This window comes from Rattus norvegicus, chromosome 2, assembly GCF_021556685.1.
Source record: "Rattus norvegicus strain SHRSP/BbbUtx chromosome 2, alternate assembly SHRSP_T2T, whole genome shotgun sequence".
In the NCBI taxonomy this organism is placed as follows: domain Eukaryota; kingdom Metazoa; phylum Chordata; class Mammalia; order Rodentia; family Muridae; genus Rattus; species Rattus norvegicus.
In genome coordinates, this window is record NC_141535.1 from 18,789,488 (window position 1) to 18,861,576 (window position 72,089).

General features: G+C 39.1%; 1 long non-coding RNA gene and 1 pseudogene across 2 annotated transcripts; one reads left to right on the forward strand and one right to left on the reverse strand.

Annotated features, from left to right (window-relative positions):
• The first annotated feature begins 9,444 nt into the window (after positions 1–9,444).
• On the forward strand, positions 9,445–33,751 carry LOC147995972 (uncharacterized). 2 transcript variants are annotated; one of them, XR_015677562.1, is made up of 4 exons: positions 9,474–9,873; positions 21,541–21,608; positions 30,531–30,761; positions 32,830–33,751. It is a non-coding gene; the product is annotated as an uncharacterized LOC147995972 (long non-coding RNA). The 2 variants fall into 2 exon arrangements; XR_015677557.1 differs by lacking the exon at positions 30,531–30,761 and having other exon boundaries at positions 9,445–9,873.
• LOC147995973 (Nuclear RNase P) lies at positions 30,081–30,322 on the reverse strand (annotated as a pseudogene).
• Positions 33,752–72,089: the final 38,338 nt, after the last annotated feature.

Below are 72,089 nucleotides of genomic sequence, written 5' to 3' on the forward strand. Positions count from 1 at the left end.
CTCATCAGGAATACTTGCCAAGGAAAGCTGCACACCAGGTATGGAAACAGCCCAAGGGAAAGAAGAGTTGGTTGCCCACAAAGCTGAAAGGAGTTAGAGATCTGAAAAATTTTGAAATCAGACAGAGAGATTCACAGTTTATTGTTTGCCCTGATGGTTTTGAACTTGTTTTGGCTCAGACTCTCCTCACTATGCTCTATTTTCTCCCCTTTGGGATGTCAATTTATTTTCTTACCATTGTATGTTGGAGGTTTATGATGTGGCTTTTGATATTACATGCGGTCACAGTTAAGAGATTACCATTAGTCTCACAAGAGACTAGTGTTTTTATTTGTATTATGTTGGTATTTTGCTAGATTAAGAGAACTTTTGACATTGGACTAAATAAGTGCATTTTATTGTGGGGAGCGGGTGTGGTGACAATCCCAAGATGGCACCAGGGACTGCTGCCAAGTCTTATGACTAGCACCTGACTTACTCATACACCCGTAGACTGAACTGATGGGGTATGGTTACGGGTGTTTTAGTAGGGAGTGTCCTTGGCGGGTAGGAGATTGCTGCTTGCATGCAGAAAGAAAGGTTCCTGAATAAACTGCTTTGAGAAGAACGTCGTGGTGTCGCTCCTTTCTGAGGGACGGAGATGGAGACGACATTTTATATTATGATATGATTACAAACCTATGGTTGTAAGGGGTTGGAATATAGTAGCTTGAAAGAGAATGGTCCCCATAGGATCATTAGGAATGGTAGTGTTTGAAAGGAGTAAGACATGTGGCCTTGTTTAAGTCAGTATAATCTTGTTCATGGAAGTGTGTCATTGGGGTAGCCTTTGATGTGTCTGAAGCCCAGGCCAACCTTAGAATCTTTCTCTTTCCATTGCCTGCATATCTGGATATAGAACTGTCAGTGACCATGTCTTCCTGAGTGCTACCATGTTCCCCTCCCTCCTAAGTGACTATTGGACCAAATTGAAAGTGTAAGAAGCAAGCCCCAATTAAATGCTTTTCTTTATAAGACTTGTCATGCTCTTGTTGTCTCTTCACTGTAATAGAGCACTGACTAAGATAGATATTGCTTGATAAACTCTGATGTTTGTAGTACAGCTTATTTTTGGTCATTAATGGTAGTTGATTAGATCATTTTTAGAACTTTGCTAACTATTTCTCTAAAGTATTCATCATCCCTTCTCCCATGTGACGCTTTCTGTTCTGATCAGTAAATGAGGAGAATATCTCTTTGCTAGAAATTGATATACAGACATATTCAGAAACAAATAAACAAATAAAACAAAACAACACAGTTCACAGATGAAGATGCAGGAATAGATTCAGAAACCAGCCTTCAGGCAAGCACAGAACCAGAATGCTATCGCACCTCCACAGTCAGCCAACTATATACATTGTTCTCCTTAGAAAACAGGTAGACACTTATCAATTATTGATCTTAGAGCCCGATCCATTGGTATTCTGTTCAAGAAGTTGTCTCCTGTAACAATGTGTTCAAAGCTCTTCACTACTTTCTGTTTTATTAGATTTAGTGTATCCAGTTTTCTGTTGAGGTCGTTGATCCTTGTGGACTTGAGCAGGGTGATAGAAGTGGACCTAATTTTATTCTTCTACATGCACACATCCAATTAGACCAGTTCCCTTTGTTGAAGATTCTCTGTTTTTTTTTTCAATTACATGATTTTTCCTTCCTTGTCAAAAATCAAGTGGTTAGACTTATTTCTGGGTCTTTGATTCAATATCATTGATCAACCTGTCTGTTGCTATACTAATATTATACAGTTTTTATTACTATTGCTCTGTAGTATAGCTTGAGGCCAGGAATAATGATACCAACAGAAGCTCTTCTATTGTTCAGGGTTGTTTTAGCTATCATGGGATTTTTGTTTTTCCATATAAAGTTGAGAAGTTCTATGTCAAGTTCTGGTTCCCAAGAAATTAATGGAGTGAACTTAGCTGAGATTTATAGCAGTGGCAAGATGCAAACCAAAAGGCCACCTTCTGTAATCATGCAGGAACACCACTTGAGTTATAGGAACACCAACTTACCCACAAACTTTTGACTGGAAATTTACCTTGCCTACAATAAATTCAGTTACGGGCATGGAATAGAGTCTGAGGAAACAGTCAAGCAATAACCAGTCCAAATGACTTATCACATGGGCAAGCACCAATTTCTGACATTACTAGTGATACTCTTTTATACTTACTATCAGGAGCCTGTCCTCTGAGCAGTTTCACCCAGTAGCAACTCAGGCAAATGTAGAGTCTCACAGTCAAACATGGGGTAGAGCTTGGGGACTCTTATGGAAGAGTTTGTGGAAAGACTGAGAGCTCCAAAGAGGATGGGAATGCCAAAGGAAGAGTAACATTGCCAACTAACCTGGATCATTGGGGGCTATAGGAAACTGAAATACCAACCAAAGAGGATATAAGGGTAGGTTGGCACCACTCCAACCTAGCAAATATGTAGTCGTTGTGTAGTTGGGTCTTCCTGAGGGTCCAGAACAAGTGGAGTGGGGTTTATACTAAAGTTATTGCCTGGTTGTGGAATCAATTTCCCTAAGTCAGCTGTCTTGCCTGACCTCTGTGGGAGAAGAAGCATCTAGCACTGCAGAGACTTGAAGTATCAGGGTAGAGGGATATGTAGGGGGTGTGCCATTTTCTCAGGGGAGAAGGGAAGGGAAGGGTGAGAAAGTACTGTTGGAGTGGGAATTGGGAGGGGGTTCAGTGAACAAGATGCATAGTTAATAAAAAATTACAAAGAAATATAACCATCCAGTGGAAAAAAGATAGCATTTTCAACAAATGGTGCTGGTTCAACTGGAGTTCAGCTTGTAGAAGAATGCAACTTTCTTCTCACCTAGTATAAAGCTCAAGTCCAAGAGAATCAAGTGCCTCCACATGAAACCAGATATACTGAACCTAATAGAAAAGAAAGTGGAAAAGAACCTCGAACACATTGGCACAAGGGAAAATTTCCTAAAGAGAAAGCTAATGGCTCATTCTCTAAGATCAACAATTGACAAATGGGATCTCATAAAATTGGAAAGCTTCTGTAAGGCAAAGGGCACTGTCAATAGGACAAAATGGCAACCTACAGGTTGGGAAAAAATCTTTACCAACCCTACATCTGATAGGATGCTAATATCTAAAATATACAAAGAACTCAAGAAGTTAGACTCCAGAGAAACAAAAAACCCTATTAAAAATGGGGTACAGAGCTAAACAAGAATTCTCAACTGAGGAATATTGAGTGGCTAAGAAGTACCTAAAGAAATGTTCAACATCCTTAGTCATCAGGAAAATGCAAATCAGAATAACCCTGAGATTCCACTTCACACCAGTCAGAATGGCTAAGATGAAAATCTTAGGTGACAGAAGATGCTGGCAAAGATGTGGAGAAAGAGGAATACTCCTCCATTGCTGGTGGGATTGCAAGCTGGTACAACCGTTCTGGAAATCAGACTGGCAGTTCCTCAGAAAATTGGACATAGTACTCTGTATCCAGCTATACCACTCCTGGGCATATATCCAAAAGATGTTCCAACATATAACAAGGACACATTCTCTACTATGTTTATAGCAGCCTTAGCTATAATAACCAGGTACTGGAAACACCCCAGTTGCCCCTCAACTACAAATGAATAAGGAAAATGTGGTTCATTTTTACAACAGCATAGTACTTGGCTATTTAAACCAGGGATATCATGGATTTTGCTGGCAAGTGCATAGTACTAGAAAATATCATTCTTAGTGGTAAATATAACTACTAAGACTCTAATAAAGAAATATGCATTTTATTGGAAAGTAGATAAAAATTGGAGATACTTTCTTGGTTAGGCTTGAAAGTCTTTGTCCACTTTCCCCTTATAGCACTGTGACTTCCATCTGGTTTAAACCTGTGTATGTTGCAAAAATCCTATCATGTCTGGAAGACAGTGTTTCCTCAGAGTAATCCAACTTCTGTTGTTCCTACAATCTTCCCAACTCTTCCCCATAACTACCTGAACAATGAAGGAGGGGGTTATTTGAGGACATTCCATTTCAATTGAGTCTTCCAAAATCTCTCACTCTCTACTTATAAAGCTATAGGTATCTGTATTTGTTGTCGTCTACTACAAGAGAAAGCTTCTCTGATCATGGTTGAATGAGGTACTAATCCAAAGTTATGGGAAAAAGTTGTTAGGAGTTATTTTTGATTTGTATGTTGCTTTAGCAGATATTTGTTTGGTCCATGGCCTATACAGCCTCAGGTTTTTGGCCATCTAAGTATTACTGGGAATGGAGTACTCTATCTAATGGAGTGGGCCTTCAATCCAATTAGAGAGTATATGGTTACTCCCTCAAGCTTTGTGCAATTATGCCAGCATATGTTGAAGGCAAATCATTATTGCAGATCACCAGGTTTGTAGTAGGGTTGATGTTCATCGTTCACCTCCAGGCACTATACATACGACCATCTTATACCGTGAACACAGTCAGTAGGTACGAAGGCCTAGTTATGTAACAGATCAACTGGTCCAAGTTCAATGAGATATCTAAGTATTTATTGTCTTCAGTAGTAGGGCTTCATCATCAGAGCAAGCAACACCCTTTGCAATAGCCTGTCATTTGATTTTATTTATCTTGGCCATTTTGATTCGTGTAAGATGAAATCACAAAGCAGCCTTTATTTGTATTTCTCCGATGACTAAGGAGGTTGATTATCTTTGGTTCTCAAATTTTGAGAATGTTTTATTTTCTCTTTTTAGTGTGACATGCATGGATATATTATTGGTGACTTGATTTTTATTGTGTAGAAAATAAAAAGATAAAGATGTTGAAAAGTTATAAGCTTTTATTTCATAATTCAGAATGGTAGAAAAATATGCAAATCAACATGATTATATGAAGTAATACTATCTGGAGCCTAAATATAAGAAACTTTTCAACAACTTTGCACTTAAAAACTATTTTTATCTATTTTGTATTACTTTCTGTTCATTTGGTATGACCGTGTCTTTGCAACTTATTTTTAATGTTTCTCGACTTTTGAAAATTTGAACTAATTAGATAACTATTAAACAAAGAATACTTTTTTTATTTTCCTCTGACTTTTGTTTTCCCCTTTTTCCTACTCAAACAGCCTTGTTTTTAGAAATATGTACTATCTTAAACTTACTTAGGTTATCAACTTGGCAAACTTGAACGTAATTTCAAATGTGGAATGTCTCCATCAGATTGGCCTGTGGCTATATGTATGGAACTTAAAAAATTATGCCAAGATGGTCTGGCCCATGGTAGGTAATGTTATTCCCTAGGAAAGTCAGCCTGGGCTATACCACAAAGGGAGCCAAGGGAGCCAGGGGAAAGCAAGCTAGCAAGCAATGTCTCTCTGTAATGGCTTCTCGTTCAGTCCTCACTCTAGGTCATACTTTGAGTTCCCACTGTCTCTTCTCTCATTGAATGATTGCAGCCCATAAGCTAAAATAGATCATTGACTCCTGAGGCTGCTTTTAGTTGTAGTGTCAATCAACAGAAAAGCAAACAATTATACTAAATTAAATTCACCATATTTTCTTGTAACCTCACAATTTCTTCTTTTTATATTTAATTTATATACTTTTTTAGTATACCATTAAACTGCTGGTTATTTTCATCTATAGGATTCATTCTTAGTTTCTTAAATATTAGAAAGGATAGAAAATAAACTTACCTTTATTTAGTTAGGGTGCTGCCTTTTTACTGTATTGGAATCTATCAGTATTTTTACTCCGTTTTTAAAGTATTTTCAGGATTCTGTTTCTCCCTGCAAGCATTAGTGGTAAACTGTTGCACTTGAACCTAAGTTTTTGAATAATGAACATAAAAATTTATGTATTTGTATATTCATAAACATACCCACATATGATTACAATGCTTATAAAATTGTTTACTTTGCTTCTAATTACAAAGAAAACTATCTTTGTTGATCAAAATCTCATCCTGAGCATTTGCAGTATTTATAAAACCCTGCTTTGCTTGTCATCCTATCCTTACTGCCTCTGATCTCCCAACACACACATTATATGTTGATTGAATTTCAGCAGTTTTCTGGGAGTCAGACATGTTTTACATTCAGGCCCTTGGCAAGAATAATGACAGACTTTGATATAACATTGAATGTATTTGTCTGAGGCTGTCACATGGCTAAGGAAAATAAATGGTGAATGACAGAAAGATAGAATTTTACTACAAGGCAAGTATAATCTTGCAAACTGTTACCTATCAATAAGCTAAAGAAATAAAAATATCTTGCAAAATGTTAACTACAATTTCCCTTATACATTTTGAAAATGAAAGACATGCTTCTTAAAACAAGTATTAAAATAACAGCATTTCTTGTCACTTTTATCAGTTGATCTTACCATGGAAATTAGAAGAGAAAATTTCATCTCAAGTTCTTCATTGTCTAGGTGAAAACAATAAGACATTTGCAATAATACTGTGGTTTAAGAAAACTAATAACAGGCCTTTTAAATATAAAAACAATGAATAAATCTTCATTTTTTAAATCAAGTAATATGTATTAGTTACAACAGAGGGTTCAAGTTGATATTTTAAATGTATTGGGTAGTTACTCAAGCTATCTCTGATATTCAAGAGTATATATGTGATCTACTTACAGTACAAACAGACATATAAAAAATTTTAAAAGCAAAAACTGACTGGAATAAGGCAAGCATAAATAGTAGGGGATCTATCTGCATTATAAACACAAACAAGGAGTGTCACTTCCTCTAGCACAGTCAGGAAGGAGAGTATTAATTATATATCACATTGAAGAAAATATACTTTGAGGATTATTCAATAGCACTTGCTTAACATATAAAGAAGGAATGCAAAGCAGAAAAGGATGAAGTGTTTAGTCAGACAGAAAAAAATATCAATGTAATATGATTATTAAGCATAGTAGGACTCTTAATTATTTTATAAATTATTTGTTGTAACTAATGGTGCCAGCTGAGGAGGCACTTATACATTTCGGCCAAATTTTGATGTATTTTTCCATCATCCTTTCACAAATGGTATCAGACCCTTAGTGTGAACTTCCATTTCAGTGCTGGACATTCTTGTTATTGTGCAAAGTTAATGTCTTGTGTTTCAGTAGTGTCCTGTGATTAGTTTGGATCCATGTGCCCTAGATGTCTTCCAAGTGAACTATATTTTCAACCATTTATGTATAATTGTGTATATTTTTGTATAATTGTTGTCTTGGTACTTCGTTTACAAGATTTTTTATTTTATGTTATTAAAAATAGAAAATGGTCGGATGTAATACATAAGGAAAAACAAATTTAAGAAAAACAAAAAAAAATAAGGAAAACAATGAAGCAAGAAAGAAGTATACACAGCACAATAACAAGAACAATATTAGAAACTTTAAAGTAGAGATTGATACTCCACTAGGCTTTAGCCCCTGCTCACAGAACTACAAGAAATAGTCTTCCCCAGAGAAGACTATCCAATACCAAATAGTCAACCATAAAAATATATACCAAGTGACACTATACAGACTGTGCAAGTTGTATTTACATAGTTAGGAGTGTGTGTGTGTGTGTGTGTGTGTGTGTGTGTGTGTCTGGTGTATGCAACAAGGATTAAGAAAAGAGATGCCATGAACTTGAATGATGGCAAGTAGGCATATATGTAAAAATTTAGAGGGAGAAAAAGAAAGGGCAAAATGATGTAACTATAATTTCAAAAATGTAGAAGGAATAACTAAAATGCTGTATCCAAGATGTTTTGATCACATGCTTCTTTTTCTCTACCATTCCCAGATCCTCCTAGTTTACTACCCATCTCTCTCCCTCCTTCCCTAACTTCTTCACTCCCTCCCTCACTGATTCCTTTCCTCCCTCCACTTTTCCCTCCCCTCCTTCTTCCTTCCCCAGTTAGTAAGAGCCAGAGATGGACCTGAGCTCATCCTTTCTGCACCTAGCATATGTGTACCCAGACTGTGAAAATGTTAGTATAGCTTAGTTATTAAACTTGCACAATACAATGTTTGTGAAAAATATGATGAGTTCTGTCAATTTGAATTAGACATCTACACTCTAAGATTTATATTTTAAACTTAGGATTTGAAATTATTTTATTAATCCATTAGTATTTTTGGAGATATTATATTGAAAAATTATAGTACATATAAATATCAACAACTGAGTTAAAATCTTGAGTTTTAGCATTTATATTAACTTTTTCTCCCAATTTTGGGGAAGTCTGAAAATTCCCACATGTTTTAGTTATATATTTTAGTTAATAGCTTTGAAATAAGGTATCAAAAGAGAAATAAATTGTACATAAACAAGCAGATGAAAGTTAATTAGAATTGGTTAATTTAGCTAACTACTAAGTCAATATTTAATGGACAAAGATGATATTTGAATAATTATCTTTAAGATATTTTAATAATTTTGAGATGATATGGACATTATTTGTAATATTTCTGACACCCAGTTAATAGAAAATATTTATAAACTCATTAAATCTTTTTTTCAGATTTATTTTAGTTTCGTTTATTTATTTTAACTTTACCAGGTAAAATTGTACGTATAATAGAGTACACTGATGACTCAGCATGTATGCATAATTTGTAATGATTAAAATGAAGGGTTTTTCAATATAGAAGAGATTAGAGGGTTGGGGATTTAGCTCAGTGGTAGAGCTCTTGCCTAGCAAGTGCAAGGCCCTGGGTTCGGTCCCCAGCTCCGAAAAAAAAGAAAAAAAAGAAAAAGAAAAAGAAAAAAAAAAGAAGAAGAGATTAGAAGTGTTTAAAGTGTTCAGTGAGAATTTTTAAACATCTAATTATTCATCACAATCTCTTTTTTGCTCTTTTAGCAATTTTAGTGAAATGTTATTTCTTTTTTTAATTAGTCATTTTATTTATTTACATTTCAAATGTTATCCCCTTTCCTGGTTTCCTCTCCAGAAACCCCCTATCACATTGTTACTCCCCCTGTTTCTTTGAGGGTACTTTCCCACTCACCGATTCCTGCCTCAGTGCCGTGGCATGCCCCAACACTGGGTCATCAATCCTTTTCAGAACCCAGGGTCTCTCCTCCCATTCATGTCCTACAAAGTCGTCCTCTGCTACATATGCAGCTAGATTCATGAGTCTCTCCTTGTTTATATTTTTTGTTGGTAGTTTAGTCCCTCCTGAGCTCCGGGGAGTCTGGTTGGTTGATACTGTAGTTCTTCCTATGGGTTTTGAACCAAGGTAGCTTCTTCAGTTCTTTCTCTAATTCCTCAAATGGGGACTTCATGCTCAGTCCAATGATTGGCCGCAAGCATTTGTCAGCATTTGTCTCTCAGGAGACAGCTGTGAGAACCCTGTCAGAAATTGCAGGCTACCACCCTGCCTGGGGGAAGGACAGATAAGGAAACAGCCTAAACAAGGAACCAGCCTGCATAGGATGAGGACAGAGAAGGAAGTGACTGGAGGGGTGGGGGAGGGAGAAATGCCAGGAAATACCACAAATTCCATAAGATGGGCAGGACAGGGCCAAATGAAGGAGACAATCTTCCCACTTGAGTTGGCCAATAATTTTATATGTTGCTCAGGGTAACCAATCACAGTCGTCCAACTCAGGCGACCCCTGAATTCCCCACCAAAATATTTATAAAAAGTGTGTGCTTTGTGAGCTCAGGGTCTTCTCTTATCTGAATGCTGGCAGACCCCAACGTACTCTGGAACAATAAACCTCTTGCGGATTGCAACGATTCCCGTTTCTGTGGCTTTATTGAGTGGGGATCTTCTGACAGACTTTAATACCTGGTGCATTGGCGGAGAAGCCCTCCTGGGGACCCAGACGCTATGGATTGGAAGACCGACAGCTTGAACAAGGTAATGTTGGATCCCTGTCTGTCGTCTCTGTCTGCCTGTGTGTCTTGTGGGTGTTTTTCCTTTTGTTCTGGCGGCCACATTTGGTCTGTAGTTTCGGTTTGATCCAAGGTTGCCAGAGCAGCAGGCAGACATGCCAGAATGCTGTGACAGGAGGGGAATCTCCTGTTGGGAGAAGAAATCCGATAGGGTTCATCTCCCTATGGACACAGGGTGCTCCTGCCCTGGCCGTCTGAGTCTGTTTTTCTTCTGTGATGGTCACCGGTGGTCGGGTTTTTTGTGTGTGTCTTTTTGGTTTCTGTTTCATTTTTGGAACCTGTTGGCAGGTCACCTGGCAGGAGCGCGTTGGTCTTTATGTTTGTCTGATTGCGTGTGGACTCCGACTGTGCTGTCTGGCTTGCTTTTTGTTTGTTTGCGAGCATCTGTAAAGCTTAGAGAGCCTCTAGTCTGGTTTGATCTGGTCTGGAGGTAGTCAGGAGGACTCTACTCCTTTTAGACCTGCCCGACTCCATTCCAGTGTAAGCTGGCAGGTCACCTGAACTTGGATTCTGTGTCCGTGAGAAGAGCAAGCTGTCTGCATGTTGATTGTCTTTCTCTTTGTTTTTGGACTTCAGTACTGTTCTGCATTCATGGCAGGGGTGAAACTGTGTGCGGATTGTCTTTGTCTGTGTTCTTGGACTTGGATTGTGACTGACACTACTTTTGGACATGGGATAGACTAAATCTACCCAGTTAAGCATCTTAGTTAACCACTAGAGGAAAGGGTCTTTAGGCCAGAATTCCTCAGGTACTCAGACCAAGTGCCCTATATAGTTACCTGAAAGGGTCTAGTGGAAAACAACTAGCCCTGAAAATGGATGGCACTGGAGTGTTGGGCCCATACCCAGCTGTCACCGGCAGTTGGAACGCGACGGGAGCGGTCCCGTTTAGATCCACCAATTTGACCAAGGGGTCAGTGCATTAGCTTAGGCCGGCTGCCCCCCCACCCCCTTCTTGTATAAAAGCTTTTGTCTCCAAGACTCTTGCGGGCCCTGACTGTGAAGAAGAACCCTATAGAGACCAACGAGTCTGTAAAGAACATCCTCGAGGAATCTTCCACTGCAGATCTGCTACTGATGGATCTTCCACCCCCTTACCGTGGCCCCAAGTTCCCACGGCCCCTCCTCAGGCCCCAGCAAAAGGGGAATGACGGGCCATGGGTACCCAGATGAGGATGGCAAGCAGGAAAGAATGTCCCCTCAGACATGGGGGCACCACCGATTTACAAGGCTGTCATCGACAGTGGATTGTCTCTGATTAGACCTGACTGGGACTACTAATACCTCAGGAGGTAAGGAGCACTGAAGGTCTACCACCAGACTCTGTTGGCAGGTGTCAAGAAGGTTTCAGGATGATCCACCAATTTGACCAAGGTATGTGAGGTTAAGCAGGGACCAGAGGAGTCACACTCAGCCTTTCTTGAGTGCCTCATGGAGGTATTCCGACGATATACACACTATGACCCCAGCAGCTAGGAACACAAAGCTACTGTGACTATGGCTTTTATAGACTAGGCTAGTAGAGCTATCAGGAAAAAAGAAAAAACTTCAGAGGCTAGAGGGACTACAGGGTAAATTGTTGAGGGATTTAGTGCAAGCTGATGAACAAGGCTACCATAACAGAGAGACAGAGGAGGAGAAGGAATAGAGAAAGAGAAAGGAAGAAGATGAAAGGGAGACATAAGAGGAAAGGTGACAGGAAAGGAATTTGCTGTAGGATCTTGGCTATAGTAGTTAGGGAAGACAAAGAGAGACATAACCTATCAAAATGGACCAGTGCGCCTATTGCAAGGAGAGGGACCACTGGGCTCAAGAATGCCATAACCAACACAAGCTGGGGGCAGGAAATTCCAGGTCCTGGGAAAAGAGCTCCCAAAAACTGCAATGGTACTAGCCTTGGGGGAAGACCAAACAGGGTTCAGATACCCTCTCCAAACCAGGGTAACTCTGAACATAGAAGGAAAACCCACCAAAGTCTTTGTGAATACTGGGGACCAACACTCAGTCCTCCAAGCTGACAGGCCAGTCTCCAGAAGAAAAAAAAATTCATGGACTCTCCAAAGAATTGTAGACCTGAGCATGGGGTGGGTATCCCACTCATTCGTGGTCATCCCCGACTGCCTCTATCCCTTGCTCAGGAGAAATTTAATCTCCAAAATGGCTTGCATGGGCTGAAATGGCTGGGTGAAGCCATGTGTATGCATATCTCCAGGCTGTGTGTGTGGAGTTTAAGACCCAGGCTGACCCTGTCTCAGTGAACCAGTACCTGATGTTGGGGGAGGCATGAGAAGGAATTAAGTCAAACATCTCCCAGCTCCTTCAGCTTGGGGTGGTCTTAGTGCCATTCTGCCTCGAACACACCACTCCTGCCAGCCGGGCACTAACAATTATCATTCAGTCCAGGACTTTAGAAAGATAAACTGTGATAGAGTGGCTGACTTCTGTGCCTAACCCCTACACTCTTGAGTTCTTCAGCACCTTCCAGAGTTTGGTACACCATTTAGACTTGAAAGGTGCTTTCTTTTGCCTGAGCTGGGTACCCCAAAGTAAAAAATGCTTTGTCTTTGCATGGAATAACCCAGAGGTTGGAAACACTGGTCAGCTGACATGGACTAGATTCTCCACCAGTTGGGGGCAATCTGGTTACCTTGCTGCCCAATCCCGACTTGGAGCACCACAGCTTGAGTGTCCATTATTGGCAGAAGCCCATGGTTGGAGGGAAGACCTCTCCGACTGACTGATTGACCCCTGCTGAAAGCCGAGGCTACGTTTTCTACAGACAGGAACAGTTTTCTTCATGAAGGTTAGAGATGAGTGGGTGCTGCCGTGGTGGACAATACAAATGTCATCTGGGATGGCTGAACCTCTACCCCTGAGCACATGAGTGCAGATGCCTTTGGCATGTCTTGGATGCCCTGATGAAGCCAGCAACTTCAATGAAGTTGCCCAGGACAATATTATTCATTGCCCAGGATATCAGGAGAGAAGAGATTTCAGTGGCACAGGGCAATAACAAAGCAGATCAAGTGGATTGAGAAATGGCTATGCAGGAGCCTATCCTGGTTGCGGGCCTGCAAGAGACAGCCACTGGTAACTGGAATTGGACTAAGGGATGGCCTCACTTAGAATGTACAACAGAAGAAAAGACCCAAATTGCTTAGAAGAGAAAGGACAATGGTACACTTGAGGAAAAAGCTATACTTCCCAGAGAACAAACAAAAGACTCTCTTTGCCAAATACACAAATGGACCCACTTAAGAGATAAGAATCTTATCCAAATAGTTAAGGTATATGATATCGACTTTAGGTTTTTATCCAGAGAGACAGTAGAACAGTATAAGGTATGTCACCAAGTGAATGCTTAGCAAGCAAATAGGGCAAAGAGACCTAGGGAGTTTGTTGGGAAGTCAAAGTTACAGAAGTAGAGCCAGGAAAATACAGTTATAAATACCTCCTAGTGTTTGTAGATACTTTCTCTGGATGAGTTGAGGCTTTTCCAACCAAGCAAGAAACAGCTGTCTTGGCAGCCAAGAATATATTACAAGAAATCTTCCAGAGGTCTGGGGTCCCCAAGGTAATTAGATCAGACAACAGTCCTACAGTTTTGCTTCTAAGGTAAGTCAAGAATTGGCAAAGATATTGGGGGCTAATTGGAAGCTCCATTGTGCATACTATCCCCACAACTCAGGGCAGGTAGAGAGAATGAACAGAAACCTAAAATAGACTTTAATTAAATTGACCTTTGAGACTGGTACTGACTGTGTGATGGTCTTTCCCCTGGCCCTGTTCCAAGTCCAGAACACTCCCTACCATTTTAACCTGACCCCCTTCTGAGATCCTGTTTGGTACCTCAACTCCCTTGGTGTCCGCTGGGCTGCCCCACTAGAAGTATCCCAACTCACTAATAGGAACCTCTTCTTGAGGCTCCAAGCCATCAGCAAATACAACATGAGATTTGGCCCAAACTGTCTGTCTTACATGCACCAGGAATGCCAGAGGCCCCTCACCATTTCCAGACTGGTGACTGGGAATACGTCTAGAGGCATTGGACGAGGTTGCTGGAACCCTAGTGGAAGGGACCCTTCTTGGTGCTGTTAACAGTATTGCAGTCCTGGTGCATACATCCGATATGAAACCTACAAAAGTCTCACTTTCTGGGGACTCCTGATCCTTCCATGTGCTGATCTGTCAAACCTGGACTGTAGAACTGGAGATGAGGCTGCCTCTCTGACTGCCCTGGTGTCCTGACCTTACTTTTGACTTGTGTCAGCTGGCGGCAGGACCTCCCAACCCAGAGAAGGAATGCTGGCAGAAGCAAACTGATCATGTGGGAGAAAGAGGACTCTGGGCTGAGAGGAGGGTGCACAGTAGGTGTGCACTCCCTGCACAGAGGTGTCACTTGCAGGAGACCCTCCCACTCACTACTGAGGGCCCTACCAGGGGAACTGAAGGTATTGAGATACTTTCTGAGCAAATGCTACCTATAACCCAATAATCAGATTCACTCAGAAAGGTAAAGAACCAATGAGATGGCTAAAGAGAAAAGTTGGGGACGTGGGTTTTACAGATTTTGATATGATAGACAGAGTCAGAGAAGGACTAGCCAAAAGTAAGAGAGTGAGAGCAGAGTCAGGGCTGGTTCAAATCATGGTCTAATTCTTCCCCTTGGCTTACTATGCAAATATCAACATGATTAGGACCCCTTATTATCCTGGTATTGCTGGTGACTATTGGCCCTTGCATCCTTAACCACTTGCTAGCTTTTATCAGAGAGCGCATAAGCACTGTACAAATCCTAATGCTGCGGCAACAGTACCAAGAACTAGGATAGAATGACCTCATTTCAGGATTGAAAAGGTCTTAAGAAAAAGTGGGGAATGTGAGAACCCTGTCAGAAATAGCAGGCCACCACACTGCCTGGGGCAAGGACAGATAAGGAAATGGCCTAAACAGGGTAAATATCTGTTATATCCTTTTGGTTCAAAACTTCTGTGAGTTTTTCTGTGTCTTTAGTTTCTGTTAGTTTCTCTATGTCTCTGTTTAGAGTCTGTTTCCATGATCTGTCCTTTAATGATAGTGTGGTATAGAAGTTTCCCGCTATTATTGTGTGAGGTGTAATATGTGCTTTGAGCTTTAGTAAAATTTTTTTTATTAATGTGCATGCCCTTGCATTTGGGGCATAGATGTTCAAAACTGAGACTTCATCTTGGTTGACTTTTTCCTTTGATAAGTATGAAGTATTCATACTTATCTTTTTGGAGAACTTTTGGTTCAATGTCGATTTTATTTGATATTTGAACAGCTATTCCTGTTGTTGTAAAAATATAAAAAATAAAAAAAATATGGTGGTCTTTTATCCCCACTAAGTCTGGCACCACGATGCCCTAAGATATCTGCTAGGTATCTTAAGTCTCAGTTAGCAAAGCATCTCACCCGCTCTGCTCCATCCCATATCACACTGCCAAAGGCCTCTCTCTTTGCTGGACAGCAATCTCTCTACCTATCTAGTTCACAAGGCAGGTTTCCATGCCAGAAACACACAACCCAACTCTATGGTGGCCCAGACCAGCCGCTGCACACTTTTTTACACTTATTTCGCTACATAAAAGGAGACACAACACAATAACCTTTGGCCCAATTGATAAGATATAATTGCCCAACTAAACATGCAAAGCCCAACACACATCCATCCCTTAAAAACATTTATAACATCCTATAAAGATACAGCATGGAATCTTAACATCACCTGCCACACTGTCCTGCCACAGCCTCTCTATCTCTTCCTCCTGTCTCTTTCTCTTTTCTGTTCCAGTCTCCTCATCCTTCAAACTTTTCTTCTCCCCATCCTTCCTTCTTGTTCAATGACTGACCTCCTTCTGTCTTGTTCCTACCTGACCTGTCACATCAACCCACATACTCCAACTTTTTCTTGGTACCATTTGCTTAAAAGAGTTTTATTCAGATATCAGATTATCCACCATACTCAGCATTTGTCCCACAGCTGCCACTAGGAGAACAGTAGACTCAAGGACCTACCATCACCCCAAACTCCTGCCCACTGAATACCAACCCCCTTCTGCCTGGTTCTTTCTGCTGGGATAGACTGCTAGTTAGTCTACTCCCTGAAATGGGGGTATATCTTTAGACATACCACAGGATCCGCTGCACTCAGAACACTTGACATCGTATCCTGAAGCATCCCGAAGAAACACTGTACTCAGATCATTTGATAGCATATTCTGAGGCATCCCAGGAGAATTGCTACAAGCAGGGCTTTTGACACTTCAACCTGAGACTTCCCAGGAGATACACTGTACCCAGGACACCACATCTTGAGGCATCCCTGTATACAGGGCAACAGAGCAATTGATACCACACCATCTGAAGATGTCCCAGTGCCTCTGAGGCATGCAGGGCAACTGACCCAAAGTCTCCAAGGAGATCTATTGTAGGTGGGCAACAAATCAGCAGCTCCTCTAACCTCTGAATATTCTCCAGTTGGAAGGCCCCACAAGAGTTCTGCTATAATCAGGACCACAGGCCTACCAGAAGAGCTTTTACAACCGAAGGACAGAAGAGGAAGACTACAGACAGAGTCACTCAGACTAGCAAACACTAAGGATAACCAGATGGCAAGAGGTAAGTGCAGGACCATAAGCAACAGAAGCCAATATAGGTGGGCATCATCAGAACCCAGTTCTCCCACCACAGCAAGCCCTGCATATGCCAACACCTAAAAATCAGGAAGCTGACCTAAAATCCTGTCTCATGAAGGTAATAGAGCCCCTTAAGGAGGATATAAATAAATCACTGAAAGAAATATAGGAAAACATAGGTAAACATGTAGAAGACTTTAAAAAGGAAATAAATAAATCCCTTTAAAAAGTACAAGAAAACACAATCAGACATGTAAAGGAATTACATAAAATGGTCCAAGACCTAAAAGTGGAAGTGGAAACAATAAACAAATGGAGGCAAAGCTGGAAATAGAAAACCTAGGAAGGAGGTTAGGTATTACAGAGTAAGTTTTACAAACAGAATAAAAGAAATAAAAGAGAGAGTCTCAGGTGAAGAAGATACTGTGGGAAAGATTGACCCAAATGTCAAGAGAAATTAAAAACATAGAAATACAAACAAACAAACAAAAACTCCTAACCCAAAACATTAAGGAAATTCAGGACACAATGAAAAGACCAAATCTAAGAATAATCGAAATAGAGAAGAACAAAGATTCCCAGCTCTAAGGACCTTCAGCAAAATCACAAAAGAAAACTCCAACCTAAAAAAAGATATGGCCATAAGTGTACAAAAAGCCTATAGAACACCAAAGAAACAGGGCCAGAAATGAAAATCCTAGTGTCACATAATAATCAAAACATTAAACATACAGAACAAAGAAAGAATATTAAAAGCTGCAAGGGAAAAGGGCCAAGTAACATGCAAAGTCAGAACTATCAGAATCACACCAATAGACTTCTTAATAGAGACTAAGAAAGCAAAAAGAGCCTGGTCAGAGGTCATGCAGACTCTTAAGAAAACACAAATACCAGCCCAGGCAATTATACCATGCAGAACTCTAAGTCAACATCGAAGGAGAAACCAAATTATTCTATGACAAAACCAAATTCAAAGAGTATCTACCAATCCAGCCCTACAGAGGATCCTAAAAGGAAAACTCCAATACAAGGAAGATACCTACACAAAAGAAAAGACAAGACATTAAGCATCTCACAACAAAGCCAAAAGGAGAGAACAACAAGCACATAAAACTAACTACCAAAACAAATATAACAGGAATGAACCATTATCTCTCTTTAATATCTTTCAATATTAATTGACTCACCTTACCTATAAAACGACATGAGCTAACAGATTGGATATGTGAACAAGATCCAACATTCTGTTGCATAGAAGAAACATACCTCAATAACAAAGACAGATACTATCTCAGAGTAAATGTATGGAAAAAGGTCTTCCAAGCAAATGGTCCCAAGAAACAAGCTATAGTTACCATCCTAATATCCAATAAAATAGACATTCAATCAAAAGTTATCAAGCATAATGAGGAGGGACATCAAAGGGAAAATCCAGCAAGATAAAGTCCCAATTTTCAACATCTATGCTCCAAATGCAAGGGTACCCACATTCATGAAAGATACTTTACTGAAGTTCAAAACATACGTTGAACTCCATACAATAGTAGTGGGAGACTTCAATGCCCCGCTCCCACCAATGGGCAGGTCATTGAAACAGAAACAAAACGTAGACACTGAACCTAATAGAGGTTATGAACCAAATGGATTTAACAGGAATCTGTAGAACATTTCACCCTAAAGAAAGACAATATACCTACTTTTCAATACCACATGGTACTTTTTCCAAAGTCAACCATATAATTGGTCACAAAATATCCCTCAACTCATACAAGAAGATTGAGATAATCCCATGCATCCTATTAAACCACCATGGCCTAAAGCTGATCTTCAATAACAGCAAAAACAAGAGAAAACCCACATATATGTGGTAATAGAACAACTCTCTACTCAATGATAAACCTGTCATGGATGAAATAAAGAAAGAAATTAAAGATTTTCTAAATTTAATGAAAATATTGATACAACACAACCAAATTTATGGAACACAATGAAAGCATTGCTAGGTGGAAAATTAAGAGCACTGGTAGAGAAACTGGAGAAATCTTACACTAGCAGCTTAATAGCATACTGAGAGCTCTAGAACCAAACTCGGCCAAGAGGAGTAGACTATAGGAAATAGTCAGGGCAGAAATTAACCAAAAGAACAAATACAAAGAAAAACTAAAAGCTGGTACCTTGAGAAAATCAACAAGATAGATAAACACGTGGCCAAACTAACTACAGGGCCCAGAGGCAGTACCAAAATTAACAAAATCAGAAATGAAGAGGGAGACATAACAACATAAATGGAGGAAATTAAAAAAATCACCAGATCCTACTACAAAAGGCTATATTCAAGAAAACTTGAAAATCTAGATGAAATGGATATTTTTCTAGACAGATAGCATATACCCAAGTAGAATCAAGAGCAGGTAAACTTTCTAAACAGGCCCATATCCCATAAGGAAATAGAAGTCACTAAACATCCAAAACAAAAAACAAACAAACAAACAAACAAACAACAAGAACAACAAAAGCCCAGGGCTGTGTTTAGTTCAGAATTCTACTAGACTTTCAAAGAAGATTGGAAATCAGTCTGGAGGTTACTCAGAAAATTGGACATAGTACTACCTGAGGACTCAGCTATACCACTCCTGGGCATATACCCAAAAGATGATCCAACACATAAAAAGGACACATGCTCCACTATCTTCATAGCAGCCTTATTTATAATAGCCAGAAGCTCAAAGAACCCAGATGGCCTTCCACAGAGGAATGGATAGAGTAATGTGGTACATTTACACAATTGAGTTCTACTGAGCTATTAAAACAATGACTTCATAAAATTCATAGGCAAATGGATGGACCTAGAAAATATCATCCTTGCTGGGGACAACATATGATGATAGGACTCCCAGCAGTAGGCCTGATGCAGACATCTCAGAAGCCTACTGGCAGCTCCTTATAAAAAAGGGTGACATCTGGGGCCTGAGAAGCAGGAGTTACATCTCTCCAGGGGGCCTGCCATCCAAAACAAGAGGCTACCTGCAGTAGATTGTGATGGAGACATCTCAGTATCCTGTAGCAGTTCTTTGTAAGAAAAGGTTGTTACCATTTCTCCTAACCTTAACCCTGGACAACAGCTTTATAGATTTCATTTGTTTGTGACTGCTTTTCGGTTGGCTTTAGTGTTCATAATTATTCTATTATATTTGACTTTCCTACTTCTTTCTCCTTTTGCTCTGGTGAATTCTGTGAATAATATTCCTAATGTAATAATTCTTAAACAATTGGAAATTGATACATAGGGCCATAGCATAGCACAGTCCTAATGACCCAGGTGCATGCTGTGTAATCTCATCTTGGAAACAATGTAATAACTGCACAATAGTAGTTCCAAATTAATACTTGAACTGCAAAGAAACTGAAGAAATTAATAGAAAATGATTTAAAGCCAACATTGGGACCTAACGAAAGGAAAGGCTATTGAAGTTAGGAAAAAAGTTTTACATAAAATTTGAGAGTGGTTCCTGGATAAGGAAATATAGAATACATACAATTATATACTAGTAAAACTAAATCAAAATACTGGGACTCTAATGAGAATCATTGTGTGCAATGTGAAGTAACAGAAAGCTAGTGGAACAACTGAGTTAAGGGTTAACTTGATTCTTTCTGGCCACTGCCTAGCAGCTTTGCCCATGTCATTTATTGTTGGACCCTGCTGGGCACCCTCAGTGTTGCCCCCCTGCTGAGCCTTGATGATGTATGTGGAAACTTTTGTTTCTAAGAAAAGAACACCTTGGCCTTTGCTGTTTGGTTGATGGGCAGTAACACCATTGAGTTGGTTCCTGTTTTTATCCTGAGAACATAAACTTATTTTTCCATTTCTATATTCCGGTTTTCATCCTGAGGACATAAACTTGGTTTTGTCATTTCCAGTTCCTGTTTTTACCTGAGAATGTAAACTTGTTTTTCCACTCTGCTTCCAGGGGATTTTCACCTGGTGGACTTGGTGTATATATACTGTGAACTGCAGTAAAGCTTTGGAATTCTCACAGCATGAATGACTCAAGTCTCTGTGTTTTGTTAAATCCTCCAGGCCTATGTCCAGTTCTTAGTACCATGGTGGCATGGTCACCATCAATTTATCATTAGAGCTTCACAGGAAAATGCAAGCAGCTAAACTTGGAACTTTGAGCTCTGATGTATAAAAAGTCAAAAGTTAAAGTTTAAATAATGATTAGTTAGCAATTATTATTATTTTGGCCTCAGTCCTGGAAATAAGGTTAGCTTGAAATTTTGGGGGAACAATTGTATTTCTTAATTCTTTGTGGGATGTAGTTATTTTTTTGAAATGGATTTGGAAAGGATTATACAATGTCTTTTTTCTACCTGTTTTTGGAGAATCAATAAAAGACTGGGGCAACAGAAAGGCTAGAGAGCAAGTGTGAGAGCAAAGGTAAGAGTGAATGAGACACGAATGAGAATGCAAATGAGAACGTGGGTGAAGAAACGAATGAAGGAGTGAGAGAGAGAGCATGAGAAGAGCATGTGAAGAGTGAGTGAACAGAGAATGTGAGGTGTGCATGAAGAATGTAGAGGATTGTATTTGTGAGTGAAAGGAGAGTGCATGTGGTGTGTGTGAGATATGTGTGAGATGTGTATGAACAGTGTGTGTGAGAATGAAAGGGTAGTGAACAGAGGTGTGCATGAGTGTTGGAGTTTGAGAAAAGAAAAGCACAAAGGAGAAAAGCAGAGTGTGCAGCTTCAAGCTGCAGGTGAGCAAGTAAGAGGGAAAGAACAGAAAGAGTGATAGAGATAGGTAGATGAGAGAGAGAGAGAGAGAGAGAGAGAGAGAGAGAGAGAGAGAGAGAGAGAACAGAGAAAGAGAGAGAGATGGGAGGGGGAGGGAAGAGAGTAACTTTAAGCCTTAAAATTGCCTGTCAGTTTGTACCCAAAGAGTAATCTGTGTATATTTATTATGTGCCTTCCAGATATCCCTCCTTCCAGTTGAGAACTCTGATCCTGTGTCAAGGCTGGAATCAGACACATCCTGAATAAGGTAACTCAATCATATAAAAAACACATATGATGTATACACACTGATAAGCAGATATTAGCTCAAAAGCTCACATTGCCCACAATACAATCCACAGATCACATGAAGTTCAAGAAGGATGACCAAAATGCAGGTGCTTAAGTCCTTCTTAGAAGGGGAGCAAACAAATTCATAGGAGGAGATAGAGAGACTAATTTAAGAGTCCTTAAGGAATGGCCATTCAGAGCCTGCCCTACCTGGGGAACCTGTCCACATACATACAACCAACAAACCCAGACAATATTGCTGATGCCAAGAAGTGAATGCTGACAGGAGCCTGATATAGCTGTCTCCTGAGAGGATCTACCAGAGCATGACAAATACAGAGGTGGATGTTTTCAGCCAACCACTGAACTGAGAACGTCATCACCATTCGAGGAGTTAGAGAAAGGATTGAAGGAACTGAAAGGGTTTGTAACCCTATAAGAATAACAATCCCAATCAACCAGAGCTTCCAGGAACTAAAACACCATTCAAATAGTACACATGGGCAGACATATAGTTCCAGATGCAAATGTAGAAGAGGATGGTCTTGTTGGACACCAATGGGAGGAGAAGTTCTGGATCCTCCCAAGGCTTGACACCTCCATTGTAGGGGAATGTTAGTACAGAAAGGCAGAAAGGGTTGGTTGGATGGGTGGGGGAACACCTTCGTAGAAGAAGGGGAAGGGGTGGTTGGATAAGGGTTTTATGGATGGGAAACCTGAAAAAGAGGTAATATTTGAAATGTAAATTTTAAAAAGTCCAATTAAAAAAAAGACCCGAGACCAATATTTCTCAAACTATTTTATAAAATAGAAACCAAGGGAACACTACCTAATTCATTCTATGAAGCCAAAATTACTTTGATACCTAAACCACAGAAGGACCCTACCAAAAAAGAGAACTTCAGACCAATCTCTCTTATGAATATCGATGGAAAATAATAAAGTTCTTGCAAACAGAATCGAAGAACACATCAAAATTATCATTCACCAGGATCATGTAGGCTTCATCCTAGTGACATAGTTTGGTTCAATATATGAAAATCCATTCATTCAATTTACCATATAAATAAATTCAAAGAATAAAAATCACATAATCATCTTAGATGCATAAAAAAGCATTTGACAAAATACAGCACCACTTCATACTAAAAATATTGGATAGATCAGAAATTTGCAGTCCATGCATAAACATAATAAAAGCAATTTATCACAAACCAACAGGAAATATCAAATTAAATGGAAAGATACTTGAAGCAATCACACTAAAATCAGGGTCAAGGAAAGGAAAGGATGCCCACTTTCCCCATCTCTATTAAATATAGTACTCAAAGTGCTAGCAATAACAATAAGACAACAAGAAGATACTGAGTGGATAAATATTGGCAAAGAAGAATTAAAGGTATTACTCTTTGCAGATGATATGCTAGTAAAATGATAATATACTTAAGCGAACCAAAAATTCTACCAGAGAACCTTTCCTGCTGATAAAGAACTTCACCAAAGTGGCCCAATATAAAATTTATTAAAATGAATCAGTAGCCTTACTTATACAAATGATAAATAGCCTGAGAAAGAAATTAGGGAAATAACTCCCTTCAGAATAGTCACAGATTATATAAAATATCTTGGGGTAACTCTAGCCAAATGGGTGAAATATCTTTATGATAAGAACCTTAAGTCTCTCAAGAAAGAAAACGAAGAATTTCTCAGAAAATGGAGAATCTCTCAAGCTCATGGATTGTCAGAATTAACATAGTAAAAATGGCCATTCTACCAAAGACAATCTACAAATTCAATGCAATCCTCATCAAAATTCCAACATAAATCTTCAAAGACATGGAAAACACAATTCTCATTCATTTAGAAAGGCAAAAATCCCAGAAGAGTGAAAACAATTCTTAATAGTAAAAGAATATCTGGATGAAACACCATCCCTGACCTCAATCTGTACTACAGAGCAATAGTGGTAAAAACTGCATGGTATTGGTACAGAGATAGATAGGGTGATCAATGAAATAGAATTGAAGACCCAATAATAAAATCACACACTTACACACACTTGATCTTTGACTAAGAAGCCAAAAATGAATAATGGAAAAAAGAAAGCATCTTCAATAAATGGTGCTGGTCTAACTGGCTGTCTGTATGTAGGAAAATTAAAATAGACCCATATTTGTCACCATGCACAAAACTCAAGTCCAAGTGGGTCAAGGACTTCAACATAAATCCAGATACAGTCAATCTAATAGAAGAAACAGTGGGAAAGAGACTTGAACTCATTGGCACAGGGGAAAATTTCCTAAACAGAACTCCAATGGCCCATGCTCTAAGACCAAGAATTGATAAATTCTCATGAAACTGTATAGTTTTGCAAGGCAAAGGATATAGTCAATAAGGCAAATCAGCATCCGAAAGATTGGGAAAAAATTTTCACGAACCCCACAACCGATAGAGGGCTAATATCCATAATATATAAAGAACTCAAGAAGCTAATCACCAAAATAATAATAATAATAATAATAATAATAATAATAATAATAACAATAATAATAATAATAATAATTCAATCAAAAACTAAACCTAGAACTAAACCTAGAATTCATAACAGATGAATCTCAAATGGCTGAGAAGGACCTAAAGAAATGCTCCAAGTACTTAGTGAACAAAGAAGTACAAATCAAAATGACCTTACACCAATCAGAATGACTAAGATCAAAACCTTGGTGACAACACATATTGACAAGGATGTAGAGGAAGAGGAACACTCCTTCATTGGTGATGGAATTGCAAACTGGTACTACCACACTGGAAATCAATTTGGCAGTTCCTTAGAAAATTGGAAATAGACCTACTTAAAGACCCCAAAATGCCACTCTTGGGAATATACCCAAAAATGTCCCACCATGCCACAGGGTCGCTTGTTTCACTATGTTCATAATGGTTTTATTTGTGATATTTAGAAGCTGGAAACAATCCAGATACTGCATGACAGAAAAATGGATACAGAAAATGTGGTTCATTTACATAATGGAATACTACTCAGGTATTAGGAACGAGGACATCCAGAGTTTTGCAGGCAAATGGGTGGAACTAGAAAATACCATCATGAGTGAAACAACATGCTCAGTATGTACTCACTAAGAAGTAGATATTAAGCCTCAAACAACGTACAGATTCTTCAAGATACAGTCCACAGAACTCAAAAAGTTCAACTAGCTGAAAGGCCTATGTGAGAATGCCTCAGTCATTCTTGGGAGGAAGAAGAAAGCAACCACAAGGTGGGAGGGAGGGACAGGTGAGGGGGATAGGTATTGGGGCGTGGGGACTGAAGCCCTGAGGGTGAGAAGAAAGAATGGAAACAGGCCACCTCAGAAGTAAAAAGGTCTGGAGGACCCTCCAGAATGTTCCAGAGACCTGGGAAGTGAGAAACTCTCAGGATTCAAAGTGGAGTACCCTACATGAAATACCCTACAGTGGGGAGAGCGAACTTGTTGAGTTCATCTCCAGCAGAAAGACAGTGCATTAAGTGAGGGATGGGGTGGCTATCCCTCAGTCAAAACTCTGATCCATAAGTCTATCTGTCTGAAAGAAGGTCCTTTTTACGTATCAGTATCCAGTTGTTTTTGTCTATATCTTTTTTACTGGGCAATAGAGTCTATTGATGTTAAGAGATATTATAGGAAATTGATTTTTGTTACTAGAGGTTGAATTATGTTTGTGTTAGTATCTTCTTTTGGTTTTGTTGAAAGAAGATTACTTTCTTGCATTTTCTAGGGTAGAGTTTCCCTCCTTGTGTTAGAGTTTTATCTGTCATCCTTAGTAGGTTCTGAATTTGTGTAACGATGTTGTGTGAATTTGGTTTTCCAATGGAATACCTTGGTTTCTCTATCTATGTTTATTGAGAATTTTGCTGAGCAAAATTGCCTGGGCTGGCATTTATGTTCTCTTAGGGTATGTATGACATCTGTTCAGGATCTTCTGGCTTTTAGAGTTTCTGGTGAGATGTCTGGTGTAATCCTGATAGGCCTGTTTTTATATGTTACTTGACCTTTTTCCCTTACTGGTTTTAATATTCTTTCTTTGTTTTGTGTGTTTGGTGTTTTGACTATTATGTGTCAGAAGAAACTTCTTTTTTGGTTCAATCTACTTGGAGTTCTGTAGGTTTCTTGTATGTTCATGGGCACCTCATTCTTTAGGTTAGGGAAGGTTTCTTCTATAATTTTTTGTACATGTTAACAGGTCCTTTAAGTTGGGAATCTTCACTCTCTTATATATTATTATTCTTAGGTTTTGTCTTCTCATCATGTCCTGGATTTCCTGAATGTTTTGGATTAGGAGGTTGTTTTTGCATTTCGCATTTTCTTTGAATGTTGTGTCAATATTTTCTATGGTATTTTCTGCACCTGAGGTTCCTCCTTCTATCTCTTGTATTCTGTGGATGATGCTTGTACCTATGAGTCCTGACCTCTTTCCTAGGTTTTCTATCTCCAGGGTTGTCTCCCTTTGTGTTTTCTCTGTTGTTTCTATTTCCATTTTTGGATACTAGATGGTTTTGTCCAATTCCTTCACCTGTTTGATTGTGTTTCCCTGTAATTCTTAAAGGATTTTTGTGTTTCTTCTTTAAGAACTTCTACCTGTTTCCCTGTGTGCTCCTGCATTTCTTCAAGTGAGTTATTTTTGTCCTTTATAAAGTCCTCTATCATCAATGTGATACGTGATTTTTAATATGAATTTTGTTTTTCTGGTGTTTTGGGGTATCCAGGACTTAAGGTAATTGGAGAACTATTTTCTGACAATGCCAAGTAGCCTTGGTTTCTGTTTTTAGATTATTTTGCTTGCCCCTCTCCATATGGTTATCTCTGGTGTTAGTTGGTCTTCTTGTGTCTGACTGGAGCCTATCCCTTCTGTGAGTCTGTGAGCCTGTGAATTTACGAGTAATAGTGCTCCTGGGAGACAAGCTCTCTCTAAGTGGTATTTAGGTCTGGAGAACTGTGCACAGGGTTGAGCTCAGATGGATACCAGAAGGATCCTGTTCCCAGTTATTCCTCAGTTCCTGAGCCCTGTGTTCTCCTGACAGGTTCCTCTTTGGCCAGTTATTGGATCAAAAGTTTATCTCACCTGTGCACTTAGGAGTACAGCACTCCTGGGAGTTCTGCTTTCTCTGTGCAGGATTTGATTCTAAAGACATGTGCCACAATTTTATCTCTGGGTTGCAGGTGGAGACTGACATTTTTGGTATTCTGTGAAATTGCAAATTACTGCACTAAAACCAAAACTGTCAATATTTTTACAAAAATAAAATAGAGAAAATCACCTCAAATTCTCACTAACTTCAAAGAAACGAGGAATTAAATGATCTACAAAAATGTATTTTTTTTTATTTTTGTTTTCTGTCAGTTCCACAGATTAAGGAGAAGTAAAGTTGATTTCAAATAATTGTCAATTCTATCATGGCATATATCATAGGGCATTCCAGATCAGAGACATACTAGAAATGATTTCACTAAATTCATGTTATTTGTCTGTTCTAGTCACTTACAGTTTTTCTCTATGATGAAGAAATGCTAAATATAACAGAAAACCACCATACATTTAGCTAAAATTGGAGAAGAGCCACACAATCTACTTAGCAGCATTCAGTGTATTTCTTTGTAGCATATGCTTATAATGAAAATTTGTAAGAAAATGCGTTGAAGGTTCAGAAAAATGCAGGAAGCATAGTCAGATTCTGTGGTCACTACTTCTATACAGATTTACATCACAAGGAGAAAGTTTGCAGAGTTCTCCTTTTCAGGTGGCAGCATACTGTGGAGGGAGCTTAAACAGGATTGGATATGCATAGACTAGAAAAAAGAGAGCTCAGGGGAAATCTTCAATGTGCTTGGATTCCTAAGTATCTTTAAAAAAATAATTTAAAAGCAAATTTATCCATTATAACTTCATTATAATGTTAATTATCTTGAAAATTCACATGATTATTAACTTCTGTGTAATTGTGAATAGTGAAAGCATTACTCTCATAAAGACTAAAGGAGGGCAGTTTAAATGCAAAGATCAAGTTTCCAAATCTGTATTTTTCTTTCTCACTGGGTTTGATGTAACTTTCTTCCATAGTTCCCTGAATGAGGATATGATATATGCACAGGCTCAGGAAGTACGTTTGCTATCATAGTCATGACTCTAGGAATCGGCAGTGAAATCCCTAATCATTCTTTCAGTATGGAAGCAATGTAATTTAAAAAAAGTTATTTTTTAAAATATTTTATTTTAAAGCTGTCTTTAATAATTTTTTATGGTACGAACTTCATTCCCCTCCTCATCTGCTCACTTACTGCTGCCATGTCAATACCTTGCCACCTCCACCACCACCCCATGCCTATCCCCATCTCGAAGGGGATGCCTCTACCTCTACCCTACCAGCCTCCCCACTTCCTGAGACCTCTAGTCTCTCGAGGATTAGATGCATCTTCTCTCACTGAGGCCAGCCCATGTAGTCTTCTGCTGTATATGTGTCAGGGACCTTATATCAGCGTGTGTGTGCTGTCTGGTTGGTGGCTCATTTTCTGACAGATCTTAGGAGTCCAGGTCTATTGAGACTGCTGGTCTTCCAACATCATCCTATTACAATAATTCATGTCACTCATCAATTTGTAATATGATAACAAAGAAAGTAGTCATCTAAAAACAAGTCAGAGAGAGAGAGATGAGAGTGGAATTTTATGTTGGCATAAAATACAAATAACAAAAAAGTAGATATTATATGCTATCTTATAGAAAACTTTTCTTTGGGGTAATCATAGTGCCAAAGAGTAAATCTTAGTAGCGTATTAGATGTGTGTGTGTGTGTGTGTGTGTGTGTGTGTTTGTTGTCAAAATATTATAAAAATAACTCAAGTACACTTCTGTGAAGCCATACCTGGAGTTCCATGGCACTGACTGTTTCATCCAGTTACTGTAGCACTGGCAAACAACTTATTTTTGTGCTATTCACCAACCATTTTATCCTTGAAAGTACTCAAGATGGTATAGTATTGGAAAGCACACAGGAAGGTTTAATTTATGTGCCTATATTCTTGACTATATTCTCAGAGTACAAGTATGTTGCTTCTCTTCTCAGCAAAATAACCAGTTTCCAGTTTTTTTAGTTACTCATCTTTCTGAAAAAATATTTAAACAAAACCAAAATCAACCAACCAACTAAACAAATAAGTGTTATGTCCAGTTCATGAGACCCCCAAGAGATCACTAGGGACCATAACTTTGGTGCAAGCACATGAGCGTCTTTATTTAAACTTTAGCTTTGACTACAAACCTTCTAGATGGAACAGAAAGGAGAGTAACTACCAGCTCTAGGTGACCCCCAGGGAAAAAACACAATCAAAGATTTCTAAGTCTTGGCATTACATAAAAGGGTAAAGGAATGTTGGTCTCTCCCCCAGAGCCCAGTGGTGGTGGCTATATCACTTCAAGGACAGCAAACAGTAGGTTTCTAGAAAGTAGCTTAAAATAGAGTTTGGTAGACAGGATGGAATCTGTCCTGCTGTTTTTTGTTTGTTTGTTTGTTTTCTTTTATGTTTTTCTTTTTTCATTGGCCATGCCTATAACAGCAAGTTAACTTAGAATGGAGTCTTAAGAACAAAATGGAGTTTATTCTGCTACCTCAGTTCCTTCATTCCTGCCTCTATTAGTTGCTTTAGAGGCTAGTCTTGGGCTTCCTGAAGCCTGTATTGTTTGCGTTAATTTGTTGATAGAGAGATCTCATTCCTATTAATTGAATATGCCTCAATCTCCTCAAACACTACAGAGTCATCAATCAGAAATCAGCTTGAGTACCTCTTTAATTGCATGGGAGGAGTATTCATCAAATTTTGTCACGAAGTTAATTTATGTGCATAAGGGTTGTGGCTATAATAATATGTAGACAAAGTGAATATTCTGTTATTATTAAGTCTAGTTTCTTTGATAAATAAGTCTGGCCATTTCTATGTTCCTAGAGTTTTGGTCAAGATCTCTTTAGCTACCTTTCCTTCAGCAATCTTTTGAAGCTTAGCATTTATTGTCTCTTGGATCTGAGGCTTTGTTGGCTAGAAGGAGTCTAGCTAAATATGTATTTAATACTTTTTTTTGTCTAATATATCTAAACCTCATTGAGAGCTGTTGAAAGCACTTGGTGGTAAAACTGGAGATGTTTCCTACATTTCCCCCTGTTGAAGTCTCAATGTGGGTGGGTTTCAAGTAGGGCCAAGGGCCATTCTCTTGACTTCTGTCTGTGGTGAAGAGCACCTGCAAGAACTTTGGTAGGTGACTATACTGAGTTCCCTAAGGTGCATGGAGGAGCATGGTTGTTACTTCACAGTGGGCTGAGTGTGGCAGGATAGTGTCAGCGAAGATCCTCTCTTTACAACTTAGAAACCACATCTGTTCAGACAATGAGCCAGCATTTCCCCTAGCAAGAAGAGTAGCTGTTTACTGAACAAAATATGTGACCAGGTATCTGTTCCAAGATCTGTTCAGTGATACATCTGCCCATGTGGGTTCTTTTCTGTCCGATCTGTTCAAATATGGAGCCCTGCTCTCTGGCAACTCACCTGCCAACTCAGGGAGAGCCTAGTTTGGGCTGCAGGAGGCCCCAGTCTTAGACTTTTTTAGAGGCCCCGAATGCCCGTGTGCTCTGTGCATCAGATTGCCTGCACTCAGCAGAGGAGGAGGTAAAGGGGGATAAGCATGGATGAGCCTTAAAACATGGAACCTGTCCTGAGAAATAAAGGAAGTCACCAAGTGATTACTGGGAATTGAACTCAGGAAGTCTGGAAGAGAAGTCAGTGCTCTTAAACTTTGAGCTAACTCTGCAGTCTAGTGTCTAGGGATACAGTTCATCTACTTCTCATGTCCTTCATAGGTCCTCCTCCCAACCCTAAAGCTGATGCCACCAAAAAGGATGGCTGGCCTGGATCTGGCTCCTCTTGTTTCTTGTCATCCTGTGGCTGTTCCTGTTGACAAAAAAGCATTAGCAGGAAGAAAGAGTGAAGACATTTGAAATACTTTATATTTTACTGTTGACACCAAGGGGAGATGAAAGGTCTCCTTCCATTGTCCATCCAATATCAAAAATCAGCTACTCCAAGATGCAGTAAGTGGTCATTTTCCCTTTTCTTACATCTACTGAGAGCTTGTAAGCTCTGTGCCTAACTTATTTAAAATGAGCTAAAACGATATAGAGAGGATAAAAATCAGTCTGTTTCATAGTATCAGTCAAAGTCCAGTACAGATAGATACCAAATACCACAAGAAACACAGTAGACAAACAAAGAGGCATGAAGTAGCCATGCTAAGACTGAAACCAGAAGTGAATTCAAACACTGGATTCACAGACTCCTGCCCTGAAAATCAAAGGTGGCATGGGGAGGAAAGTAACTGATGATGAGGCTCCTCTTCCTTTACCAAAAATTCCTCCCCAGATGGGTGACTGACTCACCATCCAGGTCAGGAACATCTTCCTAATCCCTGCAGCTGTGACACTCCAGTGCATCTGCTCTTAGCCACACTTTGCCCCTTGTACAGAAACCTTGAGGCTTTTGCAAGAAACAAAAGTGAGAACAGAGATGAAAGGACATTACAGAAGAAGAAGGACAAACCACAAGCAGGGGTTTCCAAGCCTTGGCATTACACAAGAGGGTAAAGGAATGTTGGTGTCTTTCCAGAGCGCAATGGTGGGCCATATTACTTCAGGATAGCAGACAGTAGGTTTCTAGACAATAGCTTAAAATAGAGTTTGGTAGACAAGATGGAATTTATCCTGCTGTTTTGTTGTTGTTGTTGTTGTTTTGTTCTGTTTTGCCTCTTTATTGGCCATGTCTCTCTAAGGGCAAGTTAACTTACAAAGGAGTCTTAAGAACAAAATTGTGTTTATTCTGTTATCTAAGTCCCTTCTCAAGCAAACAAGAAGAGGATCTAATGTTGGACAGCTTGGTCTCAAACTGGCTGTGGAGTTGAGAACAGTCTGGAACTTTTGAGCCTCCTGCTTTCACACTGTAAAGGATAGGTTCATAATTGTGCACCACAATTTTCCAGCATTACATTTATTTTTGCTTTGTTTTGAACATGACTGTTTAGTGACTGTGTAATTAATGACAGACGCTACTTAGAAGCCGACACAAGAATAATAGGGCACAGTCACATGCTTTCTAATCTGCTCTCATCATGAAACAGATGTTGATGGTGTATTGTAATAAGTTCTATGATTGTTATTCTCTATTTAATGGTTTGTGTGCTTTTCAAGCTGTGTTTCACTATATAGGCAAACCTGACCCAGAATTCAAGATTGGTCTTGAACTCACAGAGAAATTCTTATCTTTGTTTCATGAATGAAGGGATTAAAGGTATAAGCCATCACACCTGGCTTCTGACTGAGTTTTACAATAAGAAATCTTTACCAAGTCATGAAGAAGATAAAATTACTGAGTTCAGAGTAAGCAGGAAATAGTTCAGAATGTGCAACTTGTATTTCACAGTGCTACAGATTACCCTTTTGCTTTCATTAATTAGATACTTGGGCAAAAACTTCAATTAATTATGATCTCTACATGAGGGTAGAAGAGAAAGACAGAAAATGAAAATGAATATTTTTCAGTGTAGATAAGGAAGAAGATAAAAGTTCATAGGTTTATCATTTGATTAAGCTGGTGTTTACAGTAATATATTTTGATAAAAATAATGGAGATAATCATTTTGTGTACAATGCTCTAAGCTACACACTCCTGTTTCTGGTGTTAGTTTCCTTGAAAAATGTATAAATGGTATATGTCTACTTATAAAAGAAAAACAGCAGCTAAACAAAGAATTATCAGCTGAGGAATATTGAATGGCTGAGAAGTATCTAAAGAAATGTTCAACATCCTTAGTCAACAGGAAAATGCAAATCAAAACAACCCTGAGATTCCACCTCACACCAGTCAGAATGGCTAAAATCAAAAGCTCAGGAGCCAAGAGATGCTAGCAAGGATGAAATGAAGGAGGAATACTCCTCCATTGTTGGTGGGACTACAAGCTGGTACAAGCACTCTGGAAATAAGTCTGGAGATTCCTCAGAAAATTGGATAGAGTAGTACTTGAGGACCCAGTTATACCACTCTTGGGCATATACTCAAAAGATGTTCCAAAATATAACAAAGATACATGCTCCTCTATGTTCATAACAGCCTTATTTATAAAAGCTGGAAGCTGGAAAGAACCCAGATGCCCTTCAACAGAGGAATGGATGGAGAAAATGTGGTACATCTGCACAATGGAGTACTACTCAGCTATCAAAATCAATGACTTCATGAAATTTGTAGGAAAATGGATGGAATCAGAAAATATCATCCTGAGTGAGGTAACCCAATCACAAAAGAACCTACATGGTATGCCCTCACTGATAAGTGGATATTATCCACAAAGCTTGTATTACCCAAGATATAGTCCACAAACCACATGAAGCTCAAGGAGAACGAAGTCCAAAATGTGGTTGTTTCAGTCCTTCTTGAAAGCATGAACAAAAAATACTCATAGGAGGAAATAGGGAGACAAATTTGGAGCAGAAATTGAAGGAATGGCCATTCAGAGCCTGTACCACCTGGGATCAAGCTCATATATATAAAGCTACCAAACCCAGACAATGTTGCTGATTCCAAGAAGTGCATGCTGACAAGCATGGATGCTGGTTGTTAACCATTGAACTGAAAATGTGGTTCCCATTGGAGGAGTTAGGGAAAGGATTGAAGGATCTGAAGGAGCTTACAACCCCATAAAAACAATATCAACCAACCAGAGCTCCCAGTGACTAAACCATGATCCAAAGCGTATACCTATGGCTCCGTATGTAGCAGAAGATGACCTCGTTGGGCACCAATGGGATGAGAAGCCCTTGGTCCTGCCAAGTCTGGAACCCCCAGTGTAGGGGAATGTCAGGGCCAGGAAGTGGGAAGCAGTCGGTGGTTGGGTAGGGGAACACTCTCATAGAAGAAGCAGGAGCAGGGATGTGATAGGGGGCATATGGATGGGAAACCAGGAAAGGGGATACCATTTGAAAAGTAAATAAAAATTATCCAATAAAAAAAGACAATAAAAGAAGAAAAAGAAAAACAGCTTTGTATAATTTATTCCAACAGGAGGTAGATTGAGATGAGGACAGGATACAAGCATTTAGAGAAGGAAGTTTTATCAGGTGTTCTTGTCTCAGTCTTGTCTCCTGACTTTGTCTTACATAGTAGTGGGGAGAATACAGCTGTAGCACATAGCTCATGTGATCATGCATCACTGACTTTTTTGGAACATCAAGCCGCTATATTCAGTGGGAAAAGCATTTTATGCTATATTACCTTATAATACATTTTATTGACCTTACTATGTACCCTGTATCATTATGGTTTTTGCAAGTGTTGAAATTTTGGAGACTCCACTTTTTCAAAGTTTTCACTTGCTGTAAATATTAAACAAAATATTTTCCTTCTTTTTTTTCCTTTTTTTACTGTAAAGGATTCTTTCTTTCTTTTTCCATGTACATTACAAACACCCATAATCACAGTTTTGAAACTTTTTGTGCTCCTTTATGCTTTTTAAATATTTTTATTATTTAAAACAAATTTTGTATGTAAATACATTTTGATCATACATTTCTTATTCTTCAATTTCATCCAGATTCTCCACTTTCATACACACTGAACTTTAATTATCCCACAAAAGCCAAATAAAAACAAATAGCCAATACAACAACAAAATGTCCAAATTTTAGAAAACAAAATATATCACCCCAAAAGAAAATATAAAATAAACAAAACCAAAACCAACCAAAGAAAACCATCAACCTGTGAACACACACACACACACACACACACACACACCCCAAAATAAAACAATAATAACAAAATACCTCTCCCCCCACCCAACAACAACCAAATCAACCAAGCAAATAATAAAAAAACCTGTGGACTCCATTATATCTTGTTCAGCTACTACTAAATATGAGATCTGCTCTGGAGTGATTGACATACTTGATATACTCTGTGTTACTCTATTGGCCAAATCTGTTTTTCCTTCTTCCGGTATGTGTAAATGACAGTTTTATTGTTATGTTTTACACTTATTGTTAGGGTGTGTCTATGCATTGAACATTTATACTCCTATTTTACATGTTTAGAAAAGAATCCCCTAGAGTCTGAAGACTTTGCCATTTTGTGAGTCTTTGTGGGAAGCTGACCATGGCATTTAAGGAATGCCAGTTGATTCTCTTCATCAGGATCGCAGGCAGGGGTCCACAGTTTACTGACAAAATGAACCATCCCAAAGTTCAAATAAAAGAAATTAGAAATTATATCTGATAGATAGGAGGCCTGCTCTTTCAGAGAGAAGGTCGATTGGAAGTGAATCTTGGGGAGAGGGGAAGTAAGGTAGAGACTTGGGAGGAGGAAACTGTAGTCAGAATATAATACATGAAATAATAAATAAGAATAAAATAAAATGTAAAACAGAAATACTCTTTCCTTTAAAATTATTAACATATCATTGTTTGTCCAAAGCAATACAGTAGAAATGGAAAGATAATTTGCTACTTAAGTAGGAATAGGATTAAAAAAATATTCTAAGAAGTTCTACATGAAAGGGACAACTTTGAATCATGATCAGCTTTCTCACATATTGGTCACTACAGTCAGTTTTAAGTCATAATTTTTAGTATTCCTTAGAGCCAATGTTTCATGACACATTTCAGTAAACAAACTGTTTATCTGTTGATTATCTACCAAGAATATGTGCTGTGTAGATTAATCTCAGAATTTTGAAACAAGTAGTCTTAATTTTTCCTGTTCCTTTAAAGAACTTGAAAAATACTTTAGTTCATTTTATGTGAAAACTCACAGAATGTGGTTATTTGCACAAAGATGTTCTAGATGGAGACTCCTGGGGATAATCTCTAGTTTTGTCCTTATTAAGTGGACAATCTTAGACCTGCTCTTTAATTTCCCTCTGTTACAAACCCTCATCCTGGGGACTGTTTGCAGTAATGACCTGAATCAATTAAAAATTAGTAATTTTACATACTGATTAAATGTGTTGTTTTGACACACATATACAATATGCTGTAATTAAATTAGGTAATTACCTTTAGCACAATTCGGGATCTGGAGTTCCTTTAGCAACTAAAAGTACATGTTGCTCCTGTAGAGGACCTGAGTTTGTTTCAGCACTCACATTACATGCCTTATAAACACTTCTAAGTCTAACTCTAAGGAATATGATACCCTTTCTGGAGTTGGTGCTTATCGGTATACTTATGAATGTAGACATATCACAGTTGCACATAAAGAAACAATAAAACATATCTTTAAAAGTAGTTTTCAATAAATTACATATAATCTTGTATTTAATTTGTTTCCCCTTTTCAAATTATATTCCCTAGAGGAAGATTTCTAATTCAGAATAGAATTTCCCCTTATAGGCATGCACACGCGCGCGCGCGCGCACACACACACACACACACACACACACACTTTCTCTAACAAAATAAAACTATAGATAGCTATATGATATAAAATCTTGATGTGGGGTTAGCGGGAGTCCCAAACCCGCGGATCCCTGCCAGCAGCAGCTCTCTGCTCCCAAACCCCGTGGGAGAGAGACCTCAAAACCTGGACAGGTGGGCACTCCTGAGACTGCAGAGCGGAAGAGACCACCAACACTGCCCACCCTGCCCACATCCCTGGCCAAAGAGGAAACAGTATATGGCCTCTGGGTTCCCGTAGAGGAGGGCCCAGGAGCAGCGGGTCCCCTGCGTCTGAGACACCACCAGAACCTGAAGGGACCGACTGGATAAACAGATCTCTGCACCCAAATCCCATGGGAGGGAGAGCTAAGCTTTCAGAGAGGCAGACACGCCTGGGAAACCAGAAGAGACTGCACTCTGCCCACATCTCTGACACCAGAGGAAAACACCAAACACCATCTGGAAACCTGGTGCACGGAAGCTCCCAGAAAGGGCGGCGAAGATCTTCCTGATTGCTTCCTCCATGGAGAGCTCATAAGCAACACCCCACGAGCAAACTTGAGCAGGTAAGACAAACCTTGCTACTCCAAGTGACCTGCCTAGTGAACTCAGGACACAGGCCCACAGGAACAGCTGAAGACCTGTAGATAGGAAAAACTACATGCCCAAAAGCAGAACACTCTGTTCCCATAACTGGCTGAAAGATAACAGGAAAACAGGTCTACAGCACCGCTGACACACAGGCTTATAGGAGAGTCTAGCCACTGTCAGAAATAGAAGAACAAAGTAACACTAGAGATAAACTGATTGCGAGAGGCAAACGCAGGAATCCAAGCAACAGAAACCAAGACTACATGGCATCACCAGAGCCCAATTCTCCCACCAAAGCAAACACTGAATATCCAAACACACCAGAAGGGGTTGGGGATTTAGCTCAGTGGTAGAGCACTTGCCTAGCAAGCGCAAGGTCCTGGGTTCGGTCCCCAGCTCCGAAAAAAAAGAAAAAGAAAAAGAAAAAAAGACATTGATGCCAAACACACCAGAAAAGCAAGATCTAGATTTAAAATCATATTTGATCATGATGCTGGAGGACTTCAAGAAAGACATGAAGAACTCCCTTAGAGAAACGCAGGAAAACCTAAATAGACAAGTAGAAGCCTATAGAGAGGAAGCACAAAAATCCCTGAAAGAATTCCAGGAAAATGCAAACAAACAGTGGAAGGAATTAAAAATGGAAATAGAAGCAATAAAGAAAGAACACATGGAAACAACCCTGGATATAGAAAACCAAAAGAAGAGACAAGGAGCTGTAGATACAAGCTTCACCAACAGAATACAAGAGATAGAAGAGAGAATCTCTGGAGCAGAAGATTCCATAGAAACCATCAACTCAACTGTCAAAGATAATGTAAAGCAGAAAAAGCTACTGGTCCAAAACATACAGGAAATCCAGGACTCAATGAGGAGATCAAACCTAAGGATACTAGGTATAGAAGAGAGTGAAGACTCCCAGCTCAAAGGAGCAGTAAATACCTTCAACAAAATCATAGAAGAAAACTTCCCTAACCTAAAGAAAGAGATACCCATAAGCATACAAGAAGCCTACAGAACTCCAAATAGATTGGACCAGAAAAGAAACAACTCCCTCCACATAATAGTCAAAACACCAAATGCAAAACATTAAGAAAGAATATTAAAAGCAGTAAGGGAAAAATGTCAAGTAACATATAAAGGCAGACCTATCAGAATCACACCAGACATTTAGCCAGAGACTATGAAAGCCAGAAGATCCTGGACAGGTGTCATACAGACACTAAGAGAACACAAATGCCAGCACAGGTTATTGTATCCTGCAAAACTCTCAATTAACATAGATGGAGAAACCACGATATTCCATGACAAAACCAAATTTACACAATATCTTTCTACAAATCCAGCACCACAAAGGATAATAAATGGTAAAGCCCAAAATATGGAGGCAAGTTACACCCTAGAAGAAGCAAGAAACTAACCGTTTTGGCAACAAAACAAAGAGAAGAAAAGCACACAAACATAACCTCATATCCAAATATGATTATAACAGGAAGCAATAATCACTATTCCTTAATATCTCTCAACATCAATGGACTGAACTCACCAATAAGAAGGCATAGATTAACAAACTGGATACGCAACGAGGACCCTGCATTCTGCTGCCTACAGGAAACACACCTCAGAGACAAAGACAGACACTACCTCAGAGTGAAAGGCTAGAAAACAACTTTCCAAGCAAAGGGTCAGAAGAAGCAAGCTGGAGTAGCCATTCTAATATCAAATAAAATCAATTTTCAACTAAAAGTCATCAAAAAAGATAAGGAAGGACACTTCATATTCATCAAAGGAAAAATCCACCAAGATGAACTCTCAATCCTAAATATCTATGCCCCAAATACAAGGGCACCTACATACGTAAAAGAAACCTTACTAAAGCTCAAAACACACATTGCACCTCACACAATAATAGTAGGAGATTTCAACACCCCACTCTCATCAATGGACAGATCATGGAAACAGAAATTAAACAGAGATGTAGACAGACTAAGAGAAGTCATGAACCAAATGGACTTAACAGATATTTATAGAACATTCTATCCTAAAGCAAAAGGATATACATTCTTCTCAGCTCCTCACAGTACTTTCTCCAAAATTGACCATATAATTGGTCAAAAAACGGGCCTCAACAGGTACAGGAAAATGGAAATAATCCCATGCATGCTATCAGGCCACCACGGCCTAAAGCTGGTCTTCAAACAATAAGGGAAGAACGCCCACATATACGTGGAAGTTGAACAATGCTCTACTCAACGGAAGAAATAAAGAAAGAAATTAAAGACTTTTTAGAATTTAATGAAAATGAAGGTACAACATACCCAAACTTATGGGACACAATTAAAGCTGTGCTAAGAGGAAAACTCATAGCTCTGAGTGCCTGCAGAAAGAAACAGGAAAGAGCATATGTCACCAGCTTGACAGCATACCTAAAAGCTCTAGAACAAAAAAAAGCAAATACACCCAGGAGGAGTAGAAGGCAGGAAATAATCAAACTCAGAACTGAAATCAACCAAGTAGAAACAAAAAGGACCATAGAAAGAATCAACAGAACCAAAAGTTGGTTCTTTGAGAAAATCAACAAGATAGATAAACCCTTAGCCAGACTAATGAGAGGACACAGAGAGTGTGTCCAGATTAACAAAATCAGAAAAGAAAAGGGAAACATAACTACAGATTCAGAGGAAATTCAAAAAATCATCAGATCTTACTATAAAAGCCCTTATCAACAAAACTTGAAAATCTCCAGGAAACGGGCAATTTCCTAGACAGATACCAGGTACCAAAGTTAAATCAGGAACAGATAAACCAGTTAAACAACCCCATAACTCCTAACGAAATAGAAGCAGTCATTAAAGGTCTCCCAACCAAAAAGAGCCCAGGTCCAGACGGGTTTAGTGAAGAATTCTATTAGACCTTAATAGAAGACCTCATACCAGTATTATCCAAACTATTCCACAAAATTGAAACAGATGGAGCATTACCGAATTCCTTCTATGAAGCCACAATTACTCTTATACCTAAACCACACAAAGACCCAATAAAGAAAGAGAACTTCAGACCAATTTCCCTTATGAACATCGATGCAAAAATACTCAATAAAATTCTGGCAAACCGAATCCAAGAGCACATCAAAAAAATCATCCACCATGATCAAGTAGGCTTCATCCCAGGCATGCAGGGATGGTTTAAATATAGAGGAAACCATCAACGTGCTCCATTTTATAAACAAACTGAAAGAACAAAACCACATGATCATTTCATTAGATGCTGAGAAAGCATTTGACAAAATTCAACACCCCTTCATGATAAAAGTCCTCAAAGAATAGGAATTCAAGGCCCTTACATAAACATAATAAAAGCCATATACAGCAAACCAGTTGCTAACATTACACTAAATGGAGAGAAACTGGATGCAATCCCATAATAATCAGGGACTAGACAAGGTTGCCCACTCTCTCCCTACTTATTCAATATAGTTCTTGAAGTTCTAGCCAGAGCAATCAGACAACAAAAGGAGGTCAAGGGGATACAGATCGGAAAAGAAGAAGTCAAAATATCACTTTTTGCAGATGATATGATAGTATATTTAAGTGATCCCAAAAGTTCCACCAGAGAACCTCTAAAGCTGATAGACAACTTCAGCAAAGTGGGTGGGCATAAAATTAACTCAAATAAATCAGTAGCCTAACTCTGCACAAAAGAGGAACAAGCCGAGAAGGAAATTAGGGAAATGACACCCTTCATAATAGACCCAAATAATATAAAGTACCTTGGTGTGACTTTAACCAAGCAAGTAAAAGGTCTGTACAATAAGAACTGCAAGTCTTTGAAGAAAGAAATTGAAGAAGACCTCAGAAGATGGAAAGATCTCCCATGCTCATGGATTGGCAGGATTAATATAGTAAAAATGGCCATTTTACCAAAAGCGATCTACAGATTCAATGCAATCCCCATCAAAATACCAATCCGTTTCTTCAAAGAGTTAGACAGAAAAATTTGCAAATTCATCTGGCACAACAAAAAACCCAGGATAGCTAAAACTATCCTTAACAATAAAAGGACTTCAGGGGGAATCACTATCCCTGAACTCAAGCAGTATTACAGAGCAATAGTGATAAAAACTGCATGGTATTGGTACAGAAACAGACAGATAGACCAATGGAACAGAATTGAAGACCCAGAAATGAACCCACACACCTATGGTCACTTGATTTTTGACAAAGGAGCCAAAACCATCCAATGGAAAAAAGATAGCATTTTCAGCAAATGGTGCTGGTTCAACTGGAGGTCAACATGTAGAAGAATGCAGATCGATCCATGCTTATCACCCTGTACAAAGCTTAAGTCCAAGTGGATCAAGGACCTCCACATCAAACCAGACACACTCAAACTAATAGAAGAAAAACTAGGGAAGCATCTGGAACACATGGGCACTGGAAAACATTTCCTGAACAAAACACCAATGGCTTATGCTCTAAGATCAAGAATCGACAAATGGGATCTCATAAAACTGCAAAGCTTCTGTAAGGCAAAGGACTCTGTGGTTAGGACAAAACGGCAACCAACAGATTGGGAAAAGATCTTTACCAATTCTACAACAGATAGAGGCCTTATATCCAAAATATACAAAGAACTCAAGAAGTTAGACCGCAGGGAGACAACCCTATTAAAAAATGGGGTTCAGAGCTAAACAAAGAATTCACACCTGAGGAATGCTGAATGGCTGAGAAACACCTAAAGAAATGTTCAACATCTTTAGTCATAAGGGAAATGCAAATCAAAACAACCCTGAGATTTCACCTCTCACCAGTGAGAGTGGCTAAGATCAAAAACTCAGGTGACGTCAGATGCTGGCGAGGATGCAGAGAAAGAGGAACACTCTTCCATTTATGGTGGGATTGCAGACTGGTACAACCATTCTGGAAATCAGTTCGGAGGTTCCTCAGAAAATTGGACATTGAACTGCCTGAGGATCCAACTATACCTCTCTTGGGCATATACCCAAAAGATGCCCCAACATATAAAAAAGTCACGTGCTCCACTATGTTCATCGCAGCCTTATTTATAATAGACAGAATCTGGAAAGATCCCAGATGTCCTTCAACAGAGGAATGGATACAGAAAATGTGGTACATCTACACAATGGAATATTACTCAGCTATCAAAAACAATGACTTTATGAAATTCGTAGGCAAATGGTTGGAACTGGTAAATATCATCCTGAATGAGGTAACCCAATCACAGAGAAACAAACATGGTATGCACTCATTGATATGTGGCTATTAGCCCAAATGCTTGAATTACCCTAGATGCCTAGAACACATGAAACTCAATACGGATGATCAAAATGTGAATGCTTCACTCCTTCTTTAAAAGGGGAACAAGAATACCCTTGGCAGGGAATAGAGAGGCAAAGATTAAAGCAGAGACAGTAGGAACACCCATTCAGAGCCTGCCCCACATGTGGCCCATACATATGCAGCCACCCAATTAGACAAGATGGATGAAGCAAAGAAGTGCAGGCAGACAGGAACCACATGTAGATCTCTCCTGAGAGACACAGCAAGAATACAACAAATACAGAGGCGAATGCCAGCAGCAAACCACTGAACTGAGAACAGGACCCCCATTGAAGGAATCAGAGAAAGAACTGGAAGAGCTTGAAGGGGCTCGAGACACCATATGAACAACAATGCCAAGCAACCAGAGCTTCCAGGGACTAAGCCACTACCTAAAGACTATACATGGACTGACCCTGGACTCTGACCTCATAGGTAGCACTGAATATCCTAGTAAGAGCACCAGTGTAAGAGGAAGCCCTGGGTCCTGCTAAGACTGAACGTGATTGTTGGGGGGAGGGCGGCAAGAAGGGGAGGGGGAGGAATTAGGGGGATGTTTGCCTGGAAATCGGGAAAGGGAATAACACTCGAAATGTAAATAAGACATACTCAAGTTAAAAAAAAATAAAATAAAAAAAATAGCACAGAAAAAATATCTTGGTGTGAATGTTTTGGTTGTGCCTTTTATAATTTGGGCTCATTAAATATAATGAATCCTTCTTGAGAAAATGACCCACATTTTAATAAAATCTTTTAAATAAACAGGTTTTAAAATCATAAAGCCTCTCTTTCATATATACACACTCACATACACATAGTTAATAGTGTAGATCATGGTTTTCAGTTGAGTGACTAACAACTAGAAATCATATGTATAAATAAAATGGACATATCTTTATGTTCCTTCTCACTTTCTCTTTGCTTTGTTCTTTCTCTTCATTTTGTCTTTCTCTTTCCTTTCTCCTATGAATATTTAAACAATCCATGGTGTTTTCTCTGTGAGCTACTATGCTGAGTCTGGAAATTAAAGGATAAGAACAATTATTTACACTCTACTGGCTGGTTTTGTGTTACTTGACATAATTCAAAGAAGAGGCCTCTGTTGAGAAAATGCCTTCATGAGATCCATTTGTCAGGCATTTTCTCAATTAGTGATCAGTGTGGGAGGCTCCAGACTGTGGTAGGTGGTGCCTATCTCTGGGTTGGTGATCCTGGATAATATAAAAAGGCAGGCTGAGTAAACCATGTCAGCAAGCCTGTAAGGAACACCCCTTCATGTCCTTTTGCATCAGCCCTTGCCTGAAGTTTTTTGCCGTTTTTGGTTCTGTCCTAACATCCTTGGTCAAGAACAGCAAAGTGAAAGTGTATGCTAAATTAATCCTTTCCTCCTTAAGTTGCTTTTTAGTCATAAGATTTCTTTGCAGCAAAAGAAACTCTATCTAATACAAACATTATATCAGAAACTTTCATGTAATGTTCATATTTTTCTCCTAATGTACCCTGGTAACAAAAGCCAGATATTCAAACCCATCCATGACCATTTATTTTCCCTGCCCATTGGGTGCACTGAAGTCTATGCTAATTTCCATCTAGTAGGACTTTGGAAGTTGAAACGCTTTGCAGATATAATGACAATACCCAGTCAATTGAATCTGAGTTAATTAAAATGGTTATTCTTGTAGACAGCCTAAATATTGAGTTTAAAGTTTTGTGGGTATGTTGTTGTATCTATTGTTCTACTGGGGTTCCTGCCTGGCTACGGAAGGTGGCCTCTTTAGATCCTGTATCCCCAGTGCAATCAGCCACAGCAAAGGTCATGCCCATTGTTCCATTATTCCAGGTCTCTCTTTAATTCTGGAGATGCCTGCCCCCCAACTACTCACCCTGCTCAGTTGAAGACTTCCATTCTTTCTCATGAACATCTGGCCATTTCCCTTGTCCCTCCCCAGACTTGATGCCAAACCCCAACCATTCTCTTCCCCATTCCCTCTCCTTTTCAATTCCCTCTATCTTCCTTTTATGACTATTTTATTCCCTCATCTAAGTGAGATTCAAACATCCTTGCCTGTGCCTTCCTTTTTGTTTGGCTTCTTTAGGTCTGTGGAGTGTATCCTGCATTTTATAGATAATATGTGCTTGTAAGTAAGTATATACCATGCATGTCCCTTGGGGACTGGGTTACCTGACTCAATGATGCTATTTTCAGGTTCCATCCACTTACTTGAAAAATTCATGATGTTTTTGCTTTTAATACCCGAATAATATTCCATTGTCTAGATGTACCACATTTTATTTATTTATGCTTCAGTACATGAGGAATATATCCTGTTTATAAGAAATATAGGGATTGGGGATGGAGAAGATACTGAGAGAATTATTACCAAATAACGGGATCAACTTGAGACCCGTCCCAAGGGCAAGCACCAATCCCCAACACTACTAATCATACTCTGTTAAGCTGGCAGACAGGAGCCTAGCATGGCTGTCATCTGAGAGGCTCTACTCAGTTGCTGATTCAGACAGACACAGATACACACACCAAAGATGGAGATTTGGGATTTACTCTTTTGAGAAGAATAGGAAGAAGGCTGGCAGTTCCTAAGGGGATAGAAATTCTACAAGAAGACCAAGAGAATCCAATATCCTGAACCCTTGTGAATCTCAAGAGACTGAACCACTAACCAAAAAACATACACAGACTGGAATTAGACTTAGCCATTCATATATAGTAGATGTGCAGCTTAGTTTTCATGTGGCCCCAAACAACTGGAGCTGCAGCTATCCCAAAAGCTGTTGCCTGCATGTGGGATATGTTCCTCTAGCTGGGGTGGTTGTCTGGTCTCAGTGAGAGAGGAAGCACCTAGCCTTGTAGTGCTAGGGTGAGATCATATCAGGGGCCCCACTGGCTTAGAGGAGAAGGGAAGGGAGAAGGACTGTGGGAGGGATTACCTGTGAGAGGAGGAGTGAGGGAGATAAACTATTCTCAACAATAAAAGAACTTATGAGGGAATCATCATCCCTGACCTCAACCTGTATTACAGAGCAATCCTGATTAAAAACTGCATGCTATAGGTACAGAGACAGGCAGGCAGATCAACAGAATAGAAATGAACCCACACCTATGGTCACTTGATCTTTGAAAAAGGAGTGAAACTATCCAATGGAAAAAAAGACAGCATTTTCAACAAATGATGTGGTTGAACTAGAGGTTATCATGTAGACAATTGCAAATTGTACATAGCTCATGTCCAAGTGGATCAAAGACCTCCACATAAAACCAGATATACTGAAACTAATAGCAGATAAAGTAGGTAAGATCAATGAACTCATAGACACAGGGGAAAATTTCCTGAACAGAATACCAATGTCTTTTGCTCTAAGATCAAGAATCTATAAATGGGACCTCATAAAATTGCAGTGGTTCTGTAAGGCAAAGGACACTGTCAATAGGACAAAATGGGAACCAACGGAGTATGAAAAGGTCTTTACCAATCCTACATCTGACAGAGGGCTAATATTTAATATATACAAAAAAGCTCAAGAACTTAGGTCCACAGTTCTAAAAAAATCCTTTTAAAAATGGGGTACAGAGCTAAACCAACAATTCTCAACTGAGGAATACTGAATGGCTGAGAAGCAACTAAAGAAATGTTCAACATCCTTAGTCATCAGGGAAATACAAATGAAAACAACCCTGAGATACCACCTCACACCAGTCAGAATGACTAAGATCAAAATCTCAAATGATAGCAGATACTGAACAGGATGTGGAGAAATAGGAACACTCCTCCACTGTTGGGATTGCAAGCTGATACAACCACTGTGGAAAATAGTCTGGTAATTTCTCAGAAAAATGAACATTGTAGTACTTGAATACCCAGTTATACCACTCCTGGGCATACACCCAAAAGATGCTCCAACATATAACAAAGATACATGATCCATTATGTTCACAGCAGCCTTATTTATAATAACCAGAAGCTGAAAAGATTCCAGATGTCACTCAATAGAGGAATGGATACAGAAATTGTGGTACATCTATACAATGGAGTACTACTAAGCTACTAAAAGCAATGACTACACGAAACTCTTAGGCAAATGAATGGAACTACAAAATATCATGCCAAGTGAGGTAACCCAGCCACAAAAGAACACAAATGGTATGCACTCACTGATAAGTGAATATTAGCCCCAAAACATGTAATATCTCAGACAAAATAAACAGAATATGAAGCACAAGAAGAAGGAAGACCAAAATATGGATGCTTCAGTCATTCTTAGAATGGAGAAAAAATATTCATGGGAAGAAATAGAGGGACAAAGAGTGGAGTAGGGACTGAAGAAAAGATCATCCAAAGACTGTCCCACCTGGGGGTGTTATCCCATATGAAGGCACCAAACCCAGTCACTGTTGATGATGCCAGCAACGGCTTGCTGAGAGGAGCCAGATATGGATGTTTCCTGAGAAGCTCTGCCAGAGCCCTACAGATACAGATGAGGATGGTTGCAGCTAACCATTGGACTGAGCATGGGAACCCCAGTGGAGGAGTTAGAGAAAAGACTGAAGGAGTAAAAGGGGTTTGCAATACCATAAGAACAACAACAATATTAACCAACCAAATCCCAGAAGAGCTCCCTGGGACTAAATCACCAGCCAATGAGTACATATGGAAGGACCCATGACACCAGCCACGTTTGTGGCAGAGGATGACATTGTCCATCATCAGTGGGAGAAAACAAATGGGAGAGTAATGCCAGGGCTTTGAGGTTGGAGTGGGTGGGTGGTAATGGAGCATCCTCATAGAAGCAGAGGGAGGAGTTTTGGGTATTGGAGAGGGGGTAAAGGGAATAATATTTGAAGTGTAAATATATAAAATATTCAAGAAAATAAAATTATTTTAAAAATTGATTCTTCTTCATAAATATTACCAAAATGGGTAGATACTTAGAAGGGAGATTTAAAAGCTCTTTGAGAAAAATAAGAACAGTAGCAAAAAGCTTCCAGGAGAGAAATCCTCCTGTGTGTTATGAAACAAGCAGGGTTTTGGAGAAGACCTAAAGGTATTCTATTGGAATTTACAGTAACTGCCAGCTGAGAGCTAAGAAATATTCAGAGCATTCTGTTTTAGGACCACAAGTATTAGATTCACCCAACAACCTGAGTGAAGGTAAATAATACCTTGACTTGAAAATTCTTGTAATATCTAGCCCCAGGCACTACCTTCACTTAAGTCTAATAATTCCAATAACAGATGGAAGAAAACACTACTTAACAAATCTAAATTGTGGTTATTACCTTTTATTTAAAAATAATAACTAAAAAAGTCCAATATATTAATTTTCTAACTGGTTACTTGGTGTTTTGAAAATGTCAAAGCAGCATGCTTAAAATATGCAAAGAATATAATTAAATATATAAAAGAAGGATCTTACCAAATAGCTCTCTGACTGAAAGCTAGTAGATATTTTGGAATATCAACGCTGCAATATCACTGTTTATAGAATTTGAGTGTCCATGAGTACTCTGAATTAATGACAGTGTATTATGTAAATCTTCAGAAGTTGTTGTACGGTATGCTGGGCAGGGCATTTATAGGCTCAATGGAGAAGCAGCAATGAGAATTTATATAGAAAAACGTTTGTACAAACTTTTCCATGGTTCTGAAGTGTACCCTATTTGCTGTGTAGCCTCATATTTAGTGATTCAGTGAATTATGATTTGTTTGCTCTAAAGTAAGATATTCCACTGTAACTCTTTGAGACAATTGTGGGGCATTTAAGAGGTTTATGAGCCCAAGATGGTTTATGACCTTCATGGGCAGATTCATGATGGTCTAAGTGACACTCTATGGACATTGGTGAATTCTTTTTCTGTAAATACAAGATCAGTCACTTAGATCAGTTACCACAGTGTAGATCAAAAGGCAAGGTCACATTTTATTTTTATTTATTTATTTTTTCTTATATTGAATATTTTTATTTATATTTTAAATGTTATTCCCTTTCCTGGTTTCCCATACATAAGTCCCTTATCCCATCCCCCCTTCTTCTATAATGGTGTTCCCCTCCTCATTCATCCCCCCTTTTTGCCCCCCAACATTCCCCAACACTGGCGGTTCTGGCTTTGGCTGGGTCAAGGTCTTCTCCTTCCATTGGTGGCCAACAAGGCCTTCCTCTGCTACATATGCAACTGGAGCCTTGGGTCTGTCCAAGTGTATTCTTTGGGTAGTGATTTAGTCCCTGGGAGCTCTGGTTTGTTGGTATTGTTCTTCTTATTGGGATGGAGGCTCCTTCAGCTCATTTAATTTTTTATGCTTCAGCTTGCTTTTGTGACTCTCTCCTGTTATAAGGTCGCACAAAGTCTTATGACCATACTGTCCTGTTTTTAGAGATTCAGCTCTATGAGGTAGGTAAATATTTTACTTCCTAATTAGTTTCAGACACTTTCTACAAAAACAGAAAAAATTCTAAAATATACGGTGATAAAATTATAGCATGCATTCTAGAAACAGCTTGTGTGTGATCATAACCATGCTACTGTGTTTATTAACAGCAAGATTTGGTAATATAAATCCATTTACATTGTTCTAGCAATACTTTAAGTACCTGTTATAGTGATGCTATTCTCTTTCTGCTCAAAAGCTAATGAAAGTTTCTAATAGTCTGAAGAACACATACGTGTAGAACATTTTCTATCTAGTGGAAAGTTTAGCGTGAAAGAATTAAACTATCTTCAATTACTATTGTGCCTTTTAAATTTAAATCTCCCTCAAAATTTATGAGGGAGAAAAGTCTTTCCTGTTTTAATCTATCATTTTGATCTGCAACTCCAAAAAATCATTGGTGCTTTGATATTTAGATATGCTATTTTGTATTTAAAAGTTACTGAAGCTCAGTCTCCTGGCGACATGTCAACTGTGTAAATATAAGCTTTGAAAATAATGTGCAGAATCATGGGTAAAAGTCTTTGTCAAATAATGGATTTTGCTCAGATATATTCTTAGGTGGTATTTTGAAAACCTAGCTTCACTTGCACTGGTATGTCAGGTGAACCTAAGAACAGAGGACAAAATTGTAATCAAGAGTAAATGATAGGAATCCAATTATTCTGTTAACTGAACTGAACCCACAACCACACTCTGATAACGCAGAAGTTTGACGGGCATATTCTATTATCAATTTTCTACTCACCACCCATTATAATTTGATATTTAATTGCGTGTGTCAGAAAATTATTAGCTGGAATATATTATATTAAAAACATAGAATTACCTCCTTTTAAAACAGAGATAAGTGTTTTAAAACTGGCTTAACAGTTTTGAAATGGCAAAATTAATATAGTGAATATCTTATTCACTTTGATTTTGTATCCATGAATGAATTTTGACCATAATAAAGAAAAACATATTTCCAGTATAGATCTGTTTACAATCTTTTGGTTAGTAATTATGGAAACAGATTACCTCATTACACTTGAAACAAAGAAATCAAATTTATGTCAAATTTCTAAAGATAAGTAATAAGTTACATTATTGAAGGCTTTTTTCCCCAGAGGCTTTTTTTTTAATCTCTTAAAATGACTGGGAAATAATTGAAATGTTAAAACTCACAAAAACGTCTTACTTATAAGGCCTTGAGAGTCTCAAAGGACCCTTGTAATTTCTCCACAGAACATTATGTCTGCGTTGATGACAATCAAGGTAAGGATGTTTTCTTTTTATGATGAAACATATTCTTTATTGCATTCTTGCACTGTGAAATCTGAAATTAAAAAAAAACAAACAAACACACACACTGTTTTAGATCTGGAAGCACCTCTTTCTAGAGCAATTCAAAAGTATAAAAATAGTTTCTGTGTTCAAAAGTCACGATTTGCTACTCAATAATTATATAGGAGATGCCCAAGATATTAAGTTCTCTCTTATCTAGTTGCTTAGTAGATTAAATATGTATTTCTTAGACCAGCAGACTGGTAAGATCATATAGCAAGTAAATGCACTATTGTACAGCCTTAATTTAATATTTAGCACCTACAATAGAAGAAGAAAACTTGTCCCTAAAAGTTGTTCTCTGATCTCTGCATAAGCAAGGGTATTGGACATGTTTACACACACACACACACACACACACACACACACACACACACACACACACACACAGAGAGAGAGAGAGAGAGATGCAGTATCATACACAAATTGAAATTTAAACATAATTTTTAACTGAAAAAAGTCATGTAGCATTCTTCATGTATGAGAATGTTTGTATTTATGTGTGTGTATTGTACAGAATAGGATGTTTCATCATAATATTTTCCTACATGTTTATTATGCACTTTGATAATATTTGCCAACATCACACTTTCATGTGTTTCTTTGCTTCTCCTAATGATCCACTTCCTCTTTGACTAAGTAAGCTTTTCTATTTTCATTTCTCCTTTTAAAAATAAGTTTTTTACTTTTGATGCTTTAATATAATTACATCACTTCTCTCTTTCCTTTTTAAAAGCCTCCCTTAAATACAAAAAAACCCTTGTTCGCTTTCAAGATCATGGCCTCTTTTTTTTTTTTTTATTCAATGCTGTTAAGATTTTCTTCTACACAGAAAAAGGTGTTTCTCAGGTTCTTTTTTTTTTCCCTTCTTTTGGTACTCTATCCGTAGTTGTTTTGTTTGCTCTTACGCAGAACTCTTCACAAACAATGTATAGTAAAGTTAGTAAGGTAGAGATTAAAAGATTTATGTGATAGTCATATTCTTATTTTTAATGATAGATTTTCAAATCTACTGTTAAAATGTTTGGGGTTTGATGTTTTGTGATTGATGCAGTATGTTGCTACATACTCCTGAATTGATGTATATGCTGTATATTAACTTGTGTTTATCAGACTTCTTACTGTGTTGGGTGCCTAGCATACATATCTTAGGGGAGGAAGGACTTATGTTATTCCTGGTTTCAGTTTTTCAGTCCCTTATGAAAGTTGTAGCATAACAGAAACACTATATAGCATGAAGCTAGAAAACCAATAGAAAATTGTCAATAGTTGGTTTGCTTCTTTTCTGTTCTAGTAGTCCTCTGCCCCAATAAGCCTGTGTAAGAAATACACAATTCAGTTATAATATGTATGAGCTCCATGCCTAGTCTTGGCAGATCTACCATTATACTACTCTATTCCCCAGATATGAGATTTCTTGCTACTTGTGGCTAATCTGGACCACATGGTTCTGCTCCATCTTCCTTCTATCTCTTCTTTCTCTGTCTTCCTCCCTTTACTCCTCCTTTCTCTTACTTTCTAAGACCTTGACACCTACCTTTCCCCTCCAGTGCCTAGTCACTAGAGGGGACTCTAGTGACTCTAGCCTTTATTTGAACTGTTAAAATGTGGAGAAAATTCACATGAAATCACCTGAGTACATGATCTATTCGTTATCCAGGGAGCCTTTCTTAATGAAGCAGAATGAATACCAGAATAAAAAGAGCACCAGGATAATCCACAACATTTTTATTTCTCTTAAGTTCATCTTTACCCTAGACCATGTGTCTTTACCCTAGACTCATTCATGGTAGGTTTTTTCCCCTCAGTTTGTCTCTTAATAAGTGCCTTGACAGAAAAACATAAGAGTGTACTTTACTTAACCTCCCAGGAATTTCTTATTATGATCAAGTTGGTGATTGAATTTAACCACTACACCATTCATTTCAATTATTCCAAAATACTGTTCTCTATGTAATCCATATTTTAAAGTATAATGGTTGATATTTCATCCCTTCCTACAGCTTTTCTTGTTTCAATCACAGAATCCCTCTCTTATCTTCATCTTATGTTCCTTCTAGTTTTGTATAACTAAACATTTGCTTTTATTCAATAGAATATGCACTACTTTCAGAATAATCCATAGAACATTTAATAACTTTAGTCTGATTTCAGTGAATTAATGACAATCAATTTTGTGAAAAGGTAAATGGTGTTCCACGAAATAGTTTCAAATGTTACAGACAAGTCATTACTGACTCTAATGCTTTACTAGTTAAATGTTGTTTTTAAGAGTGATGAATACCAAAGAAGTGCAGACCGACAGGAGCCGGATGTAGATCGCTCCTGAGAGACACAGCCAGAATACAGCAAATACAGAGGCAAATGCCAGCAGCAAACCACTGAACTGAGAATAGGACCCCCGTTGAAGGAATCAGAGAAAGAACTGGAAGAGCTTGAAGGGGCTCAAGACCCCATATGTACAACAATGCCAAGCAACCAGAGCTTCCAGGGACTAAGCCACTACCTAAAGACTATACATGGACTGACCCTGGACTCTGACCTCATAGGTAGGAATGAATATCCTAGTAAGAGCACCAGTGGAAGGGGAAGCCCTGGGTCCTGCTAAGACTGAACCCCCAGTGAACTAGACTGTGGGGGGGAGGGCGGCAATGGGGGGAGGGTTGGGAGGGGAACACCCATAAGAAAGGGGAGGGGGGAGGGGGATATTTGCCCGGATACCGGGAAAGGGAATAACACTCGAAATGTATAAGAAATACTCAAGTTAATAAAAAAAAATAGAAAAAAAAAGAGTGATGAATACTTAACAAAGAATTTAAAGTGTCCATGTAAGAAATATATTACAAGAGCAACCTTCTACTAGAAGTAAAGTGATATTCTATTTTCCTAATGTATTCTTAATAACTAGCACAAGGACTGGTAACAAAGCTACCTATCATAACTAAAAACTTTACTTGATTTTAGTTTATATAAGTCATTGTGCTTAATGGTGAATGTGAAGAAATATATTATGGTTCAAGTTTTATTCTGCACTAGTCATTTTTCTTTCTTATTTTTAATATTTTGATACTTCCCTTTTGTGTGAGAAGTTACTCTACAGGGTACAGAAAGATAAACCTGGATGCTAAACCAACCCCCACCCCCAAAAAATAAAAAAAACCTTGACCTATACTCTGTCTTGCCTGCAAGATGTGCTAGGGAAATGGTATCATAGAACCAATGTATGGTTTGACTTGAGACCAACACCATGAGATTGAGTGCATGACCTACTTGCTTGTTGGACTAGGACCTAGAGATTGCATAGCCCAGAGACCTAGGGTAGAACCAAATACTACACAACCCCCACAATAAACCAAAAAAATCAATGAAATGATTCCTATTGATATTCTTCTATACTCATTGACAAGGGCCTTTTCTTGTTGTCTTCATTCCGAAGCAGATGAGAGTGGAGGCAGAGAGTCAAAGCCAAATATTATGTGGAGAGTCTCTATTGGAGGACTCCAATAGGTCCCTCTCCATGGAGCTGAGGAAACCTACAGAGGACTGGGAGAAAAATTATATGAGTTAGAGGGAATGGAAAATACCAGGAGAATATGGCCTGCTGAAATAGCTAATGGCTCATGTGCCCTCACATGGATTGCCTACTCTTGGGACTCTTTTCCTGATATTGCATTGCCTTGTCTTATTCTCTCTTTAACTCCTGTTGGTGTTGTCTCTTGTAGGCCCATTCTTTCATGAAGAGGCCACAGAGAGGGAGTGTTTCTGGGGGACAGGGGAGGTATGGTGGACCTCGGAGTATTAAAACATAATAAGGTTCAATGGAAAAAGGGGACTGGGTGGAAGAGAGCATAGGGAGGGGAGAGGGGCAGAACCAGAGGGAGAACAGAAGAAAGGAGAAAGGAGATTCACTAGAAGAGGGGAAGGAATCTCTAGGAATTGTCACAGAATTGGGTTAGGGAAAGGCCTCAGTGGGTCTATAGGGGCAAATGTAGTTGAGAACCCTGTTGGGAGCGATGCCCTTGAAACCATCCATTATTAATGATATTATTATGGTTAGAATTAAGTATGACTAGGTTCATGGAAAAATCCCAGCCAGCTGCAGAAGACTAGTACAAATCTGGTGATCAAGATGAATAATAATATGATAAAGTTCTGACCTTGCTGAGAAATACATCAAGATACCCAGTGTGATGACCTGTAACCTTTCTGAAATACCAACATCCTGCTGACCAATAGATATGACAAACCTGTGACCTGTCAACATCAGCTGATTCCCTGAGCACACGAATACTGTGTCCTTGACCTGCATATATGATTCATACTTTCCCCCTCCCTCTGTTACCCCTGTTATGGTATAAATTCAGCCTTGGGGAAAAATAAAATTGTTGCCTTGATGATCAGACTCTTGTCTTGGCGTCCTTCTTTCTGTCTCTTGTCCACCATTCTCTTCCAGATACCCTCAGCCCTGTCGTTGACAAATAGTGCCCAGCATGCAGCTGTTTGGAGGTCTCTTGGAGGAGAATGTCGACCACCGTGAATAGACAGGCCTGTCTTCTTTGTTTGATAGAGCCTTTGCTCTCCCTTGGAGCCTTTGTTCCACTGCTTCTGGCAACCATGGACTGCCCGACCTTGGTTCAGAGGCTTGGTGTGTATTTCTCCCCGGATGACGCAGATCTTAGTGGTGTGTGATGAGAAAAGCATTCTAGAGTCAGCTTTTGTGACAGAACTCAGGGAGTCACTCAGGACGTGAAGAATAGGGTTAAGAAAAAAAATTAAAGAAATGCCTAGATTTTGTAGGGAATATTTGCCAATAGTTCCCCCAGGAGGGAACAATTGATACAAAAGATATTGCAGAGTTAGTGATTATTTTATAGGCCAGCTAACCCTGTTGCTGAAGTCTGCCCTCTTTAATGAATAAAATTTGGATGCTTTTTGGGTTTGAGGTTGCCTCTCCCTGCATGGATGAGCAACCCCACGTATGTGGACTGAAAACTTTATACCCTCATGCTATTGCAGTGGTCACTTTGTTAATCTGTGCTCTGTGGGCGGCACTCCTGAGGTAAGGCCACTATGAGGTCTTAAAATATGTTGGTGCATTGGCCAGGAACTGCACTCCCCCAGACCACAATTGGCAAGGAGATCGGAGGTAAGCTTGAGCAAATCTATGTTTTGTGTTCTGTGTTACTTTCTGTTTTGTCTCTGTGTCATGTTGTCCCATCTTTGTTTCATGTTGTCTTGTGTTGTCTGCGTCTGCTGTCTGAAGTGTTCGAGTCCCTTCAGAGGGGGGTACAAGTCCCCCACTGGAGAGGGTTTAGAGTTCCCTTGGTGGTCACTATGGGTCCTGTGAGGGGCTTATGGCTGTGACAGGCAGATGTGCTAGTTGTCACAGGCCACAGGCCCTAAAGGATGCTCTAGGAGGAGAAAGGAATTTAGAGGACACTCTAGAGTCCTGTTGGGAGGTGGGATCAGATAGTCTACCTCATCCCAGAAGCAGCTAAGGTTAAGCAGCAATTTGGGCCAGGTACTGAAGGTATCAGGCATCTTTGGAAATCACTTATAGGAAACCTTGTCTTGGTCTTATTTGTCTAGTTTGTTTCCTGTTGTATTGTCATGTCTTTTTGGCTTTTGTTTAGTTTTTGAGCTTGGACTGATGACTGTGTTTGAAATCATGGAATTGTTTTGTTTGTCAAGGAGTTTTACTTGGTACTCTTGGTGCTTAACTTGGAAATAATTTGCTTGAGAGAAATTGTTTTCTGCCAGGGAGCTTTGTCTTTGTCTCTTGAGCCTCCTCCCCAACTACAGATGCCCCTCCCTTTGCTTCCCTTGACCAGTGTAGCTGCTATTAACAGTTCATCACACATGTGTATGAAGGACTCCAGGCAAGTGAGTGACCCTGTCTGAAACAGGCATTAATAAGAACCTGAAAGCTTTGCCTTGGATCCTGAAGAAAGGATACCCCTGTTGCTTAGACATTCACAGCTTCTAAGGAAGGGACAGCACAGAGTGAGGAAGTGTGGGGCTAAGGGTGGCAGGAGAGCAGGTCTACTAGTAAGCAAGCTGCAGACTGACCATGGGCAATGTCACAGCTCAGGTCAAATCAGCGTAAGAGGAGTTTCAAGGTGATGAGCCCAGCTGGGGCTGAAGCTTTAACAACAAAATGATAGTGGAGAGTTAGTGATTATTTTAAAGACTATTATGAGACTTTTGGCCCTAAAAAAAATTCCAGTCACTGCTTTCAATGGCCAGACCTTCAACACTTGCTCACAGAAGGAGAGCATTCATTAAGAGAAGTTCTTTGAGGGAGCCTGCCTTATCTGCTGGCCCTATTCCACAATAGGAGTTGGTCTCCAGCACTAAGTCACCTTCCCCGTAGTCATCATTCACATAGAGAGTGCCTCTGATCCTATCCCCACAACAGTCAGTTCCTGTCCCTGTGGTCAAAATGCCCCAGACTGGGGGGCAGGGGAGACCGTAAAGTAGTTTCAGAAAGAGTCTGCAGCAGACTGGGAGGAACTTGGTTTTGCCAGACAGAACAGGCTTTACTCTAGGATGATAAGAGGAGAAAGTCTTGGCACTGGCTCTTCAGCTTACTCCAACTGGAGGCTGTGGCCAAGGTCAGGGTCAACATTTTCTTTTCCATGGACCTCTAACCAGTGAGACGGCTTGGTGAAGGACTGCTACTCAAGTCCTGGTATTCAGAGGCTGTAGTTCTTCTAAAGGTCAGTATTCCAGTGTTAGCAATCTCTTTATTGGATATAAGTGGCAGGAAGCCCCACTCAACTGTGGATACCTGCCTCAGAAATGGCAGCAGAAAGAGTCCTTATAGCCAGTTATCTCTAACTATAGCTTACTCTCTGATACCCGAGGCTTCCCCTGGGCAAGTCCCCCTTCAATACTCAGATGCTCTTTTCTCCTGGTCTTTTGGCTCAAGGTTGCCAGGAGTGTCTGACACCCTGGAAGAAACACCCCCCCTAAAGTGGATGAGCCATACAATTCTTTTTTCAGTTGCTTGGCATCTAGCACCCAGGTCCTAACCATCTCTCCATCTTTTTGCTATTAGTTCTTACTGGAAGCCTAGTGTTCTTCAGAGGCTGGGTCTCTTGAGAGGCAGAATCACCAAGCTGACACTGAAGGGAAGTACTTAAGGGAGAATCTAAGTCCAGAGAGACAGCCGGTTACAGACGCCAGCTGCCCCCTCTGCTCTCCTTTCTGTTTTACAGGCAAAAAGCTTGCACTCATTTTTTGCACTGGCCTTTTTGTCCCAAGAAAGCTTCCTCATCTAGCTGTGTGACTGAATGCTACTTGTCACCTGATCTGGTTGTTTCACCAGCTTTCACCAGGCCACCCCCTAGCTTTTTTGCCTGGCCTCTTTCCCCTGTTCTTAAGAATTTTATTACCTATATGTCCTGTCCTACTAATATGCATTTTCCAGATTCTCATTGTGAAGGTTTTAATTCTAAAATAAGGGGATGGTGCATCCCTCTAAATATTAAATTTACCTCTGCTGGTCAAAACCAGGATTGGACACGTTGATATACCTGGGATCTTAGAATGTTTCAATCGGGTGCTGATACAGGGATTATATTTACCATAAAATTGTTCAAAGAACCTGTACATCCCTACTCCCCGGCTTCTGGGCACTCACCCCAAGAAGGAGCCCATGGAGATGCTGAACACAATGCAGGGTGCATGTGACTTCATCTATAGCCTGCACTCCACAGAGAGGAGCTGCTTGCTCAAAGAACTACACCGCTTCAAGTCCATTGCTATCGCACAAGAAGAATTGGAAGCTCTACCACCCACTCCAGGACAGCTGAGATATGTATTCTTCTACGATGTGTTACCTTTTGTAGGGTTTAGCTTTCTGGATAATGCAATTATGATTGTTGCAGGAACCCAAATTGAATTATCTATTTGATTTATTTTAGAATTTCAACAGTGTCAATCAACATGTTATTTTTTCTACATATCAACATATTATTTAATTTTCAGTTTTTGATACTGTACTGTACTGAGTTGGACTTTGCTTATTTCTGACATAACATGCATGGGATACATATGTATGTCTCTTTTTCCCTGATGGTTAAAATTCAATGCTGAGGTTTCTCCAAATTATTTAAGATGTAAAATATCAGTTAAAATTGTAATTATCTGCCTGGTGGCATCCTTCCTGTGATATTTCATGGTAAACATTGACAATTATATAAATTCATTCAATATTTAAACTTCTACATCTATCCAAAATGGAGCAGTGTTTTAAGTATATCTGACTATTTTAATTTTGACTCACAGTGTCTTTAAGAGTCAGTGGTTAATCAGGAAGAACATTTGTCTGGTCCCTCTTTTACATAAACCATACATGCTAACAAGTGTACTTATTTCTGATTGGCTTTTTACCTTTAATTTTCCAACTTTGGGCAATAACAGTGAATTCTGGTCTTTGAGGCAAAGGTAGTACTTGGCTACTTCCTGTGTCTTAGAATATGGTTAAAGAAAGCGTAACAAAGGTCAGAAAAGGCTTAGAAAAGAGAAAATGAGAAAGGGAAAAAGCTGAGAACTGGTATCAAAATTGGTTCTCCACCTCCCCTTGGTTGTCTACCCTGCTTTCCTCTCTGTTGCGCCCGCTATTAGGCCTTCTTTTGGTCATATCTTTTGGCCCTTGGACATTTAATCGTGTAACCAGCTTTGTTAAACAACAGGTAGATAATATGGCAGCAAAACCTATTCAGGTATATTATCATAGGCTAGCTATGGAGGATGCTTTGATGATGGCCAAGCTCACCTACACTTTTCCTTCCAGCCCAGGCAAGGACATTTTTGTCCTTCAGCCAAATGAGGCCAACATTCTTTTCTGCCTGTTGTCCTGATGCCTTTGCTGAAACATCAATGAATTGTCACCCCTGCGTGCAGAGCTGGACAGTCAGTGATGGGTAAGAGAGTGATATATTCACAAATAAAGCACCTAAGACAGGAGGGCTGCCACTAGCTGCTTCCTTATACCATGACGGACCCTGGGCACAAGATTCTCTTGGCCATGTGACAAATATCACTCCAACCTAAGACATATGCAGTTCCCGAGGGGCTCATTCCAGGACAGCATGGCCATTTGGCCACCTTTTCATTTGACTACAATGAAGGAGGAGATGTTGGGAATGATGCCCTTGAAACCCTCCATTATTAATGTTATTATTATGGTTAGAATTAAATATGACTGGGTTCATGGAAAATTCCCAGCCAGCTGCAGAAGACTAGTACAAATCTGATGGTCAAGATGAATAATAATATGATAAAGTTCTGACCTTGCTGAGAAATACATCAGACGTCAAGATACCCAATGTGATGATCTGTAATCTTTCTGGAAAACCAGCATCCTGCTGACCAATAAATATAACAAACTTGTGACTTTTCTAACATCCTTCAACATCAGCCAATTCCCTGACCACACAAATACTGTGTCCTTGGCCAGCGTATATGTTTCGTACTTCCCCCCTCCATCTGTTACCCCTGCTATGGTACAAATTCAGCCTTGAGAAAAAATAAAATTGTTGCCTTGATCAGACTCTTGTCTTGATGTCCATCTTTGTGTCTCTTGTCCCCAATTCTCTTCCATGTACTCAGCACCCCTCTTTGACAGAACCCTAGGAGTAGGTAATATGGATGCTGAAACAGCCACTTCCTTTTGCCAGGAAGGGCACCCAGTGGAGGGATGAGGACAGCAACTCACCCCTAAAACCTACAACCAAAAATAGGTCTTGCTTACAAGATGGTCAGGGCAAAATAGAGCAGAAAATGAGCGAATGGTCAAACAATGACTGTCCCAAACTGAGACACATCCCACTGGCAAGAAAAAGTTCCTACACTGTTAATGATACTTCATTATGCCTGCAGAGTGGAATCTACCATAACTGTCTTCTGAGATTTTTCATTAAGCAGCCAATGGAAAGCGATACAGAGATTCACATTGAAACATCAGATGAAGCTCAGAGAGTCTTATGGAAAATTTGGGAGAAGGATTAAGGAACATAAAAAAAAAAAAAAAAAAACAGGGACTTCACAAGAAGACTAACAGAGTGAACTAATCTGGAATCTTGGAGGCTCCTAGAGTCTGAATCACCAACCATAGAGTGATCACGACTCCTCTTACATCACTTAGCTCTACAATATAATCTCTGTGCTTTTACCACAGGATAATCTCTCATTTATACAAATGAGAGAGAGAGAGAGAAAGAGAGAGAGAGAGAGAGAGAGAGAGAGAGAGAGAGAGAGAAAGAGAGAGAGAAAGAGAGAGAAAGTTGAGCAAGGAACAAAATTGACATGATAATGAGGATAGAAATCCCTAAGGCCTCAAACCTATCATCTAAAGAATTACAGGAAAATATCTTTCTCCAAGATTGATACACCAATTCAGTCATCACTGAAAACAAACAAATACAAGTAGCTAACAATTCCTTTTTTAGAAATAACAGAATTTTCCACAGTACAAAAGGAAAATATACAGGGGTCTAGGAAATCAAACCTTTAAGGTGAACAGATCTGAAGAATAAATTAAAGAATATTTGCAAAACCTGCATTTTTTGTGTAGTTGAATACATATATAGTAAAAAATTAACACATTATATTTTATTCTATATCAACATCTGTGTAGAAACAGTAGGGATAAAACATGGATCAATTTGTCATCAGATTGATATTGGCAGAATGTACATGCTGGAGATGATCACTATGACAGATAATTTCAGAAGCAGATACACTGTTATGCTAGTTTGCTATGCCTTTTCCAGCTGGACACAGTCAAAGGATATGGCAGTAACAAGTGGGACATTTGAGGTGTTTGAAAAAATTGGCAGTTTTTATGACCTCTTGTATGAAAAATGAAGTGAATAAAAGTGAAAGGTATTACGTGAAAAGTTCATAAAACTGAGGATAGCACATGGCTTTACAATGAAAGTGAAAAATGAGAAAAAAACTCCATGGATTATAGTGAATAAAACCTAATCTTGTAAATAATTCATGGGTTTCTGCATAACTTGGCTCAAGACTGACAGAAGAATGGGTGTCATGGAATTTGATGGTACTAGGGATCTATTCTAGGTGCTTTAGGAATACTGTTTGAGCAAGAAAAGGGAACACTAATGATGTCACTTTCAATAATAGGAATAGCTTCTTAAACAGCAGACATATGTAACTATTATCTCTTGTGTAAACTTGTGAAACACAGCCAGCCACTTGATAAATAGAAGCTTAGCTTTTGTCTTATGTTCTGTTGTCTTAGTTGTCTTTTGCTATAAAGAGATATCATGACATGTAAACTTATTGAAAATAGAATTCATTTGGAACTTCCATATAGTGTCAGCAAGCAAGGAGGAGTGATAATGGAGTAGGAGCTGAGACCTTACATGGAAGGACACAACTGACAGAGACAAATTGGGGCGGGGGAGCAGAGAGATAGAGGCAGAGACAGAAAGACAGAGAAAAAAAGGAAGAGGAAGGAAGGAGGGAGAGAATCAGGGAGAGAATGAGGGATGAATGGAAGGAGAGAGCGATGGAGGAAGAGAAGTAAAATATAAGGGAGAATGAGGAGAGAAGGGTACAACTGGAAATGGCATGGTTTTTTGAATTTTTCCTTTTCATTTATTAGATATTTTTTATTTACATTTCAAATGTTATTCCCATTCCCGGTTTCCCGGACATAAGCTCCCTATCCCAACCCCCTCTCATTCTTCTATAAGGGTGTTCCCCTCCTCATCCACTCCTCCTTCTACCCCACCCCCTGAAATTCTCCTAAACTGGGGGTCCAACCTTGGCCGGATCAAGGGCTTCTCCTTCCATTGGTGCCTAACAAGGCTATCCTCTGCTACATATGCAGCTGGAGCCATGGGTCATTCCATGTATAGTCTTTGGGTAGTGAGTGGTTTAGTTCCCTGGAGTTCTGGTTGGTTGGGATTGTTGTTATTATGGAGTTGCAAGCCCCTTCAGCTCTTTCAGTCCTTTCTCTAATTCCTGCAACGGAGATGTCCCATTCTCAGTTCAAAGGTTTCCTGCTAGCATTCGCCTTTGTATTGGACATGCTCTGGCTGTGTTTCTCCAGAGACATCTATATCAGGTTCCTATTAGCATGTACTTCTTAGCTTTATCAATCTTATCTAGTTTTGGTGGCTGAACATATGTAGGCCACATGTGGGACAGGTTCTGAGTGGCCATTCCTTCACTCTGTGCTCCAAACTTTGCCTTCATATCCCCTCCTATGAATATTTTTCTTCTCCCTTTTAAGAAGGAATGAAGCATCTGCACTTTGGTCATCCTTCTTGAGCTTCATGTGGTCTGTGGATTGTGTCTTAGGTAATATGAGCTTTTGGGCCAATATCCACTTATCAGGTAATGTGTGTTTTTCTGTGATTGAGTTACCTCAATCAGGATGATATTTTCTAGTTCAATCCATTTGCCTATGAATTTCGTGAAATCATTGTTTTTGTAGCTGAGTAGTACTCCATTGTGCAGATATACCAAATTTTCTGTATCGATTCCTCTGTTGACAGACATCTGTGTTCTTTCCAGATTCTGGCTATTATAAATATGGCTGCTATGAACAAGTGGAGCATGTGTCTTTGTTTTATGTTGGAGCATCTTTTGGGTGCTCAGGAGAGGTATAGCTGGGTCCTCAGGTAGTACTCTGTGCAGTTTTCTGAGGAACCTTCAGACTATTTTCCAAAGTGATTATACCAATTTGCAGTCCCACCAAAAATGGAGGAGTGTTCCTCTTTCTCCACATATTTGCCAGCATCTGTTGTCTCCTGAGTTTTTGACCTTAGCCATTCTGATTGGAGTGAGGTAGAATCTCAGGGTTAATGCCCATACACAGAGACATATGTCCTTAGACAATATCATACCTCCTAATCTTTCCCAAACAGTCCCATCAGCTAGCATTAGAATATACTGATGTGCAATTTTTGTTTTGTTGAGGACTCAATTGAGTCATGTGATGTTTTTTCTGAAACCTGTCTTCTGGGGGAATATTTCACTGAGGCAAGCACATGAGAGGATGTTTGTCTATGTCCAGACATGAGGTGTTTTCCTGAAAGCTGTCTGGTAAAAGGACATGTGATATCTTGTTGGAACAGTAGCTTGAGAGGATATGTGATGTTTACAAATGTTAGAAGTATAATGCAACAGACAGTGGCCAATGCTCTGACATAGTTTCCTTGCTGGTCTTTTTTGTGTTTTGTTGACATTGATCTTTGCTGACTATGACATTGCATTGGTTGACCTTACTTTCTTTGCAGATCTTCACTTGTTGTAACTTTGTAGAAAGAAGCACACCAAAGAAATTCTGGTGGCTTTCTGAGTGCTTCTTGCCATTTTGGTAATCAGCAAGGCAGTGCTGCTGATTTATGTTTGCTGCTTTGGTAGAGGACTGTACTGTACAGAACAGAGAGTGAAATTACCCCAAAGACCTAATTCTAAACAGGTATGTGTTTCCCCTTTCCTATTAACAATTTTCTACTCCTATCTACAATATGTAACTCTATGGGAGCCATTATCATGTAAACTACTACATTTCACTCCCTGGCCCTCATAGGCTTCTGGTCATAACATAATGAAAAATGTATTCAGTGCAAATTAAAAAATCCTCACACTGTCAATACAAATTAAAATCACCATCCAGGAATAGTATAGCTGTGTTTTGAGGTGGAATTTTGTTGTTGTAAAAATATAAAAATAAAATGAATAGTTGTCTATTTCCCTGATTGGTTCGCAACGCAGTGTCCCAAGATATCTGCTAGATATCTTGGTGGACACACATCTCAGCCACACACTTTCTTACACTCAAACCTTCACATAAAAGAACACACAACACAATAATCTTTGACCCAATTGGTAAGATATAATTACCCACTTAAACATACAAAGCCCCGTACCATCCATCCCTTAGGAACATTAATAACAACCTGTAAATACACAGAGCAGAATCTTAGCATCACCTGCCATGGCTTCTCCCCTCTCTCTCTCCTCTGTCTCCTGTCTCTTCCTTTCTCTCCTAGTCTCCTCCTCTTCCTTCAAACTTCTCTCCCACCCATCCTTCCTTCTCCTCCAATGATAGGCCTCCTTCTACCCTGTACCTGCCCCTCACTTGTACTTTACAAATTCATTGGGGAGGTGATTCTGGTGAAGTCACCTGAGTTCTGAGTCCTTGACTAGGCAACTGTCCTTGGGGCAGTGGAATTAGCATCAAAATACAGATAACTTCAGGGCAAACAACAACAGAACTTTTTCCTGTTTTCTGATAAACTGTCAATTTGATTTCTAGAGTGGTTGTACAAGTTTGCACTTCCACAAGCACTATATGAGAGTTCCTGTGCAAAAGAAGCTCTACCATCCCACAAGGACATATGGTCAACTACGTTCATAGCAGTTTCATTTGTAATAATCAAAAACTGGAAAAAACCTAGATGTCCCTTACCTGAAGAATTTATAAAGAAAATGTAGTTCATTTACACAATGGAGTACTCAGCTATTAAAAACAAAGACATCATAAATTTCGCAGGCAATTTGATGGAACTAGAAAATATCATTCTGAGTTAGGTAACCCAGACTCAGAAAACATGGATGGTGTGTATTCACTTACAAGTGTACATTAGTCATAAAACATAGGATAGCCACGCTATAATCCAGAGACTCAAAGAAGCCAAATAACAAGGAGGGCACAAAGGAGAATGTTTTACTCTTCTCAAAATGGTAAATAAAATATATATTACAGATGAGTGGAAGGAAATGGGTGGGAAAGGGGTAGGGAGGGGAGCTTCATGGGAAATCATGTGTAGGGAGAGCAGGAAGAGAGACAAGAAATCAGCACTGGACATGGGCTGGTATCTCTTGGATGTACCAGAGACTTGGGATGACGTGAGATCCCAAGGTATCCATGGGGAATACTCTAACTAAGGCTTTAGGAGTGGGGAATATGGATACTGAACTAGCCACTTTCTGTAGTCAGGAAAGATACCCAGTGGAGGGATAAGGACAGCAACCCACCCACAAAATCCAATATCTGTCTTGCCTTCAAGATGTGCAGGGACAAAGAATAGAGATGAAAGGAATGGTCAACCAATGACTGCCATAAACTGAGAGCCATTTCAAGGGCAGGAACCAGTCATTGATACTATTAATGATACTCTATTATAATTGCAGACAGGAGCCTAGCATAAACGTCCTCTGAGAGTCTCTACTGAGCAGCCAGTAGAAAGAGATGCAGAAACCCACAGACAAACCATAGTTGGAGATCAGGGAGTATTGTGGAAGAATTGGAAGAAGAACTGAAGGACCCAGAGAGAACAGAGAGTCCATAGGAATACAGACTTAGACCCTTGGGGACCTCAGAGACTGAACCATCAACCAATGAGACAACATAGGTTGTCCCTGAATCTGTTGCCTGCCTGTGGATTCCATTCCCCTAATTGTGCTGGGATATTTTTATTCAGTGAGGAGGGATGTGCCTAAATGTGCAGTGACTTGATGTGCTGTGGAGGGGCATGTGATACCCAGCTGGGGGTTTTCCTTTCTCAAAGAAGAAGAGGAGGGAAGTATGGGGGTTTGTCACAGCAAAGATCAAACCCTGCTACCAACCCTTTTCTTGATAAATTTTTTGTGTGCAAAGACACCATGATCAAGACTACTTATAGTAAGACAGTTTATTTGAGTATAGTTAACAGTTTCAGAGGGTTAGTCCATAAGAATAGAGAGCAAGGGTAACAAGGAAGCAGGGAAGGTTTTGGATCAGTAGCTGACACCTTACATGTTGACACAACAATTATGATGCCGTGATCAAGACTACTTATAGTAAGAAAGTTTATTTGAGTATAGTTAACAGTTTCAGTGGGTTAGTCCATAAGAATAGAGAACAAGGGTAACAGGGAGGCAGGGAAGGTTTTGGATCAGTAGGTGACAGTTTACATGTTGACACAACAATTATGATGCAGAGAAAAAGAGCTAAAATGGGACTGGCATGGGATTTGAAATCTCAAAGCTCATCCACCCCAGTGACACACCTTCTCCAGGCCATCACATATTACAATACTTCCCAAATTATTCACCAACTGTGGACCAAACTTTTAAATATATTAATGTGTGGAGGCAATTATTATTCAACCAATCTTACTGTATTTAGTAAAAAGTACTAGAAATCACTTTACAATTTATCTGATATCAAGGGAATGATGCTAGTATGTAATTTTCATCATTTAAATCTTTTTGTTGATTGTGATTATGTTTATGGAAATATAAATAATATGTGTGATGTGGCCCATACATATACAGCCACCCAATTAGACAAGATGGATGAAGCAAAGAAGTGCAGGCCGGCAGGAGGCAGATGTAGATCGCTCCTGAGAGACACAGCCAGAATACAGCAAATACAGAGGCGAATGCCAGCAGCAAACCACTGAACTGAGAACAGGACCCCTGTTGAAGGAATCAGAGAAAGAACTGGAAAACTTGAAGGGGCTCAAGACCCCATATGAATAACAATGCCAAGCAACCAGAGCTTCCAGGAACTAAGCCACTACCTAAAGACTATACATGGACTGACCCTGGACTCTGACCTCATAGGTAGCATTGAATATCCTAGTAAGATTACCAGTGTAAGGGGAAGCCCTGGGTCCTGCTAAGACTGAACCCCCAGTGAACATGATTGTTGGGGGGAGGGCGGCAATAGGGGAGGATGGGGAGGGGAACACCCATTAAGAAGGGGAGAGGGAGGGGTTAGCGGGATGTTGGCCCGTAAACTGGGAAGGGGAATAACACTTGAAATGTATATAAGAAATACTCAAGTTAATAAAAAAAATAAAGAAAAAAAATAATATGTGTGATAATGTGTGCATGACACACATGTGTGTGCATGTGGAAGACAGAGGACAACTTTGTAAAGTTATCTCCTTATACCCTGTTCCAAGGTCTAACTCAGATTTATAGGATTGTTGGCACACTGATAAAGATTTCTCAAATTAATAATAGAGAAATATACTATTTAATCTATGGGTGGACTACAGTCACTGTCATTTTACATTTGGCCACCCAAAAATCTTTTACATCAAACTCACCATTCTTAGTCGTATGCCTCCTTGATTGTGAAATTTCGTCTGCCAAAGTGAAAATTTCTGTTTTATCTGCACATATGTTACCTATGCATTATCCCCATATCCTAAACATTTTCTTTCAAGATCCCACTTTATTATGTAGACGAGTAATTACTCTCCTCTGAGTGCCCTTGTTGTTTTTGGACATGTCTATAGATATTGTGCAAATTTGAGACTGTTAAAATTAATTTTATCTATCTTTTTAAAATGAATGTAAGCATTTTGAGAATTAAATAAGTTTCACAATCAATTGTCTAGTAGTTCTCATAGGTCTAGTACTGATTAATAAGTGTGATTTGAAAGTAAGAAATGAAAGATAAAGGAAATCAGGGCATACAGGCAAAACAGAAAAATTTCATTATCTAATTGCCTTCACATATGTGCTGAAGAGGACTCATTCATGAGAGAATTTGAGCATGTTTTCAAATCATCTTGTTTATCACATGGATCTATGTCACTCTTCATTTTTCCTTTCATCCCTTCTTCCTTACCAGGTGCTCTCCTTCCAACACTTTTTGTCTTTTCCTACGTCTCTCTCTTCTTTTCCTTTGGTTGTTGTTTTACATATAAATACATACATATATATACATATATACACTCATTTGTACATATGTACACACACATGCACTTAAGTGTATAAATATAACTTTCAATTTTCATTTTTTTGTTTGTGTGCATATAGTTTCAAGGATGATTATTCTGCTTGACAACCAATTGATATGGGGCCCATCCTAGGGAATTCTCCTCCTAGAAGTCATTAGTTTCTTGGATCGTGTTTCTAATTTTGGATCATACACAATTTCCCTCCTTTAATGTTAACATGTCCACTGATATTTCCATTGACCTGGTTTTGTTTTTGTGGCCATTTCTAAGAGATACTATTTTAACGCTAACTTCCTAATGTTTTGATTCCTACAAGCCTTTTGCCCAATCTTCTATGTTTCCTGAGCCATATATGGTGGAACTGTTGTGTAGATGTATCTAGGGACTGGTTTCCACATGATTATTGTTCTTTGTACTGTATCTAGTTGTGGTTTTCTGAAATGATTTGCATTGACAGTAAAGAGAGTTTTATTTGATGAGAAGTGTTAGCTATATTTACCTGTGGGTAATATTTTATCTTATTTGGGACTATTTTAAAGGGTGTCATTTCCTTAATTTCTTCCTCAGCTTGTTTAAACTTTGAGTAGAGGAAGGCAACTGATTTGTTTGAGGTAATTTTATACCACGACACTTTGCTGAAGTTGTTTGTGATTTTGTTATAAGAGTAATTGTGACTTCATAGAAGGACTATGGTAGTGCTATGTATGTTTCTGTTTTGTGGAAAAGTTTGGACAGTATTGGTATGAGGTCTTCTATGAAGGTCTGATAGAATTCTGCACGAAACTCATCTGGTCCTGGGCTCTATTTGGTTGGGAGACTGTTAATAATTGCTTCTATACCTTTAGGAATTACAGGGTTGTTTAGATGTTTTTTTTTTGTTTCTGATTTAACTTTGGTACCTGGTGTCTATCTAGAATATTGTACATTTCCTCCAGATTTTCTAGTTTTCTTGAATATAAGATTTTGTAGTAGGATCTGGTGATTTTTTAATATCCTCATATTCTGTTGTTATGTTTCACTTTTCATTTCTGATTTTGTTAATTTGGATACACACTCTGTCACCTCTGCTTAGCCTGGCAAAGGGTTAATATATCTTGATTTTTCTCTAAAAATCAGCTCCTGGTTTTGTTTGTTCTTAGTATAGTCCTTTTTGTTTCTACTTGGTTGATTTCAGCCCTGAGTTTATTTCCTTCTTCCTACTCCTCTTGTGTTTATTTATTTCTTTTTGTTCTAGAATTCTGTCAAGCTGCTGACATATACTCTCTCCTGTTTCTTTTCGCAGGCACTCAGACCTTTGAGTTTTCCTCTTAGCACCCCTTTCATTGTGTCCTATAAGTTTGGGAATGTTGTATCTTCATTTTCTTTAAATCTTAAGAAGTCTTTAGTTTGTTTATTTCTTTCTTGACCAAGTTGTCATTGAGTAGAGCATTGTTCAACTTCCATGTATATGTGGGCTTTCTGTCATTATTGTTGTTATTGAAGACCAGTCTTATTGCGTGGTGATCTGATAGGATGCATGGGATTATTTATATCTTCCTGTATTTGTTGAGGCCTGTGTCGTGAACGATTATATGGTCCATTTTGGAGAAGGTACCATGAGGTGCTGAGAAAAAGGTATATCCTTTTGCTTTAGGATAGAATGTTCTATAAATATCTGTTAAATCCATTTGTTTCATAACTTCTGTTAGTTTCTCTATGTCTATGTTGAATTTCTGTTTCCATGATGTGTCCGTTGATGAGAGTGGGGTGTTGAACTCTCCTACTATCAAACTCAGAGTTTAAATCAACCAAGTAGAAACAAAAAGGACTATACAAATAACCAACAGAACCAAAAGCTGGTTTTTTGAGAAAACCAACAAGATAGATAAACCCTTAGCCACACTTACCAGCAGACACAGAGAGTTTGTCCAAATTAACAAAATCAGAAATGAAAAGGGAGACATAACAACAGAATCAGAGGAAATTAAAAAAATCATCAGATCCTACTACAAAAGCCTATATTCAACAAAACGTTAAAATCTTTAGGATATGGACAATTTCCTAGACAGATACCAGTTACCGAAGATAAATCAGTGGAAAGGCTTCACTCCTTTTTTAAAAGGGAAACAAGAATACCCTTGGGAGGGAATAGGGAGGCAAAGTTTAGAACAGAGGCTTAAGGAACGCCCATTCAGAGCCTGCCATACATGTGGCCCATACATATACAGCCACCAAACTAGATAAGAAGAATGAAGCAAAGAAGTGCAGGCTGACAGGAACCTGATGTAGACCTCTCCTGAGAGACACAGCAGAATATGGCAAATACATAGGCGAATGCCAGCAGCAAACCACTGAACTGAGAATGCGATCCCCCATTGAAGGAATCAGAGAAAGGACTGAAAGAGCTTGAAGGGGCTTGAGACCCCCATATGAACAATGCCAACCAACCAGAGCTTCCAGGGAATAAGCCACTACCCAAAGACTATTCATGGACTGACCCTGAGCTCCAACTGCATAGGTACCAATGAATAGCCTAGTAAGGGCACCTGTGGAAGGGGAAGTCCTTGGTCCTGCCAAGACTGAACCCCCAGTGAACGTGATTGTTGGGGGAAGGGCGCTAATGGGAAGAAGATGGGGAGGAGAACACCCATATAGAAGGGGAGGGGCAAAGGTTAGGGGTATGTTTGTCTGGAAATCGGGAAAGGTAATAACAATTGAAATATAAATAGGAAATACCCAATTTAATAAAGATGGAGAAAAAAATGAAGTGGGAAAAAAATCTCCTTCTATTATCATGTGAGGTACAATGTGTACTTTCAGCTTTAGTCAGTTTTCTTTTATGAATATATGTGCCCTAGCATTTGGATTATAGATATTTAGGATTGGTAGATTTTTCCTTTAATTAATATGAAGTGTCCTTGCTTATCTTTTTTAATGACTTTTGGTTGAAAGTCGGTTTTATTTGATATTAGAATGGCAACTCCAGCTTGTTTCTTTGGGCCACTTGCTTGGAAAGTTGTTTTCCAGCCATTTACTCTGAGGTAATGTCTTCTTTGTCTCTGAGATATGTTTCCTACATGCAGCAAAATGCTGTGTCCTCTTTACATATCCAGTTTGTTAGTCTATATCTTTTTATTGGGGAATTGAGTCCATTGATGTTGAGAGATATTAAGGAATAGTGATTGTCACTTCCTGTTATTTTCATTGATAGAGGTGGAATTATGTTTGTTTGTCTTTTCATTCATTGCAACTAAGAATTATATTCTTATTTTCTGTACAGTGTAGTTTCTCTCCTTGTGTTGGAGTTTTTTTATCTATTATCCTTTGTACGGCTGTATTTGTAGAAAGGTATTGTGTTAATTTGGTTTTGTCATGGTATATCTTGGTTTCTCTATCTATGTTAATTGAGAGTTTTGCTGGATAGAGTAACTTGGGCTGGCATTTGAGTTCTGTTAGGGCCTGTATGACATCTTTCTAGTATCTTGTGATTTTCATAGTCTCTTAAGAGGTCTGGTATAATTCTTATAAGTCTGCCTTTATATGTCCCTTGATCTTTTTCCCTTACTGCTTTCAATATTTCTTTGTTTTGTGCATTTGGTGTTTTAACTATTATGTGATGGGAGGAATTTCTCTTCTGGTCCAATCTATTTGGAGTTCTGTAGGCTTCTTTTATATTTATAGGAATCTCTCTCTTTAGGTTTGGGAGGTTTTCTTCTATAATTTTGCTGAATATATTTATTGTCCCTTTAAATTGGGAGCCTTCACTTTCTTCTATACCTATTATCCTTAGGTTTGATCATTCCCTTGTGTCTTGGATTTCCTGTATGTTTTGTGCTAGGATCATTTTGTGTTTTACATTATCTTTGACAGTTGTGTCATTTTTTTCTCTGGTATGTACTGCCCCTGAGGTTCTCTCTTCTATCTTTTGTATTCTGTTGTGGATGCTAGTGTCTACATCTCTTTTTCTCTTCCTTGATTTTTCTGTATTCAGGGTTGTCTCTCTTTGTGCTTTCTTTATTTTTTCTATTTCCATTTTCTATTCCTTCACCTGTTTCATTGTGTTTTCCAGTAATTCTTTCAGGGATTTTTATTTTTACTCTCTAAGAGCTTCTACTTGTTTATTTGCTTTTCCTTGCATTTCTTTAAGGGAGTTCCTTATGTGCTTCTTAAAGTCCTCCATCATTATCAACAAATGTGAATTTAAATCTAAATCTTGCTTTTCCGGTGTGTTTGGATATCCAGTATTATCTTTGATAAGAGAACTGGGCTCTGATGATGCCAAGTAGTCTTGGTTTCTGTTGCTTAGTTTCCTGTGCTTGCCTCTAGACATTTGGTTGTCTCTGCTGTTTGTCTAACTGTTTCTGAGAGTGATTTGACCCTGCTATAGGCCTCTGTGTCAGCACTCTTGTAGAACTGTTTTCCTGCTTTCTTTCAGCCTTTTCTGAGTACAGCTGCTCTGATTTCAGGTGTGTTGGTGCTCCTGGAGACTGTCTTTCAGCTCTAGCTGCAGGGAGGAGTCAAAGGGTCCTGCCCCTG